Here is a 72,089-nt window from a genome sequence, read left to right on the forward strand (position 1 = left end):
TGTGCTTCCATAGTAAGGCCTCCTGAGACCAAGACCAGCGTTCTTTCTACTGTACCTCGTCTGCTTTTCATTAGTTAGTGAGATGACAGGATGCCTTTCCCGTATAAAGCCTCCTGCAGTGGGCAGGCAAAGAACGTCTAAATCATGTCAGGCATCCCCAAGGACTCCATGCGTTTCACACATAGCTAGTTTCACAAGAAACGGAACTTTCCTCCACCTCCTGGGACCTGTCTCACAGTGTGTAGGTTGATGAAGGCTCATAAAGCATGCCAACTTTATGAACAGCATTGGGATAGTGTGGAAACTGATAAAAGGCCTCAAGGGACTGAAAATAACTGGACAAAGTACTAAAAATTACCCCACAATACCAACACATCATGCCGATGATTTCATTGAGCTTATTCCTTGGGTCTGCGGCCCTTTCCCGATATATCTGACATCTCCCATATGAACGCTACGTATTTCTCAGGTTCTATACTTTAGATTCAGATTCCATAAGCATCTTCTGAGGGCTTACTCTGTGCCAGATGTTTCCATATGCGTGATTTCCTTTTAATTCCCTGCAGCCCAGACAGGTGAGGCCACCTTTGCTGAAGTCCACAGGGCTGTTGAGTGAGAAAGTGAGAGTGAAAGTGAAGTCGCTCAGTCGTGTCCGACTCTTCGCGACCCCATGGACTGTAGCCTACCAGGCTCCTCTATCCATGGGATTTTCCAGGCAATAGTACTGGAGTGGATTGCCATTTCCTTCTCCAGGGAATCTTCCCGACCCAGGGATCGAACCCGGGTCTCCCGCATTGTAGACAGACGCTTTACCATCTGAGCCACTAGGGAGTGAGTGAGAAGGTGGAGTAAAACCCTGATCTCATGGTTCTTTTCATAGTCTGTTTCCCTCAATTCTGCTGCCACAGGTTGGAAAGTCAGTCTTGTAATTTCCTCCCCTTTATTTTCCTTTCCTAAAGTCCTTAAGTCCAGTTAAAACTTAAAGTGAAATCAAGTCCATGGCGTTGAATCTGTTAACTCAGTCTGGAGGTGTATGGAAAGGACTCTGCTGAATAAATAGGGAACAGAGCTGGTGACCTGGGAATTAATGTTTTTCCAAAACCAAGGCTTCTCTCATCCTTCCCTAGATGCCTATAGAGAAAGGAAGAGATCTAAACGTATTTTTTTGGATTAAGAGGAAATTGGCCTGGAAAACCTCTCCACTAAAAGTAGCCTTTGAGAGATTGTGTTCTGATCCAGTGCTCCAACCCAGGAATGACTGTGACTGACAATTGATATATACTAGGTATTGTTCTTTTTAGTATTATTTGTTGCTTAAAAATTATCAACATAGAGTACCAGCCTCAGGGTTTATATTCTTAAACACTAATGATTCCAGATAGTCACTCTCAATGGAAGTCTTCAATTTTTAAATGTGACAATAACAGCTTGAATTAGGTAGTGGCAATGGGATTATGCAGAGAAGGTGACTATTGAATAAACTCCTAGACCTTTAATATGAGGGCTTCCCTGGTGGCTCAGACAGTAAAGCATCTGCCTGCAGTGCGGGAGATCCGGGTTTGATCCCTGGGTCGGGAAGATCCCCTGGAGAAGGAAATGGCAACCCACTCCAGTACTCTTGCCTGGAAAATTCCATGGACAGAGGTGCCTGGTAGGCTGCAGTCCATGGGGTAGCAAGGAGTCAGACATGACTGAGCGACTTCACTTTCTTTCTTAGTATGAAGTCTTAGTAGAAGACTTCTCACTTTGACCCAAACTTCCTCTCTTGCCATATAACTTGCTTATGATTCTCCCTCATGCAACCTGTGTTAAGGTCACACCAAATTGCTCAGACTCATTGAACATATCTTACTTTCATGCCTCTGTGAGGTTTTCTTGCAAAGAACTTCCATCCTTTTCCATTTGAGGAATGTCCGTGTTTATTTTAGGACCTAATTCAAAAATCATCTTTCTGGAAGCTTCTATGACCTTCTCATCTCATCTCTATGCTAGAACTGATCACTTCTCTTTCTGTACTCTGTAAATAATGATGTTGTACCTTTAGTGCAGAGTCCATCCCTTTATAGAAAGAAAGCTGTCTATATTCCCAATGCTCTGATAAGCTCTCCTCAGGGAACGTGGCTGTACCAGAGAGGGCACTCAGGGGAAGTTGAGGCCCGAGTAAGGGGCTGAATTCTCATTCAGTGTTGAGGAGTCAGGCATTTGATCATTCTCTGATCCTTATAAAGCTTTCCAGATTGTGGTTACACAACAGCAATTTATATCTCTGCTTTCAGATAGGACCAAGTTTTGGCTGGGTGCCTAACAATATAGTGGACGTAAATTAACAGCAGAGCAATTTACAGTCTGTCATGTCTTATTGCTTAATGAATTTGTCAAAAATCATATTACTCTGAAAATTATGGCAAGCAGGGTCCATGGGACTTAGGTCTTTAAGAGCAACGTTGATCCAGCCTCACTCATGCAAAACTGCCTTCCTATGTTCCTCTTGTGAATGTGGACACCAGAATCTCTGAGCACTTCTGTTTATTATCAAATCTCTGTTGACATTCACTTTGCATTAGGGCTACCACGGATGACCTTGGCCAGTTTGCAAATCCCGAACCCCAGTCCACCTGCTGTCAGAGCCAAATAGGATTTAGGAGTCTCCCTTAAACTCCTGATTCTATGCTAATATGATGTCATCCAGTCCTGGCTTGTGCTCACCCCAGACTTTATTACTTATTTTTCAAACAAAGCTAAAGCCCTGTCCTCTATTTTGAGGGCCTCAAGCAGGACCCCTTTTTGCTCTGCACCAACTTCTCCCTCATCTTTCCTCCTCCCATTTCCTTCCTTTTCCCCTATTCATTTGTTCCCTAAACCTCTCCCAACCTTTGTACCCCTCTGTTTCTCAATATGTCTGAGAAACTCTTTGCTGTTTTACAGGATAAAGAATCAGATAGATTTGGATTTCCCTGGATGTTACTTTCCTCATTTGTAAAATGAGATTAATAACAGCTAACCTACTGGGCTCATGTGAGTATTAGGGTGTCTGGTATCCATCCATCCATCCATCCACCCATCCATCCATCTATCCATTCATCCATTTAAAACACACTCATTCACTTTTTAAATATTGTTTAAGTATCTAAAATGGGTCTGGTCTGATGCTTGTCATTTAGGATATGTATCTGAACTCTAGACTTCATTGTCAAGGACCTTGGAGCCTATTGGAAGGATGTTCAAATAGCTAAGAACTAAGGTGGGAAGTTCAGTGTTTAAGACATGCTCAACCAGGACAACAGTTTCATAGCAATCTTCACAGGGCTCCTGGGAGGTGTGTGTAGAGCTGGCAGAGCTCTGTTCTTGGGGGAATGCTGCCCTAGGTTTGAGGCCATAGCTAATACCAAAAAATGATGGCACTGCTGGTGGCAAAAGCAGCACTGGCAACAGTGTCTCTGATCATTATTATCAACTTTCTCTGTCAGTTTTTCTCTATTCTTTTCTTTCCTGCTTCTCTTTCAGTTTTTTTCTGCATGTTTCTCTCTCTCTCTCTCATTTTTTAACTTTACATCTCTGCATTTATTTTTTCATCCCCTGTATATTTTATAATTCTTTTGGAAGCATGTAACTATGGATGAACTGATTGCTGATTAAAACACAACTGGATCTTTTTATTACCTGCTTTCCTAAGGAAAAATTGCCCCAGTGGCATCTGACCATATGGAAGAGCCACAGCTGGGTTGCAAACTGGTGGGGGCTGTCCCATAGAGGTGCAAATGCCCCTAGGCCACTCCTGGGCTCATCCCATGATCTATTTGGTCAGCCAAATGGAAGCAGGCCAGCCATGTAACAGTTAACTGTGATTCCCCCCCACCCCATTTCATTTCAAGCTCTTTGTTCCATGCAACCAAAAAACTAATGGCTGGCGAATTTATTATGACCCTTTGTTTGGCTTGTGGAATAAACCGATTCTTCCCCTTTCTATGTTCTGACTCCCCTTTTTGTCTGCAATTTTATTTTACAGTTCTTTTTGTACACATCCAACACATGCTGAGGTTATTGAAAAGCACAAATTACACAGAATTCAATTTGCATATCTATTGAGGGTCCAATCCCAGAGTCCTTAGTCAGGCAAAATGCCCATTGACTCTTACCTCCTTTATTCTGCTCCTTCTTGGCACCGAAACCCACAGGCTAGCCCTCTGCTGCTTCTAGCAGATCCAGCAAAAGGCCTTCATGAACAGAGTAAGCAGTCACACCATAAAGCATAATGGGTTGGACTTTCGCAAATTTGCGAAACGTTACTCAGTATCTTAGTGGACAAGGTGCAGAAGGAGAGATCAGAGGACAGCAAAGTGGGACCAATTTAGTACTCGTGTGACTGAAGAAGTGTAGGAGCTGGAGTCACCCAGGGTTGCATGTGAATCCCTGCTCTGCCAATCACTTGTCTTTAAAAAAAATTAAACTTTTTATTTTGAGATACTTGCAGGTTCATCCACTGTTGTCTGAGAATACAGATCTATCTCATGTACTCTCTGCCCTGTCTTGACCTTGGATTGCTCAGACAGTAAAGAATCTGCCTGCAATGCAAGAGACCTGAGTTTGATCCCTGGGTTGGGAAGATATCCTGAAGAAGGGAATGGCTACCCACTCCAGTATTCTTGCCTGGGGAATCCCATTGACAGAGAAGCCTGGTGGGCTACAGTCCATGGGGTTGCAAAAAGTCAGATATGACTGAGTGACTAACTTTTTTCTTTTCAAGTTACTTAATGTACCTAGGTCTCATTTTTCTCATCTGCAAAATGGGAATAATAATAGTATACATTACATGAGACTATTGTGAAGATCATCTGAAATAATGTCCATAAGAATTCCTAACATAGCACTTGTACTTAGCCTGTTCTCAATAAACAGATAATCTCCTTAGATGAAATGAGGGTAGCCAAATAATTCTGATTAATGGAGGAATATTGACCTTGAGGGGCCTCCCTAGTGGCTCAGCAGTAAAAAAATCTGACTACCAATGCAGGAGATCCAGGTTTGGTCCCTAGGCTGGGAAGATCTCTTGGAGTAGGAAATGGAAACCCACTCCAGTATTCTTGACTGGGAAATCTCATGGACAGAGAAGCCTGGTGGGCTATGGTCCACGGGGTTGCAAAGAGTCAGACAGGACCTAACCACTAAACAACAACAACATTGATTTGGAGAGTCTATAGCAGTATGTATTCATTGTTTTAATGTAAAACCTATCAGGAAAAAGAACATTTATTTTTAAAGTTTTATTTAAGAAGAATGTTTTTATAGAAAAAATTAGAAAACGTATTAACATAAAATAAACTATCATCTTACTGTTAAAATTGTTACCGATGATTTATTGTGTTTCCCCCATAGTTATGCTTTAAACAAGAAAAAAACATGATTATATCTCTCATATGTAGCACATTAGATTCTTGTGTCTAATGCACTCAGTGCTCAGTCATGTCTGACTCTTAGCAACCCAATGGACTATAGCCAACCAGGCCCCTCTGTCCTTGGAATCTTCCAGGCAAGAATACTAGAAAGTATTGCCTTTTCTGAACTCATGTCTCTTGTGTCTCCTGTATTGGCAGGTGGATTCTTTATCATTGAGCCACCTGGGAAGCCCAGCAAAATCACTATTAAAAAATGCAGCAGTCTGTTTTTGGGCTGTGTGATACTGAGCAGGAAGTAGTGCCACATTTTATTCACTTTTTTGGGGTGCCTGGTGGCCCACTGTTGGGCAATAAATTTCTTTCCTTTCACCGCTCCTTCTCCTTCAACTTCTTCAATCCTTCTGCCTTCTCTTTTTCCTGTTCCTCCTTCTTATTCTACTTACAAAGAGATTTGTATTAAGCATCCTTGTAATCCAGTCTTTTTCCTCATCTAGGATTATTTCCTCAGCATCCACTTCTAGGAGTGAGTATTGATGGCTCAAAAGGTCAGCACATTTTGTGGTTTTTGATATATAGTAAACCACAGTATGATTAGTTATTTAGATCAGTGATTCTTAATCAGGGTGTATATCAAAAATAATCTGGGGAGCTTTTGAAGCCAATTCTTTCCCAGGCTTGATCTCTGGAGGTTTTTATTCCAGGGATCTGGCACTTTCAAATGCTCCCAGAGGAATTTCATATGCACATCTGGTTGGGTATCACTGACTGAGAGGAAGATAGAGGTAAAATGTCAACAAAATTTTCAAGTGACAGGAGGCTGGAAATAAGAATTAATTAATTGGGTAGTAATATAAGTTTTCCCCAAGGTGTCCATATGCTGGAATAGTAAGGGAATGTTCTTAAAGAGACAATATAAATGGAACACCTTCGGTAAGCCCCACACCGTGTAGCTACAGCAAGTAGATTATCTGATGGTTGCGACAACACAGGAAGAATGTGTTCTGTTATTCTACAGTTGAGGGAATTGAAACTCAGGCCAGCATTTGCAGAGGAGGTTTTGAATACAAGTCTTCTTATCTCCAAAGCCCATGCTTTGTGTTTTCTTCACCACAGTTTCTCACTGGTGAATTTAAGAGGAATCGATGCAAAGTTATGAACTTGAACCCTCAAATCCAAACCCACAAAAAACACCATTAGGAGATAAGACTTAACTAAAACCTCTGTGAGAAAGATTTAAAGCAGAATTTCTCAAAGTTACAGCCCCCAAATCACCCAAACTAGAATTACTGGTGGTGGGGGAGATTGTTAGAAAATGCAGATTTTTGGAGCCACATGATAGATCTACTGAATTTGGATCTTTAAGTTGAGATCCAGAAATCTAACAAGCATCCAGGTGATTTTTACATGTACACTAAAGTCAGAGAACAACAGGCGAAGAGTTTAATTAAACTTGGGTTTAATATAAACCAAAATATTTATATATATTTCTGAAAATTTAATATGATATTTCTGAAAAGACAAATACATCCTGAAGTGAGCCAAATTTACATCAATCAAGGAGCAAACCTACCTGCATTGCTGAAGTCACTTTTGAACAACTAATTTTAAGGACATTAAAATTTGCAAGGTACCCACAGAAGAGTTGGAGAAGGAAATGGCAAACCACTGCAGTGTTCTTGCCTGGAGAATCCCATGGACAGAGAGGCCTGGCGGGTTATAGTCCGTAGGGTTGCAGGAGCTGGACACGACATAGCGACAGAATCACCCCCAGAGAAGAGCAGTCGGCTTGGTGGGCGCCCGTAATGCAGTTGAAGGGTTGATGATTGCTCAGCCTGGAGGAGAGAAAACTTGATGATCAAACAGCATTGCTATCATCCAATTCTAGTTAAATAGTGCTCTTTGCAATTTAATGTAAACCAGAACTCAAGTTCTAGGAATATAAAAATTAGACATTAAACTCACATAACAAATCATAGATTCCTGCTTTGAATTATTATGCTAAACTACTCTTTAGTCTTTTGACTGAATGAAGTAGTCAAAGGGCCTATGGAAATAACTACTTTTTCTTGAGTCTAGTGAAGTTCTGCTTCCATCATGCTATCTGTAAAGTTTATTGATAGTTTCTTTTAAAAGACTAGAATGAGGGCTGGACACTTATCCTAGGACCAAGAGTTTAAAAATTGTGTATAAGCTCTTCGCTTAAAACTCAAAGGAAGATCAGTAAAATATTTAAGATAAAAAGGTTTATATATCATAATATAAAAGATTAATAAGTTGAAATTTATTAAAATTAAGAATTTATGTACATTAAAAGCCATTAAGAGAGTGAATATTCAAGTCACACACTTGGGTAGAATTCTATAGAAATAATTTATATCCAGAAGACACAACCAGTTCTTACAGGTCAACCGAACAACAAAAGAAAAATACCACAATTTCAAAATGAACTAGAGATTTGAACAGTTATTTCATAAGAAGGGCAGACAAATGGTCAATAACCATTTGCAAAGTTATTCAACATCATTACTTATCAGCAAAATGCAAATGAAAATCACAATAGTATTTCAGCACACATCCATCTAATTGGCTAAAGTGAGCAATAAAAAATGTTGGTGACAATGTCAACCTCTTACACATTGCTGCTAAGAATGGGAATTGGTATAGAGAAGTTGGAAAAATGACTGGCAGAATATGCTAAGGATAAACTTATGTTTCCTTTAAGACCCCCTAGATAGATACTCCAAAAAAGTGAATGCACATGTGCACCAAAAGACAGGTACAAGGATGTTTTTATAGCAGTTTTATTCATTATAGCCAAATCAAATAACTCAAATGTCTAATGGCAGTGGAAAAGATGAGTAAATTTATATGATGCGAAAGTACACAGTAATAAGAATGTGACATATTGCTGTACATAATGATATGGACAAATCTCTAGACATAGTAATGAATGGAAGAAGGTTGATTTAGAAGACCGTACACTTCATAGTTCCATTTAGTAAAGGTCAAGAATAAACAAAACTAATGGATGGTGACAGCAGTCTGAAAGTGTTTATCTTTGGAGAAGGGTAGTGGATATTGATTGGGAAGAGTTTTGAGGGAAATTTTCAGTCTTGGAAGTGTTCTTTGTATTGAACTGTATTGTGGTTACAAGGATGTGCATCCACACATATATACTTTATATAGATGTAACCTAAGATTTACTATAAAATTTTAGTAATAATAAGAATTAAATGTAAAAGAAGGAAACCAGCACATCTGAAACACTAAAATAAGCCACCCACTGTAATAGACGTTGTGATATTTAAGTGACATTGTCACATTTAAGTGACATTGATAAAAAGGAAAAGAAAAACTACCACCGTTTATAAAGTGCTAGAGTCTTTAAGTTTGTTACCTCATCTTAAAACCACAATGATCCTATGAGATAGGCATTACTATTTTACAAATGAATAAACAAACCGAGGGAGGTTAAGTCACTGTCCTGTAGTTTTTGAAGCTAGGGTTCAAAAGCAATTTTATTATATTCTAAATATTTGCCTGTAAACTGTAAGTTTCTTGGAGGATGAAGACATATCTGTTTAATATACATGTGTATCTCCAGCGCCTGGCAAAGGGTCTTGCATAACATTAAATACAATATATAGATAGATAGGATGGATAATGGTTTAATGAATGAATAAACAGTCATTTTCTTCCCCCTTACCACACTAGATATCTGCTGGTGACATCAGCATTAGTGAAGATCAGAATATATTTCTTCAGATTTGCCTGGAGTCTAAAAAGCAGCTCAGAGCAAGGAATGCTCATGGAAAGGGAATGTCATGGGAATCCCACCCAATCATGAGGTGCCTTGAACTGAGGTGCCCTACCTCCCTCCAGCCCCACTCACCTTACTAAAAGGGCCTCCTGCAGATAAGCAATTACACCTGTTCTGTATGGCCTTAGGGCTTGACTTGGACCAGGGCTGATACACAGATGGCAGGCACTGTGTCAGCCCGGCAGGTTGTTAATATTTTGAATATCACCCTAACTTGAGACCAAAGAGCAATAAGCTTCATGGCAGGACTGATCACTGCTTAACACAGCAAAGAAATTCCGAACAGCTGAAGATGACATGAACTGCTTCCTGAAGTTGCCATGTTCCCACCAGTGGGGAATGTCAGGTTCTTTGGACACGTTCTTGCAGATGCTGTAAATAAGATTAGAATATCAATTGAGAGCAAGGACAAGATTTGTGATTTTCAAACTATTTGTTTATTATTCATGGCAAAACTTTTTGAATGGAAATCTGAGGCAGAGGTTCAGTCCATGAGAGAGGTAAAAGACACTGAGATGCTGAGTCAGGCTGAGACTTCTTCCCTCCCCAGCAGACCCTGGCAGTGCAGCTGGAGACCCTAGGACTGGGGAGCTCATGTTCTGTTCACCAGGGTAATCGAGAACTTCCTCTCTGAGCTCTCCGAGTCTGTGGAAGTCTCCCCACTTCCACAGGAGTTGGGAGGAAGGGCTGTCACTGTAAGATGAGACTAATGGCATCTCCCCTTCACAATTACAGGAAGCTGAAGATTTCATCTGTTAGGCTGTCCTCACTGTTAAGTAATTTTGTGGTGCCAGAGAGGTGCCCTTACTATGGTCCCCTTTTGGAGGTACTGCCATGTTCGTCACTTCTTTCCCCCTAATGTGAGACACTGGACAGAATCTGGGCTTCTGTATCAAGGGAATTGGGTTTGGCCCCAGGTTTGCAGTTAACCAAGTGGTGAAGGCAGGACCTGCAATCACTCTGGATGTTTCTTCATCTGCAAAGTGGTGACCATTGTGCCTCCTCTGCTTCATCATGATAAGCTGTTGTTGTTCAGACACTAAGTCATGTCTGACAGGGCTGAGGGCCAAATTAAAAAAAGACATTGAAAATGTTATAACCATGAAATACAATATTAAGTCAGGAATTAATACCATTCCTTCAGGAGATTTTAAAATATGTATGCTTTAGCATCTATATTGTTTGCAAACAGAAAAAGTACTGTGGGTTAACTTAAACTCAACAGTCACAGAACAGATTATGTTAAGTACTGATACTGAAGCTGAAGCTCCAATACTTTGGCCACCTGATGCATAGAGATGACTCACTGGCAAAGACCCTGATGCTGGGAAAGATTGAGGGCAGGAGGAGAAGGGGATGATAAGAGGGTAGAAGGTTGGATGGCATGATCGACTCAATGGGCATAAGTCTGAGCATACTGAAGGAGATAGTGAAGGAGAGGGAAGCCTGGCATGCTACAGTCCATGCGGTTACAAAGAGTCAGACATGACTGAATGCTTGAACAGCAACAACACAGTAGGAAGGGCTGGGACACATTAACTAAACAATGAATGCTTGCCCCTCTACACGAGCCCTACTTTCCACCTTATAGGATTGTTGTGAAGGATGCACAAGTGTGTAAGGAAGGACCATGAATTTGCCAAACAGTTTAAATACTTTGATTATTATATTCCTACCCAAATCCTTGAGGAACAGCTATTGGCCACCCTTTATTTTACAGTTGAGGAAGCTGAGGTCCAGAAATTGTAAGCATCCTGCCCGTAGTGATGACTGGTTGCTCCAAATGACCTTAGGCAGTGGTGACAGGGGAGAGGATTGTATTCTTCTTCTCTGATGTCATTGGTAAAAAAAAAAAGGTACCATAATTTAGGTCAGATGGAGAGTCAGGGAGGGTCTCAGGAGCAGAGAAGTTGAAAAGTACAGTGGGTCTGGGACGATCTTGAGACTGGCTGGTCTTGTCTCTCATGCGTTTAACGGGGTTCCTGCTCTGAGTTATACACTCTGCTAGTTACTGGTGAGACAGCCAATAACACATGGTTCCTGCAATTACAATGCCCTCAGTGCTGTGTAAACAGTTTACATTGACACGTTCTTGCTTTAGCTTCTGCTTCCTTCCACCTCCCTCCTTTTCCTCCCTCAATTCTCGTCCTGTAAACATACCACAGAGACAGAGTTTGACTATTGTTCCTTCTCTGCCTCATTCTCCCTCACCTCACAGCTTGCCTTCCTCTTAGTAGTAATTTCTTCTGTATTTACTGTGTGTCAGACTTTGTGCTGCATACTTTATGTAGACCATCTATTTTAGTCTTCGTAACAACATTATGGTAGGTTTAATTATTCTGTTTTTAAAGTAGATCTCGCATGTTAAGTAATTTATTCAAAATAGCCCTCTGTGGGTGGTAAGTTTCTAAGCTGGCTTTTAAGACTGGGTCTTTGGACTTCAAGGACATCACACTTAAATGATACAATAACTGCCTTTATTCAGCCTGTGTATATATTTGCCATTGATGTTGATAATCACTTCATCAGACATTAAGAATAAAAACATAACCTCTGTAAACCATATTTGAAGAGAGTTGATGTGCTATGCATGTGAGAATTATACGTAAAGGTCACATGTCTTAGAATTATTTATTTTGTATGCAGCAGTAGTAATGGCTACTTATAGGCTATCTTCATTAGGAGCCTGTAGAGTTAGAAAAATTGGATTTAAGTCTTGACTGTACCATTTAGTTGATCTGTGACCCTGGAAATTTAATTTTGGTAAGCCTCATCTGTATAATGGGGATTGAACACATGGTAATAATAGCAATTTGAAGCATAGAATAATTTCTAAAAATAGTGAGTGATCAATATAATAAAAATAATTACTATTGTTATTATTATGACTATGAGTCTTTTATATTTTTCGGATACTCACAGAGCTCTTATAAACAATGCTGTCACTCTTCCTTCTTTTCAACCCAATAAATGCAGAATGCATGGAAAGTTGGTGAGCTATTAAACACTGTTAGAAGGGAATATCTTTTCCTTACACTTTGAGATATTTATATTCTTTGTCCCTTTTCTTATGGAATTGCTGTATCCTGGGAGAGATGTCAAGATGCTATGAAAAAACTATGTAAGAATAACTGGGAGTTCTCCCTTTTTTCCCCAGTTGATTTCTCTTCTGCTTAACCACACTGTGAGTGTCACCTAAGCCTGCCTCCCACAGTTAATGAGTTATAACTGAACCTATGCTGCCAGGGTTTTTGTTTTCAGTGCTAGGAAAGCCAGTTTGATCCTCTTATCTATCAGTTCAGGCACTAAAGTTGAACTTTTGACTGCCCCTATTTGGGGCTTCCCTTGTGGCTCAGCTGGTAAAGAATCCGCCTGCAATGGGGGAGACCTGGGTTCAATCCCTGGGTTGGCAAGAGGCCTTGGAGAAGGGAAAGGCTACCCACTCCAGTATTATGGCATGGAGAATTCCATGGACTATACAGTCTGTGGAGTCGCAAAGAGTCAGACACGACTGAGCTACTTTCACAATGCCACTATTTTCCTTATTTCTCAATGTGTTCAAGACTCAGGAAGAGAAGAGGGTGCTACACACTGTGGTCTCCCCCAGAGACCCCCCGACAACCACATTTTGGTTAATTTGGGATAATTTATTAAACAAGTCATGAGACCTGCAATGCAAGGGACAGGTAAGTTCAGGCTGAAAGGGATTACAGTGATGTGGGAAAGGCAGGACTTACCAATGGGAAGCCCAGGGTCCCAGATGACAAGGCGAGTGATGTGAATGAGTAAGCCAAACCAGAAAGGAACAAAACCAGGAACTTAATGGGCTGGAGTTGGTAGGGAGGTGGGCCCTGAGATGTCCAGATGTCTAGAAGGATGGAAAAGATTGGATAGTTGAAGAAGAGTTGGCAGGCCTTCCAGAGAGCAGGAGATAGTGTTAACATCAAGAAAATAACCTGGCCTTAGAGTTTGAGACTTTGATTACTGCCCAAAGTGAATGTGGACTTGGTTCATGTCCTTACTTTTGTCATTTACTCACTGAGTGAGCTTGAGGAACTAAATTTCCCTCTCTGAACTATGGTTTCATCATCCAAAAGATGAGGACAATCATTTTGCCTTTGCCTGGCAGTTGTGAGATCTTGTTGTTTTTCAGCCACTAAGCTGTGTCCAACTCTTGGCGACCCCATGAACTGCAGCACACCAGGCCTCCCTGTCTTTCACTATCTCCTGCAGTTTGCTGAAAGTCAGGTCCATAGTGTCAGTGATGCCATCCAACCATCTCATTTTCTGTCACCCCTTCTCCTTTTGCCTTCAATCTTTCCCAGCATCAGGATCTTTTCCAATGAATTGGCTCTTCACATCAGGTGGCCAAAGTATTGGAGCTTTAGCTTCAATGTCAGTCCTTCCAGTTTGATCTTCTTGGAGTCCAAGGGACTCTCAAGAGTCTTCTCCAGCACCACAATTCGAGAGCATCAGTTCTTCAGTGCTCAGCCTTCTTTATGGTCAAACTCTCATATCTGTACATGACTACTGGAAAAACCATAGCTTTGACTAGACAGACCTTTTATGGCAAAGTGATATCTATGCTTTTTAATATGCTATCTAGGTTTGTCATAGCATTCCTCCCAAGAAGCAAGCATCTTTTATTTTACGGCTGTAGTCACTGTCCACAGTGATTTTGAAGCCCAAGAAAATAAAATCTGACACTGTTTCCACTTCTTCCCCTTCTATTTTCCATGACGTGATGGGACCAGGTACCATGATCTTAGTTTTTTGAATATTGAGTTTCAAGCCAGCTTTTTCACTCTCCTCTTTCAGGCTCATCATGAGGGTTTTTAGTTCCTCTTCACTTTCTGCTATGTTAATGAGACTGGAAAGAAAGCATATAGTGCAGTGCCTGACACATATTAAAAAGCTTAGTATATTTCTTTCTGATGACTGAAGTGTAAACTGAGTAGCATGCGAATGAAGTGATTTACCTGCAGTCAGTGAGTGTTGTCTTTGCTTTCCATTAAATCATATTAGAATTCTTTGAACTCTGAAAGCAATATACCCTAGTTTTTAAATGGATATAGTCATTACTCAGTAGGCCAGAATTCAACCTTTAACTTGTCACTGAAAAAGTCTTTAAGCTCTGGTGTTTCTTCAATTATTCATTTCCACTAAATTTTTAATAAAAGGAATGTAAATACAGAACTGGCTTAACCAAATTATAGTGCTTATGTTTTGTACCAATTATTACATGTAGGTTTTAAATATTAAACAATAGGATTACAGAGAAAGACTTCATGAAATCAGATCTTACTAGAGGTTTCATCTGCCTTGAGTTCTTAATATAGGTTCTAGATCAAAGTCCTATTTTCTCTTAGCAGCTCATACTTTTGTGTGTTTTGGAATACTTTCGAATATGACTCTTGGGTGAAAATAACCAGATCCTTAGACAATAGTTAGTTCACAACTAGCAGAATGAGAAACATTCCATAGGAAATGAAGAATGGTTCTTGACATGCAACCAGAACCAGCTGTGCACTTGAGGAGGCCACCTTCCATGTCACATGGGCCACACTAGTGATAGCAATGAACAGTCTATGTCGCCCACTTGGTAACCATTGCCACCACTGCCACACAAATGACTTCCAAAACTAGATCTCCAGCCTAGAACTCTCTTCTCCTCTTCACACCCACCTGCCCATCTCTTTGATTGGCTTTTCCACCATGATATTACATGTGCCTTGATAACATGCTCCGAAACAAACTTGGTCTTTCTCCCAATATCTGTTCTTCTGTTAGGATGTAAATGGCATGACCATCCATCCACTACTCAACTAAGCTCTATTACTGGTATTAGTTAGTGGTTAAAAACATAGGCTCAAGGGGAAGACTATCCATTCATGGGATGTGGGCCTTGGGTAAAACACTTATCCTGACTGTGTCATATTCATCTCATCCATTGCATAGAATAGGATAGTAATTCTAACATTGTAGTTTTGGTGTGATGATTAAACAAGTTAATATTTTTGAGGGCTTAGAATAGGGCTTGGCACATAGTAAATGCTATGTAAATGTTTGTTAAGTAAATAAATCACACATCACATTCCTTGAAAGGCTGTTAACTTCACACATTCCTCTACATCTCCATGGAGGCTGCCTTCATTGACTCTAACTCCTCCGGCATCATATGGTGATTTTTGAGCTCCTGCCCCCAGGCCTGGACTCCTCCCGGCTATAGTCCCTAGGGTAACCAGAGTGATATTTACTGAATGCAGAGCTAATCATTTTTCTCCCGTCTATAGCTCTGAGTGACTTTTGATCATCTCACCCAGGCTGACTTGGCTTTGCACAGCCTGGCTCCTGCCTGCATCTCCAGGAGCCATTGCCCTTTCTCATCATCTGGGGTTCTAAATGTTACCAATTAAGTCTGTTTCCTGAAGCCTGTCTTCATTTCTTCTGCTCCCTGTTGGGGGAAAGAGCCTCTCAGCTTTAGTCACATTTAGATCCAACTTAAACATTTCTTTTTCTCTGAAGATTCTCTGACCTTCCACCAGAAAGAATTGCTCCTTTTGCATTTCCCCTCTATGCTGCTGCTGCTGCTGCCACTGCTAAGTCGCTTCAGTCGTGTCTGACTCTGTGTGACCCTGTAGACGGCAGCCCACCAGGCTCCCCCGTCCCTGGGGTTCTCCAGGCAAGAACACTGAAGTGGGTTGCCATTTCCTTCTTCAATGCATGAAAGTGAAAAGTGAAAGTCAAGTCTCTCAGTCGTGTCCAACTCTTAGTGACCCCATGGACTGCAGCCTACTAGGCTCCTCCGTCCATGGGATTTTCCAGGCAAGAGTACTGGAGTGGGGTGCCATCATTGCCTTCTCCATTTCCCCTCTATAGATGATGATTCTTGCATAGTGCATTTATTTGTTTGCACATCTATCTTCCCAACCATAATGTGAACTCCTCTCTGTCTTTCTCACATTTAATTTTAGTTAACATTAAACAATTTTATTCCAGTGCCTTTCACCATATCCACCACAGGGTAGATGTTCAACCAACGTGCGTTGGTTGAATAACCAATAAATGGAATAGCATCTTATTGATCATCTAACCGAAATCCTAATGTTATAATGACAGAATAGATCTCAAAGAAGTTAGTCACCTTGTTCTATGTTACCAGTCTGGGCAGTGTTAAGATCTAGACTAAAATAAACTTTTGAGTTTTTACCATTACCACATAGCCTCGATTATTAAGGCCCTTTTGGATCAATTACACCATTTAGAATTCTAAACTGAGGAAGCCAAGTTCTCTCTAACCCTGTTCTAATCACATATCCCCAATTGGAGATAACTTGATCCTCTGCATCCGGACTCTGTGGACCAGAATGTTAGGTGAATTCCCAAATCTCTCAGGCCTTTTAGGGTAGGAGTAAGATTTGCCTACTCTCCAGGCACCACAAGTGACCTTTAGTCTTCACCGTTTTAGTTTGGGTTGGGGTTGTGTAGCTGACTACTTTTAAAATTTAAATGTGGGAACTCTCATAGGAAGAATTATTTTGTCTTTGACAAAAGTGTGTGTGTGTGCATGTGTGTGTGTGTGTGTGTGTGGTGTGTGGTGAGCAAGGGGTGACAGGTTACTGGAAAGACTGGTTCAGAGATGAGAGCATGGGGCTGCTTGAATTTTGCCTTCCAGTTGAAAAGTCATCAGAAAAGTGTAAGGTCAACTCTGCATTCTGCCAACTTTTGCCTTCAGTTCTACAGAATGAAATGAGGTAATGTACTTTATGAGCTGTGAAGAGCTGCAGAAATGTGAGGCATTTTTAGAAGTGTTGATTTATGGAAGAGAAAGGCATTTAAAAATGAGGTAGCCCTCCCACTTCCTTACTTCACAGAGAAGGGAAGTGACTCTCCCTAGGTCATTGCTAAGAAGGTAGAAGAGCTGGGCCCTGCTTCCTTTTTGGCCCATAGCTCACCCCTCTCCCCAGGCACTCTCCTCTTTCACCAACTACTGTGGCACCTGACACTTTGGAGGCTCACTCTAAATTTTCTGTGCTTTTGTAATTCCCAATGCTGGGATATTATTTCTTTCATGGCTGCTTGAGATACCTCCTCATCCACTGAGATTCTGCCTCATCAGACACCCAGCTAGTTTCCTAGTTCTGTACTCCAAAAGCCTGGTCACAATATAATCATCCAAGTCAGAGGAGTTAAAAAAAAGCAGTTATCTTGGGGCCATATGACCTTTAAGCGTCTATCTGGCTCTGAGGTTCTTGATTCAGTGGCAGAGCGCCCATCCCATCTCCAGTTCTGGGTCCTGATCCCACACAGTGAAGAAGGGCTTTTCCTGTGGACCTCCAGAAGAATGCTGTTTTAATCAAGATTGGATGACAAAGTGAAGGTTCTTTGAAATGTGAAAAGTCATAAGTGTGGTTTATATATGCATCTGAGTATGGTTATGTAACTTTTATCTCCCTTCTCTTTCCCAACCATTGACAATTCTGTGAAAATCCATTCAACACACATATATTGAGCATACCTTCTATATCCCAGTCTCTAAGCTAGATACTGGGGCTACGGATTAAAAGAAGGATAAAATTTGGACATTGTTCTCAATTTTCTCAGCTTAGTGGGGAAAGAGAGACAGCAAAGAGAGCCTCCTCACCTCTCTCAGGTAGCTCTGAGCTGGCTTAGTGCCTCAGTATGTCCTTGTCAAAATATCCCTAACAAAATATATTCATTATTCCTGCATCTAAAAATGAATTCCCATGTCCACACACTTATTTAGAGTTCCTTCGTAGGACTTACAGAGTATGAGTCTGTCAGAGTTCCAGAAAGAATAGATAGTGTACTCAAACTGAATGATTATAGAAGAATTGAATCAAAGATTCAGTTACAAAGGTGGGTGGGGGTGGGGGGTCTGTTGTATGGAAACCACAAGATAATGTAGGTCCTGGGGCTTGTAGCAACTGCCTATTTTTATCCTGGTATGTGAGGGATAAAAGGAGGGGGCCGCTACCAGGATCTAGAGATATGGAAAATGGAGAGACAGGGCCACTTGGCAGGAGCTGTGCCCTTCTGCCAAGGGTGTGGCAGCCCGAGATGACTGCAGAGGAGGGAACATAAATTGACTCTTGTGTCTGATCTATGATGTTCTTTGTTGTGGGCCCTAGCTAGAAGTCAGCAAGGGAGCTCTCTGTTAGAGTCTAAACAGGCCAGGCTCCCAGGACACGAAGCTGGAGACAAGGGGTCATGAGTGATTCTGGGGGAACAAATTGGAGATGGATAGTTCATTACATTAGATAAGGTAAGTCTTCAGTCTTACAAAGACACACACTCAGGGGCTCCTCTCTGATCCATGCACATACCCACACATATTCTCCAATGTCTCCAAGTTTATGAAAACTTGCTGGTGTCAGATACTGCTTGAAATGCATCATCCATTTTCTCATTTCACCTTCATAATCATGCCTCAAAGTAGAATGACGAGATGGGAAAAAAATGAGAGAAAATTTGTCTGACTCCAAAATACATGCTGCATGCTGAGTTTCTAAGTAGTATGAGCACGTTGGTTTTGGACAGCGTCTTTGGAGACTAAGTCCCTTCTGTCCAGATACCCTTCCAACCCCACTCTCCTTGACCAGCCACGATTCTTCACTCGACCCAGGTTGGTTTTGCTTTCTAGGAAGATTTTCTAAAAGTTCATCACTGGTGGCGTGTCCCTCTTTTGTGCTCCCTGTGTGCACTGACCTCACTTCCCACGTGACACCAATCTTACTGAATTTAATCACTCTGATTGTTTTTCTTGCGACACTGTTAGGTCTCTGGGATCAGGGCTCATTTCTTTTCATTTACATGTCTGTACAAAGCACAGTGTCAGCCATGCACTAGGGCTCAGTAAATATTTCTTAACTGAGCGACTAAAAAATAAGGGCTTTGTCTCTAACCAGAAAAGATCAGGTGCAGGGGAGCTAGGATGATAAAGTACAGAATATCCTTAATTCCTCAATGTTTCAGGTACATTCAATACTCAGGAAAACTAGCAGGTTCTGTAACCAGATAGACCAAAGTAATGTTATGAAAATCCCACTGTTTTCACCCATGAGAACACCACACTATAGCAGTTAATCGAAATAAGTGTACCATTTAGTACTTTAAATCACAAAGCAACATAGCTGCTTCCTCTTTTTGGTGACCTTCTGGTGCCCTCATTATTTCCTCCCTGGGGATGCCTGTACCTGATCTTGTTGATTCAGCATAAGGGCATGCACCATAAGGTGATTCAGCATGAGGTGAGCTTCAGAGAGGTGAGAGAGTGGAGGAAGGAGGGATCCAGAGTCATCTGAGGAGTGGTGAAGGATCACCCATGATTCCCCCATCCTCATGCACATTCATCCATCCCAGCTCTTAGCACATTCATTGCAGGGCTTTTCATATGTCCCCACTGTGAGCATCCTGATGACTGGTATCACACTGAACTCGTCTCTGGGTCCTTAGGCTCTGCTATTGTGTGTTGGGGAAAGGAGATGCTCAGTGTATATGCTATGTAAATGACAAATGAGTGAGAAAATCAATGGTTAGAGGGAAGACTAGATAGAAGCCTCTACTAAAGATTCAGAAGAATGGCTGAAAGTGTGAGAGGGAGTTAAGACTCTGTGAAGAAGATAACGATTGAATCTGGGGGGAGCCCCCTAACAGGGAGCCATTTGTTCTTCTGCCGGCACCCTTCTCTTTCTCTCTGACAGCCCCCTTACTCCTTGGTGCTGACGTCTACCAATGTCAGATTGGCACCGTAAGCACTGTTAACTACTTGGTTCATTGAACTCTCACTGCTTTGCACAGCTGTACATGCTTGTAGCTCAACAAATATATATATATTTTTAATAAAGTTAAAATCTCCCTCTTGGGGCCTTCATTCCTCCTCTCTGTGAAAGAAGTCCATCCTACCTTCCCTGTCTCCATCTCCAATACTGAGTGCACACCTGAATGACCATGACCAGTGGATCTTCTAATGCAAAATAGGAAGAAAACTAAGCTCTGATGGCATTACACTTTCCATTTTATAGACAAAGAAAATGAGGCCTAAAAGGGAAAAATACTCATCCCAAGTCATAAGAAGTAGCAGATAGCATTAGAAAATGAATCTCCTTTGTTTGTCATCATATGTTATAACACCCAAGTTCAATTTTGGTTTAGTGGCTTTCAACCTTGTTTTTTTAATTAAACTAGGGAGCTCTTTTTTCAAAGAAAATCTTATCTAAAGCTCAGTATGTTAAACAGGTAAGATCAGTGCTGCTTTGGTTAGAGGAGCAACAGAGACTCCTCCAAAACTCAAACACAAATGGCTCCTAGGGAGCTTGCAAGAGCACAGTTGGAAAACCACTGATGTAACAGGATGCATGAATCTTTATTCAGAGTATTCTGGTGTGGGCAAAAGGAAGGTGAGACTGGGCTATTCTGCATAGTTTCTTGGGAGCCTATGTAATTGCAGTGGCAGATATGAAATAGCTATGCCCAATAGAGGGGAATCAAACCAACAAGGACCTGTTGTATTGCACTGGGAACTCTGCTCAATGTTATGTGGCAGCCTGGATGGGGGGGGGCAGTTTGGGGGAGAACAGATACATGTATATGTATGGCTGAGTCCCTTTGCTGTCCACCTGAAACTATCACAACATCTGTCATGGCTTATGAAAGTGAAAAGTGAAAGTGTTAATTGCTCAGTTATGTCGAATTCTTTTCAACCTCATGGATTGTAGACTACCAGGCTCTTCTGTCCATGGAATTCTCCAGGCAAGAGTACTGGAGTGGGTAGCCATTCCTTTCTCCAGGGGATCTTCCTGACCCAGGGGTTGAACCCAGGTCCCCTGTGTTGCAGGTGGATTCTATACTATCTGAGCCATTGGGAAGCCCTTTGCTAACTGCTTATACTGCAATAAAAAATCAAAAGTTATTTAAAAATAAATAAAATAAAAAATTATTTAAGTAATTAAACTTTCTCCAAAGGTGATGGGGAGGCAGGACAATTTGGAACAGAGGTTCCAGGTCCAAGGCCCAGAGCTATGAGTTACTAAGGGCAAAAGTTCTCCTTTTTTCCTCCAATTCATTCTTGATTTCTTCAAGAAGATATAAGTGAAACTTTGTAATATCACTGGTGAAAAGCTATTCATCTGCTAATGCTGATTAATTCAGGAAATAAAAAAATGTTTAAGTGCCACTTATTTTAAAAAATCCAAAGTGAAAATAACTTTATTGAGTTCTACAGAAAAATTATATTCTCGTAGCCTATATTGCCTCCTTTATTAAATAGGAGACTTTCAATGAGAAACTTGAAAGCTCTTTAAACCGCTAAAATTAAATCTTAGGCATACTTGAGAAATGGCAATATAGAGACAAGTTTGCAATATTCCATCCTGAAGTTGTAATTTAGCATTCACATTTGTTCATATGCATTATCTCTATTCATTAATGAAAAGCCCTGCAATGGTGGTATAATGGATAGGAAGACTTAGAGAGATAAAGTGATTTTCTCTAAGTCATCTAGCAAGTTTACCACAGAGCCGGGACTCAAAGTAGTTAATGAAATGTTTACTAACTTTATTAATGAAGGCAGATATAACATCTGTAATAAGTAAAACTCCAAAATTTAATGCTTAACGCTATAAAAGTTTTTTTTTTTTTTTCCCCTAATCTGAGAGCCCACCGTGTGTGCTTGTGGTTAGTGGGTCTCTTTAAGCAGTGATTCAGGGAGCCAGGCTCCTTCCGTCTGTGGTTCTACAATTTTAAACACACGGCTTCCCAGTTACCTGGGGGGCCATCTCAGTTCCATTCAGCTGAAAGGGGAGAAGCACACAGAGGATTGCATGAGAACATTTTAATGGAGCAGGTCTGGAAATGACACACCATTTTCCAGTAGTTATAAGTCAATCACATGACCATTGCTAACCACAAATAATGTGGGAAATACACCCTCACTGTGTGTCTGGTAAGGAAAGGAGCATGATGATCTGCCACACTGTTACTGTGAGAACTTTAAGGACTAGTGATGGGGGATCTTATCTATCTCTCAGGATTGCATATAAATTGTTCTCACATGTAAATAATGTGTTGAAAGGGGCTTCCCTGGTGGCTCAGCAGTAAAGAATCGGCCTGAAGAACAGGAGATGAGGAATGGCAATCCACTCCAGTATTCTTGCCTGGAGAATCCCATGGACAGAGGAGTCTGGTAGGCTGCAGTCCATGGGGTTGCAAAGAGTCGGACACGACTGAGTGACTTCACTTTCACTTTCACAGGAGATGAGGGATTGATCCCTATGTCAGGGAGAGATCCCCTGGAGGAGGAAACGGCAACCCACTCCAGTATTCTTGCCAGAAAAGGTCCCATGGACAGAGGAGCCTGGTGGGCTATGGTCCATGGGGTTTCAGAGACTTGGACATGACTGAAACGGCTGATCATGCAGGCACACTATGTGTTGGAAATCTTTCCATTGTCAAAATCTCTCTCTGCCATTGTTGAGGGGTCTTATTTCTGTTGGTGAGATACAGTGTAAAATCCTAAGTCCTCTCCCTTCTTCTGGTGGTACTCCCCTCTTTTCACAGGGATTTAATTGGGGTTGCCATACCGTTGAACATAATGCTTTTCCTGTAGACAAAGTTGTTTGGTAAAGGGGTAGGCACCACCTCACTCTCAACCAAGCAGAATTCTCCATATAAGCCTTCCCCTGGAATTTTTTTTCAAGTTATAAACTTACTTCTCTGGAGGTAGGACCTGTTGGTGGCTGTGTTTTTCACCTTGCAGCAAAAGGCAGTCTGCAGTGATTGACAAGGAAACTAACAGTGCAAAACCGTGGAGATACAGAAAAGAGATGAGACACTTCCTTCTGGTTCATATCCCTGAGTCCAACTGTTCCACGGCCCAACTACAAGCATACATTCCTGCCATTTGGTCCAACACTTCCATCCATGTGAAATAACCCCATTATCCTTCCAATAAATTCTCCCTCTGCTGACCTAGTGTGAGTTGGGCATATATCTAAGCAGTCACTAGAGGCCTGATCACCGGGCATGAGCCAGAGGGAGCTGCTGTTTTCCAGAGCGGCTTTTTCACTCTAGTGGGCAGCAGTGAGCTCATTCCTCTTCCTGCAGTCCTTTCAGCCTCAGCAGGGAAAGCCATTGTCCCTCCCACGGGCCTCTCAGGAGGATGCGTGCCTGACAATCCTAAGAAAGTGTTCTGTGCAATTGCCTGGGAGGCTTTCCTTTTCTCTTTCATCTGCTTTGTGCAACTGTAATGGACAAGTTTCCAAGCAGACTGAAGATCTGTGGAAGCTAGGTGGGCTGAGGGTGGAAAAAAAGAGTGGTTTCTGAAGTGTCTCTTCTTACAGAGCAGCTCCCCCATCCTTTTCTCTTTCAAGCCTCTAAGGGGATAAATGACTCCATCACATATGAGCTTGGTAGTCTAGTGACCTTTAGGATTTCTGTCTTCTCATTTATGGAATTAGTGATTAGCAAGTATTACCTTGTATGAATATATTCAAAATACTCAGCACAGGGACAGGAACTTGCAATGTGCCAGTTTCTCCCTCTCATAGCACACTACCCACCTCTACGCTGAGGGTTCGGAGCAGTGGAAAGAGTGTAAGACAAGAGCGTTACAGTGGTTTTGTCTAAATTCTCTCATGAACCACCCCTTATCCCCCTAACCCGCTCCCCTTGGCCCTCCTTTCCTTCCTCCCTCCACAACACCTCTTTTCCTCCCTCCTCTCCTTGCAGTGTCCTTGTTTTCTCCCTAGAGCACCTTCTCCCCCTCCCCCGGCGACTCCCCTCCTCCCACACACCCGCCCCTGCTGCTAGTGTGGCTGGCTGTTCTGAAGCTATTGATTTTGCTCTAGAAAGATTGCTCAATTCATTTTCCCCACTGCGGCCCAGTGCCAGACCTCAGGGTAGGCCCCACAATGACCGAGTGGATTAGGCACACTGCTTCCCCTGAAGGGCAGCAACCACATTCCCTCTCCATGCCCAGGCCAGATAAGACAGTGAAGGTGAATGTGATTCATAAACTCCTAAGAGCCAAGCAGAGCAGTGGACCCTGACCTCCGCATCTCCATATTTACAAGGTTAGCAAGGGACTGGCACCCAGTCGGTGTTGATAATGTTGGCTGAAATTAAATGAATCTCTTAGCTTCATAGCATTCAAAAGTGAAAAGAGTCTCTCCATTGACTTCTGATTGCCTGCAGCAGTGATTTGCAGCTCTGGAGGCACACTGGAATCACCTGGGGAGATGTTAAAAACACTCGTGACCATGTCTTACTCAAGACCAATTAGCTGAGAATTGCCCCGGGCATTGGCAGCTTGTCAGAGCTGGACCGGTGACTCTGCTGGGCACCCGCGTGGGCCTCCAGGATGAGGCTAGTTTCCCTGGCCTGGCACTGCAGGCCTTCCATGCCTCAGCACCTGGCAGTCTCCAGCCTCACCTCCTCTCACTGTGTTCTAGGCACTCAAGGTCCCCCTACTCGACTTTCTCACTCTTCACTTTGGACATCATGTGCATTTGCCCATGCTGTTTCCCCTTTCAAGACACCCCTCTCAGGACATCCCTTCCCTTGCGTCTCTTCCTTGCAATTTCTTCCTCATCTTTTAAGACTGAGATCAAACACCATCTCAACTGAGTAGAGTTTTCCAGGCTTTTCAAGACGCTGGTACTCCAGATTGTCACTCTGCATTGCGTTCTCTCTTCTGATTGGGTTTTGCCTGATACCTCCAATTTCTATCCTATTGTCCTGGATTTAGTTTCTTTCACAATAGCCCCTCCTGCCTGATAGTCCAGGCAGATCTGTCACTTGGCTTTGTACTCCAGCTTCAGTCCCTGGACATGGCTCATTGGGAATCCTCTTCAGCTCTAAGCTTTGAAGTCCACTAGCTGCCCTCCTCTCCCCTCATCCCTTCTCTGCTTCCAAAACTCCTGCCTGGATGCAGTGGTTGGGACCCTACAGCTCTGGGAGAGGTATTTGAATACAAATTGTGCTGGGTAGCAACGGTCCAGATTTATTGAGTGTTTATCACACGCCCTGTTACAGTGCTTCACTGCATTATTTCACATAACCTTATACCAATGAATCACTGGGACTTAAAGACCTTAATGAACTGTCCAAAAGTAAACAGGCAGCTGGATTTCCCCAAGGCTAAGTCTCCCAAGTCCACAAGCTTCATGCCTGTGTGATACTTTAATGCTGCTTCTCTGTGCACTTGATTTTTAACTCTGCCCTTAACGCTCTCAGTGCTGAATTGTAATTTATTGGTTTGTATGTCTTGTCTACCCCACTAAACTGTGACCTTCTCAAGGTGAGAGATTGAGTTGTTCAGGTCTATATTCTTAGCACTTAGCAAATTGCCTGGCATGGAACAGAGGCTCAGAAAATGCTTGTGGCCTGAATAAATAAATGACCATTATAGCCCCAAGGGAGACCGGTAGGGAAAAGGAGACAGAGCCATCTAGATCAAGGTCTGAAAAAGTCCATTCTCCGATGGCCCTGATTAGGGAGATCTGTGCCAGGCAGGGAAGGCAGATGGGTGGACGAGTAAGGGCAAGAAGCCCCAGGGCGCATTTCCCTGGTTTCCTTGAAATCCGGCGTCTGTCCTGTCCTGTCACCCAGCAGCCAGAGAACATTTGTTCCCCAAAGGGCCGGCACTGCGCCAGCAGCAGGTGGTGGCCCGTCCTCTGGGAGGGAGGGAGGCAGCCGGCGGGAGCACTGATGTGTGCTGGAGACAAGATGCTGTGAGTCTGCTGCGGCACGCTGGTGACAGCAGCTGGGCCAGGGCTGCGAGTCCCCATTCTGTAACCATTAAAAACCAGTTGCTGTCCCTTTCATAATAATAAATTAAAACATCACTCCATATTGTGCTATTTTCAGGGAGCAAAAAGAAAAAAACCCAAAAGACAAAAAAAAAAAAGAAAAGGAAGAAAACAGTAGGAAACAACATTGTTGGACAATATGTTATCAGTTGGGTTGTCTATAAAATTGATAGATTTCTAGGTTATTACAGAAAACTTCATGGCTGCTTTTAAGATGCAATTTTTTCATTTCTTTACAGAAAAAAGAAACAACAACCTATAAGCAACCAACAGCATATACATTTGGAAATAAGACGATGAGAAGAATAGAGGCAAAATATTTCTGTCTGCTTATTTGGTTGCTCAAAGAACTTAAGTGTTATTACTAAGCCGAGTCATCAGTATCCTTCTCCACAGCTGTATGAAAACATGCAGGTTTGATGTCGGCCGGACCTGAATAGAAGCCTGTGACGTTGACCTTGATAGAGCCATGTGTGTTGGCCTTCTGCAGGCTACTTTTTACTTTAATGACCAGACACAGTGACCGGGAGCAGCACTTCCCTCTGTAATGGGCAATCCAGTGCCCTCCAGAAGATTGAGGAGGATTCATGACACTCACCCAGTGATCTCTTAGAGCCTCTTGCTGTGAATTTCAGCTTCTTGATTGACCAGCTCACATTTTTGTCTCTTGTGGCTGTCCTCATGCCTCTCTCCAATCTGTCTCATTCATTGATGGGAGTTTTCTCCTTCATTCTCTAAAGCATCACTCACACAAGGAAGTTATATGCAGCAGACTTTTACTAAAAATTTAAGGATGGCTCCAGGGATTAGAGCACAAAGCAGGAACCAACCTAAAATGCAAACCTAGCTCACTAGACATCTTGAAAACTGCCAGCCCTCCTTCCTGCAGGGAAAGCCTCGCTTGCTCTTTTTATGTTCAGGTCCTGCTTGCAGATGTGTCTCATTAGACCACAGCTACAAAATTTCTCTTCCTAATCATATCCTTCTTTATTTTTGTAAATTATTACCCACCCAGAACAATATAAGAGGCCTCGCTGTGTACAAGGCTTGTTTTATGTTTTTTTAAACAGTAAACAGTCTCTAAATTTTATTCTCAAATAAAGGATTGTTGTTCAGTCACTAAGTTGTGTCTGGCTCTTTTGTGACCCCATGGAGAATAATCTGCTAGGCTCCTCTGACCTGGAATTTTCCAGGCAGGAGTGCTGGACTGGATGGCCATTTCCTTTTCCAGGGGATCTTCCCAATCCAGGGATCAAACCCATGTCTGCTGCCTTGACAAGTGGATTCTATATCACTGAGCCACTGGGGAAACCCCAAGAAATAGGAATCTAGCTTTTATCATACTAAGAGAGAAAGTCTAATTGGATAATTTTGATATCAATTCTTACTATAAAATATTGATACTACTCTTACTATTAAAACTATCATGACTGTAAACGGAAAAAATTGAAAAGTTTTTTGCCACTTTAGCTTAGAGGCTCTGAGCTCATGCTCTGAGCCCTGATCCCAGCAGTCTGAGGAGGGTATCAGGGTAGCACTGTGGCGATCATTGAAATGTCACGCATGATGCGCTTGGAGTGATTTCCTTAAAAGGGGCCCTGAGGATGGCAGATATTTAAATCTTCTTCTCAGTAAGGTAAAGCTGGGCCTTTGAGTGAAGTGGTGGACTGACATCCTGGCTGTGGGCTCAATAGTTGGCTTAAGAAATGGAAGGAAGAGCATTACTTAGTGTCTAAAAAGGCCTGTTTCACATTTGAAATCATGCCGAACATGGATTATTTATGAGATTATTTGTGAGGTCTTGTTCTCAATGAATCAAAATAAGTTCTCCAAGGCAATGGCAGTAGACTGTGGGATTTTGCATTCTCTCTACAGAGACTTGCAGAATACATCCCCTGGAGAAGGAAATGGCAATCCACTCCAGTATTCTTGCCTGGAGAATTTCATGGACAGAGGAGCCTGGTGGGCAACAGTCCATGGGGTCATAAAGAGTTGGACATTCCTGAGCAACTAACACTTTCTGGCACATACTGGGCACTCTTATTTGCTAACTCAGTAATGCAACAAATAGGGTTATTCCACCGAAGAATAACCCTGACATAGGTTATTTCTGCACCCTGGAATGCCTCCTGTGAATATCTCTGTCAGGGACACACACACACACAGACACACATACACACACATCTTTCTAGCTTAACTTGGTTGATTTTTACGTGTCTAGTTCCTTGTTACCTATGTCATAATAATTGTTAAATTTACCCCTTGTACCCTCTGCTCTCATCTCATTTGCAATGGTATTATTTAAATACATGTGTTCATGATTATTTGTTGAAGCTCTTGATTTTTCTTCATACTTTTGGCTTCCCAAGGGAGGCCACATCTGTGTTGTAACTGCTGTCTTTTCAGTGCATGACCCAAAGCCTGGGACCAAGTAGGCACTTCTGGCAGAAACAAAGTAGCTTTCACTGAACTTGTTTCCTCTTATTCATGGGCATGAGCCAGCCTACACTTCCTCATCTCACTTGCTGATAAGAATGGCAATCTGATGGAGTTCCGGCCAATGGAATGAGAGAAGTATGTACCCCTTCCCAGACTTGCCTTTTAAGACCCCTGTGTGAGACCATCCATGCTTTTTCCTCTTACCACTGGCTTGTGGGAAACAAGGGAAGAGATTTGGCAAGCTGAATATGGAGGTTGGTGGGGGCCACAGGGGGAGGAAACACCTGAGATATGGGGGCTTTTCTCCTACAGTAACAGCCTGGCCTGCACTAATCAATCAATTTTCAAAACTTGCCTAGTTCACAAAACCAACAATTTGTAAAGCACACCAAGGAAACCAGAATTGAAAGAGACACGTGTACCCCAATGTTCATTGCAGCACTGTTTATAATAGCCAGGACATGGAAGCAACCTAGATGTCCACCAGCAGATGAATGGATAAGAAAGCTGTGGTATATATACACAATGGAGTATTACTCAGCCATTAAAAATAATTCATTTGAATCAGTTCTAATGAGGTGGATGAAACTGGAGCCTATTATACAGAGTGAAATAAGCCAGAATGAAAAACACCAATACAGTATACTAACGCATATATATGGAATTTAAAAAGATGGTAATGATAACCCTGTATGCGAGACAGCAAAAGAGACACAGATGTATAGAACAGTCTTTTGGACTCTGTGGGAGAGGGAGAGGGTGGGATGATTTTGGAGAATGGCATTGAAATATGTATAATATAATTTATGAAACGAATCACCAGTCCAGGTTCGATGCATGATACTAGATGCTTGGGGCTTGTGCACTGGGATGACCCAGAGGGATGGTACGGGGAGGGAGGAGGGAGGGGGGTCCAGGATGGGGAACACGTGTATACCTGTGGTGGATTCATGTTGATGTATGGCAAAACCAATAAAATATTGTAAAGTAATAACCTCCAATTAAAATAAATGAGTTTATATTAAAAAAATGTAAAGCTGCTATTTAATCTTTTTTATTTTCATCAGTGTTCTACTGAACCCAGTTTTTAATCATTCCATGTGGTTTTCTGCTTGATGCTACTGATGGCCCTCTAGGAGAGTCACTTGCAACAACTGTGTTCTTAAAAGCTGAAGGAGGAGGCATTGTTTTCCAGCTCTGTGGCCACCTTGGTGGCAGGGCCAGGTTGTCATGGCACTCCATCTGCTTCCAGCCTCTCATGTTAACACCACAGCTCCTGTTTTGTGGCTTCCTTGCTGCTGTGGAGATAGGGAATGACACAGAGCTCTGAGCTTCTGAGCGATGCTTACGTGCTGGCTCGCTGTGGCTCAGCTCCTGCCACTGGGCTCCTTCCACCGTCCAGTGACTCACAACCCAGGTACTGCTGGGAGCTGGCTTCCTTGAGGTTGCCAAGGGGCTGAGTAATGCAAGTTGTACTTCTGAGACAGTTGCCCCTGTGAGATGAACTGCACCAGTGGGATCATTCTTTCTTTTCCTCCATATTTGGCTTGCATGGAGAGGAAATACTTCCATAGGATCTCTCCAAAGACCAGGGACGGGATTGGGAACAGTAATGCCTTCCTCACACTTGACTTTCTTTCTTCCCATCCCCACTTCCATTTTCCCTCTTCTGCTTCCTCAAGACAGTACTCTCTAATAAACCTTTCTAAGAAAGCTTTTATCTGGATTTGATACTTAAGGAATCCAGACTAAGATAAAAAGCTTCATGTAGGCTAAGACTATGCAAGCCTACCTATATTGGGATATTTGAGCTGCCTGAAAAAAATGAATATAATTATCAAAATACTGGGGTGAAAATGTTTAATATATTTATTTTTTCAAATTATGAGAGTAATATATTTTTATAGAAAATTCAGAAGATAGACTATTAAAATGGATTCATTTTCTCTCTCTCCACCTTTCCTCACTCACTCACAAATTCAAGCACTCATTCCTCTTATTAATGAAGGAAAAGTTTGAGAAATTCATTACTAAAGAGGCATTATGTAATTTCTTCATTGCCTTTTTCAGGGAGAAGCTCAGTCTCCTTAGAAATACTAAACCCTAGGGCTGGAAATGAATCTGTCAGGAAGAGAATGAGAGTAAGGGATTTCTTGAATCATGAGAATAGAACATGGGAATACAGATGTGGGAGAATTGAATGATTTGTTTGGAGGATAGAGAGGTACCCAATGGAGTAGGTGAGATTATTGGGCAGACGCAAAGATGGGCAAGAACCATGCCATCAAGGACTAGGGAAGCAGTGTTGGCACCCAGTGTCTTGGACTGGGAAGACGCTGACCAGTGGTGCAGAACTAGCCCTCCAAAAGTCTGTCTCCAGAGTTGTTATCTTCAATCCATTCTATGTGATGTGCTGCCCTAGTCATCTCTCTAAATCTCAGAGGTGAGCATATGATTCCCCAGATAGAGCTCTCCATGTCTCTCCATTTCTACAGGACAATAAAGGACAGAAATGGTGTGGACCTAACAGACGCAGAAGCTATAAAGAAGAGGTGGCAAGAATACACAGAGGAACTGTACAAAAAAGATCTTCACGACCCAGATAATCATGATGGTGTGAGCACTCACCTAGAGCCAACATCCTGGAATGTGAAGTCAAGTGGGCCTTAGGAAGCATCACTATGAACAAAGCTAGTGGAGGTGATGGAATTCCAGTTGAGCTATTTCAAATACTGAAAGATGATGCTGTGAAAGTGCTGCACTCAATATGCCAGCAAATTTGGAAAACTCAGTAGTAGCCACAGGATTGGAAAAGGTCAGTTATCATTCCAATCCCAAAGAAAGGCAATGCCAAAAAATGCTCAAACTACTGCACAGTTGCACTCATCTCACATGCTAGTAAAGTAATGCTCAAAGTTCTGCAAGCCAGGCTTCAGCAATACATGAATGGTGAACTTCCTGATGTTCAAGCTGGTTTTAGAAAAGGCAGAGGAACCAGAGAAATTGCCAACACCCGCTGGATCATCAAAAAAGCAGGAGAGTTCCAGAAACACATTTCTGCTTTATTGACTATGCCAAAGCCTTTGACTGTGTGGATCACAATAAACTATGGAAAATTCTGAAAGAGATGGGAATACCAGACCACCTGACCTGCCTCTTGAGAAATCTGTATGCAGGCCAGGAAGCAACAGTTAGAACTGGACATGGAACAACAGACTGGTTCCAAATAGGAAAAGGAGTTCGTCAAGGCTGTATATTGTCACCCTGCTTATTTAACTTATATGCAGAGTACATCATGAGAAACGCTGGACTGGAAGAAGCACAAGCTGGAATCAAGATTGCTGGGAGAAATATCAATAGGCTCAGATATGCAGATGATACCACCCTTATGGGAAGAAGTGAGGAAGAACTAAAGAGCCTCTTGATGAAAGTGAAAGAGGAGAGTGAAAAAATTGGTGTAAAGCTCAACATTCAGAAAACTAAGATCATGGCATTCGGTCCCATCACTCCATGGGAAATAGATGGGGAAACAGTGGAAACAGTGGCTGTCTTTATTTTTTGTGGTTCCAAAATCACTGCAGATGGTGATTGCAGCCATGAAATTAAAAAGACGCTTACTCCTTGGAAGGAAAGTTATGACCAACCTAGACAGCATAGTAAAAAGCAGAGACATTACTTTGCCAACAAACGTCCATCTAGTCAATGCTATGGTTTTTCCAGTGGACATGTATAGATGTGAGAGTTGGACTATAAAGAAAGCTGAGTGCTCAAGAATTGAAGCTTTTGAATTGTAGTGTTGGAGAAGACTCTTGAGAGCCCCTTGGACTACAGGGGGCATTCAACCAGTCCATCCTAAAGGAGATCTGTCCTGAGTGTTCATTGGAGGGACAGATGTTGAAGCTGAAACTCCAATCCTTTGGCCACCTGATGCAAAGAACTGACTCATTTGAAAAGACCCTGATGCTGGGAAAAATTGAAATCAGGAGGAGAAGGGGCCAACAAAGGATGAGATGGTTGGATGGCATCACTGATTCTATGGACAGGAGTTTGAGTAAACTCCAGGAGTTGGTGATGGACAGGGAGGCCTGGTGTGCTGCGTTCCATGGGATTGCAAAGAGCCGGACTCAACTGAGCAACTGAATTGAACTGAAAGCTCAGCCCCCTTAGCCTGGTGTTCAAGGCCCTCGTGATCACTCCAGGACCCCGTGTGTCTCTGCTGCCACAGCTGTGCTGCACAGAAACAAATCTCCCGTTCCTGCTGCTTTGTTTCTCCAGCTGTAGAGTCAGAGCTGCGGAGAGGGAAAGGGACGGATGGAGACCAGGCTATGTGTCAGCACCTCCGCGGCAGGCGGCTGGGAAAGGGAGACCCTCCGCTCCCATTTTTAGGAAAGCGTGAGATTGAATCACTTTTTCCATATTCCAGCTATAAATGGTGTTGCCCTTTCCAGGGATGCTTGTATTTGAATAAAGCTGGGAATTTTTGCCACGCTGTATTGAGTTCACAGCTATTTCACCTCCTTTTGTTTCCTAGCTGCCTTTACAAAGGAATAAAAATACATTATTTTACATCTAATTTGTATGGAATCTTAATTTTAGAAGTAATAAGAACTTAGCAGAAAATTAGCAATGACTAAGACTTTGTATGATTAAATATGTTCGGTTCAGTTCAGCTGCTCAGTGGTGTCTGACTTTGTGACCTCATGGACTGCAGCATACCACGTTTCCCCGCACAACACCAAATCCTGCAACTTACTCAACCTCACGTCCATCGAGTCAGTGACACCATCCAGCCACCTCGTCCTCTTTCATCCCCTTCTCCTCCCACCTTCAATCTTGCCCAGCATCAGGGTCTTTTCCAGTGAGTCAGTTCTTCACATCAGGTGGCCAAAGTACTGAAGTTTCAGTTTTAGCATCAGTCCTTCCAATGAATATTCAGGACTAATAGGATTAACTATGTTACAGGTAGAAAAATAGGTAAAAGTGAAAACATAGACATTAACTGGGAAGATAATAGTTTCCAGAAAAATAACCCCCAAAACTATCACAGACTGAAACTCGCTAATGTAAAGATGTTATTAAGATATTAATGGGTAAATAAAATAATTTAGGAAAAATTTATAAATGCAAAATTAAGAAAACTAGACTTTATGGAAATAATAACCCCTAAAGAAAACTTCCCATGGAAGAAGTTATTATGATCATTCAATTTAGTGTGGATGAAAAAGTTAAATAACTACAAATTCTATTATAAAATATACATGGGAAATGGTGGATACTCATGAAAATCATTGAAGTAAGATAGAAATAAAGATGGAAAATATAAGTAAATAGAAAATTGGTCAAAGAATTAAAATGGTTGAATCATACTGGAGAAATATACCTTTTCCCCTTCAAGAAGGTTCATCAATATTAGTATAGTTCTTGGGACATGTTTGTATTTGTGAATATTGACTTTAATTTTAGGGTTGCTACAATCTGACTGAATTGAGCAAATGTCAACCAGACATTATAACACTCATTTATTGGCAATGGCATTGTAAAACTACTTATTAGAAAAACAACTTTTGGCTGAAATATTTCTCTGAACCCAAGGTAGAAGGCAAGGACTTAGGCATTTCTTCTGAGTTGATAATTAGATTCTAGGAGCAAGCTGCCATGCAATGTACTACTAACCTGAGATGCTTCTCACTGGGGAGGACAGCAACTGTCACCCTGTGCTTCATGGAAGCTTATAGAAAAGTCTATGCTCATCAAAGGCACCGGGTGGTGAACAACCCAATACAGCTCAGATTGAGCTTCTCAGAGTGCCCTCAAGGGGTCTCCAAGTCTCTTAGTCTCTTTTGTTATCTCCTCAAATAATTTCCTTTCTCTGTTTCTGGGACATGAACAGGACTAAGGGATCCCTGGTCTTGCTTCTTACACTTGGCAGTGCCTTGCCATGCATTTAATATGGGGCTTTACTGTTTAGAAATAGGCCATGTGGGATATTTCCTCAACGTAGCCCCATGGATGCTATCGGCTGAGATCCGTTTCTGCATCCATTATCAGCAACTGAAAGCATTACTAAGATCTCTCTGTGCATGCTTCATTGTGACACTGGATGCAATAAAGGGAACAGATGTGGTGGGCCACCTCCAGGGGTTTGTAATCCAAGGCAGAAGGACAGACAGTGCGAACACAGATGAGCGCTCAGGCATAACCTGAGAGCCAGGACACAGGTATGACAGTTGGGACTGACACAGCCCTGGAACCTTCCTTTACATAAGGATGCTTCTTCTTATCACAGGGGTCTCTCTGGGGTGCCTTTGAACAGCCGGCTCTCTTTGTGCATTTCTAATAAGATCTGATTTACAGAAAGTCTCGGGAACACCTTATGCAGGAACATATTGACTGCATACAGCTTATGATGTTGATGCAAAACCAGTATCAAACAGGAAGGTAAAGAAAATGTAAACTTGCATTTACATTATAAAGAATCTGAAGGGCTCCTTTCAATGTGTATGAACATCAAAAACCCTGGTTTATTCCTGTGCCTAGTCAAATGCCTGGTATGTGGTAGATGGTCAACTAATATCTATTAAATGAATGGATTTAAAACAAATACACCATTGTGTCATAGGGAAGATAGATACAACTCATTTCCATTTTCTGCTTTTTTTCTTCTCCATTCTCTTCCTCTTTCTCTGGCTTTCCTCCTCCTCTTCTTTTTTCCCCCCTATTTCTCTTAACACTTTTTTTTTTACTGTGTGTGTGTGTGTTAGTATGCATGTGTGTGTACACTCAGTCATGTCTGATTCTTTGTGACCCCATGGGCTGTAGCCTGCCAAGCCCCTCTGTCTATGGGATTCTCCAGGCAAGAATACTGGAACAGGTTGCTATTTCCTCCTCCAGGGGTTCTTCCCAACCCAGGGATCAAACCCAGGTCTCTTGTATCTACTGCATGGACAGGTGTGTTCTTCACCAGCTGAGCCACCAGGGAAGCTTTGTCATTTTACTAAATATGTCATTTCTTTTGGTATAGGTTATCAGGAGAGCCTTTATATATTCTCCCCAGAATATCAATAAATTCCCAATGATATTCACTAAACAGTCCTTCCTTTGCTCGCTAACTTAAGCTCCTTCAGGACACTGATCTTTACTGATCTTTATGTCTTTAGAGCAGGGTGCAGAACCTGTAAGATGTTATCCTTTTATTAGGTGTATGATTGATTTGTATGCCACACTTAGCACCTGTTATGAGCTGAATTGTGACCCTTCAAAATTCATATGTTGAAACCCTAACCCTTTAGAATGGGACTGCATTTGGAGATTGTGTCTTGAAGAGGCAATTAATTTAAAATGAGGTCACTAGTCAGTCAGTTCAGTCACTCAGTTGTGTCCGACTCTTTGCAACCCCATGGACTTCAGCATACCAGTCTTCCCTGTCCATCACCAATTCCCAGCATCTACTCAAATTCACGTCCATCATGTTGGTGATGTCATCCAACCATTTCATCCTCTGTTGGCCCCTTCTCCTCCTGTCTTCAATCTTTCCCAGCATCAGGGTCTTTTCAAATGAGTCAGTTCTTCGCATCAACTGGCCAAAGGATTGGAGTTTCAGCTTCAGCATCAGTCCTTCCAGTGAACATTCAGGACAGATCTCCTTTAGGATGTACTGGTTGGATTTCCTTGCAGTCCAAGGAGCTCTCAAGAGTCTTCTCTAATTGAACCACAGTTCAAAATCATCCCTTCTTTGGCACTCAGCTTCCTTTATAGTCCAACTCTCAGATCCATACATGACTACTGGAAAAACCATAGCTTTGACTAGATGGACCTTTGTTGGTAAAGTTGGTAAAAAACTTGTACCTTTGTAGATAAAGTTGGACTTTTGTTGGTAAAGTCCAATATGACTGGTCTCCTTGTAAAAAGAGGAAATATGGACACAGTCATACATAGAGGAAAGACTATATGAAGACAGAGAGATCATTATCTATGACCCAAGGGGAGAGGTTTCAAAAGAAATCAGTCCTCCCTTCACCTTGAATTTAGGAAAAATCAAGCCTCTTAGACTCCAGAACTGTGAGAAAAGAAATTTCTGTTATTTAAGCCACCTAATCCATGCTCCTTTTTTATGACACCCTAGGAAACACCATTAGGAAACTAATAAAGTGCCTATAAAAGTACATATTTTTATATTAGGAACTATTTATGGGTTATCTACCTTATTACTTTGAGCTATCTGAATTATTGTTCATTTCAAATACGTAACATATATTTAGGAGAAAAAACAAAGGAGATTAGTCAAAGTTTTAACCAGGGTTATTTCTGGGTGTAGATTTTAGGTTAAAGTATGCTTTTTCTTTGTGTCTTTTAATATTTTCCAGAACTTGTGTAATGATCATGAGTTACTCTTCTGTCTAGGGAACTGTGCTTAATTGCTCAGTAAAGTCCGCCTCTTTGCGACCCCATGGACTGTAGTCCACCAGACTCCTCTGTCTATGGGGATTCTCCAGGCAAGAATATTGGAGTGGTTTGCCATGTCCTTTTCCAGGGGTCTGCATAAGGAAAGAAGCCATTTAAAATTTTTATGAGAGTGCTAGTGTGATTATAGATTGATGATCCTGCTGTGATACCCAGGTGAGGTTTGTGTGTAGATGAGTTTTGCAGTTTCTGATGCTCCTTATCTATTTTTGAATTGCTGTATCCTAGGTTTAGTCTGCAAAACATGCTTGTTTCTGAAAATAATGATTTGTTTGGATCATCCATTTGCTTCTTTTTGTCTTTTGTGCAGTTGTAGTGAGAAGGCATTGTTCGCATAGACTAGCAGAGTTCGTACTATTCCTGTCACTGACAGTATTATTTGCAATTGCTTTTTTTCTAGGCCTCTTCTAATTTCCATGCTACCACTTACTGTATTTCATTAAAACTGGTTTAGAAATGCAAGGCATATAATTAGATTGAGAAATATGCTATCGATTTAGTTTTCCATTATGATGTTATCACATGCACCAAAAAAAGCCATTTGGTGCAATTGTTATGATTAAAACCACAAAAGAGATCTATTACATCAGACTTAGTTTTCAGTGCTTGATGCAGTGTAAACTATGAAAGAGAGGGGTTAATCTGTTTTTATTAGAGCTGCATATGTCATGTATCCATAAATGCCTATAGGCTAATAATTTAAATTGAATCTTCAGTAGACCAGGGGTTTTTTCAGGAAGTCATATTAAATAAAAATAAATCAATAGTTAAGTACTTCATTTTTAAGGTCGCTGGGGATCATAATCCTTTTCCAGCTCTGCACTGCGCAACAACACATGCGCCAAATCTACACAAGATGGCTTTCTATTGCAGGAAGGCTTACAAAGGGCAAAGAGCATGGATTTTAAAGTCAGACAGAAGCGGAGTCAAATCACAGTCCCACTGCTCTCTGGGAGAAAGTGGGATCACTAGTTAAAAAGTATGTACCTTGTGCCAGGCTGATGGAGACATCATTTTAGTCAGTTCCTACAAAGCTGTTAAATTACTGGTTCAAGTTCATAGCCAGTAATTTATATGATTTTCGTTCATTTCACCTCCAAATCCATGCACTTTCTGCAGTAATATTTCTCCTTTGCTAAACAAGGATAATAATGTTTCTTCGTAAGGTAGTTTTGATGATCAAACAAGTTAATACCTGTATAAAATTGAGCTTCCTACTTGGAATGTAATGCCAGTGAACACACTTACCCTTTCCCACTGATAATCTGAGTGAACCTGGAGGGTGTGCTAGTTTGGAAGAGAGATACTGTTATTCCTTACCCTTGCATACATAGGTAAGGAAAATGTGGGTTGAACAAAGTTATGATTACTGATATAGAAAAATCTTACTTATTAGAATAGCTTGGGAAGTAGCTATAAATATTATCATATGGTAATTTTTAAAAGTTTTTAAAAATAATCTTTATTTTTAGAGCAATTTTAAGTTTATAGCCAAATTGAGAATTGGTGCAGAGTTTTCCCATATATCCCTTGCCCCAACACATAGCTTCCCCCATTGTCAACAATTCCCCATCAGAGTGGTACATCTGTTAAAACTGATGAACCTATATTGAACATCATTATCATCCAGAGTCCATAGTTTTCATAGTTTACTCTTGAGTGGTATATTTTATGAATTTGGGGAAATTTATAGTGACATGTATCCATCATCACAGAACCATACAGGGTAGTTTCATTTCTCCAAGAATCCTTTGGGCTTTATCTATTTATCACTCCCTCCCTCTTAACCCCTAGTAGCCACTGATATTTTTATCTTTTTTCTGTTTCCACAGTCTCACCTTTAGCAGGATGCCATATTGTTCAAATCATATAGAATATAGCCTTTTTAGATTGCTGTCTCGTACTTAATAATATGTGTTTAAGGTTCCCTCATCTTTTTTCATGGCTTGATAGCTTATCTCTTTTTAGTGCTGAATAATATTCCATTGTCTGTATGCAACATAGCTTATTTATCCAGTCACCTATTAATGGACATCTTGCAAATCCAATTATGATAAAAGCTGCTATCAACATCCATGTGCAGGTGTTTACATGGACATATTTCAACTCCTTTCGATAAATACCAGAGTGTGATTACTGGATCATTCGATTAGAGTAGGTTCAGTTTTATAAGAACCACCAAACAATTTTCCAAAGTGGCTGTACCATTTTGCACCCCACCAGCAAGGTATGAGAGCTCTTGTTGTTCCACATCCTTACCAACATTTGGTGAAGTCAGTGTTCTGAATTTTGGACATTGTAATAGCTGTGTAATGATATTTCACTGTTGTTTTAATTTCCTGATAAACCATAATGTGGGATGTTACATATGCTTATTTGCCATCTGCTTGTTTTCTTTTGGTGAGGTGTCTTTTAAGGTTTTTGGTCTATTTTTTAAAATATAAATTTATTTATTTTAATTGGAGGTTAATTACTTCACAATACTGTATTGGTTCTGCCATACATCAGCATGAATCTGCCACAGGTATACATGTGTTCTCCATCCTGAAACCCCCTCCCTCGCCCCTCCCTGTACCACCCCTCTGGGTCATCCCAGTGCACCAGCCTCAAGCATCCAGTATCATGCATTGAACCTGGACTGGCGATTTGTTTCATATATGATATTATACATGTTTCAATGCCATTCTCCCAAATCATCCCACCCTCTCCATCTCCCAGCAGATGAATGTATAAGAAAGCTGTGGTACATATACACAATGGTCTATTTTTAATTAGGTTGTTTATTTTCTCATTACTAGGTTTTATGTCTATTCTTTATATCTTCTTTGTATATAGTTTGTGTATTTCTGACAATAGTACTTTATTGGATACGTCTTTTGCAAATGTTTTCTTCCAGTCTGTGGTTTATTTTTTCATTCTTCTGACAGCATCCTTGGTTCATGATCTATTTCTGGGGAACCTAACTTAGGATATTTCATTGGTCAACTGTTGCAAAAGTGCTAGATAGAAGAGGTCATCATAATCTCAAGGGCTTACCACATCAAATATTTTATTTTTACTAACAAGTTGGCTACAGAAGCTCTACTTAGTCTACGGATTAAGTATAAGCTACGTGTCTTCTCTTGTGGGACCAGGAGTTATCCAGGGCATCCTCTTCTCAAGACAAAGCCAAGCCAAACAAGCACATTCAAACCCTTTGCTCACATTACATTTATTGCTCAAACATTTCATTTACCAAAGTAAATGACCTGTGCTGAAGGCACATGGCAAAGAGCATGGATACAAAATTCTATCACCAGAGCAGGATAAGGAAGAGAGCAAAGGATATACTGTACAGGCAAAACCAACAATTTTGTACTCAAATTTACAATAAGCCAGGTGTGATAAGTTGAATAATGGCCCATTAGATGGCCATGTTCTAATTCCTGGAACTTCTGAATATAGCAAAAGTGACTTTTCAAGTGTGATTAAATTAAGGGTTTTGAGATAGGGAGATTTCCAAGATTATATAGGTGAGCATAATGGAATTACAAGCGTCCTTATAAGAGGCAGGAAGGAAGTCAGAAAGTAGAGAAGACGCTGCTCTGCTGACTTTGAAGATGTAAGCAGCCATGAGCAAAGGAATATCAGCAACCTCTAGAAGCTAGTAAAGGCAAGGAATGGATTAACCCCTGGAATATCCAGAAGGAAATAGTTTTGCCAACATTTTGATTTTAGTCCTGTAATATTCATCTGATTTCTGACTTCCAGAACTGTAAGAGAATAAATGCATGTTGTTTAAAATTACTAAATTTGTGATAATACTATCTGTATGAAACTAATATACCATATGATTTATTTACATATTTTCCCCTAACACTTTAACCCTATACAGTATGCATTGTTCTTCCTATTTTTAAAGAGGAGCATCCTGAAGTTCCAAAACATTAAATAATTGGCCTAAGATCATACAGCTGACAAGTTATCAGTCACCACTGAAGCTTGGGTCAAACTTCAGTATCAATATCCTTGCTGTCAAAGCATTAGTTCAGCTTCTGTTTTATGTTAATGGATAAATTAAAGAATAAATACAATAAACACTAGATCCTTCATAATTCAGCAGGAGGAGATGGAGAAAATAAAGTTTCTTTAACAACTGCCTCTCTCCACTGCAGCTTTATTGATGTATAACTGACATATAACATTCTGTAACTTTAAGATATACACATTTATTTCATATACATATGCATTACTAAATGACTTCCCCAATAACATTAGTTAACACAACCATCAACTCACATGACTACTGTTTTGTGGGGGAGTAAGAAAAATTAAGATCCACTTTCTTAGCAACTTTTAAGTATATTATATAGTATTATTTACTGTAGTAACTGTGCTGTACATTAGATCCCCAAAACTTATTTATCTTATAACTTGAAGTTTGTATTTTGAGACCAAAATCCCACCACTTCCCCTACAATCCATTCCTTGGCAACCATCATTTTACTCTCTGTTTCTATAAATTTGAATTTTTAAAATTTCATGTATAAGTGATATTACACAGTATTTATTTTCCTCTGACTTATTTCACTTGGCATAATGCCTTTAAATTCCATCCATGTTTCAAGTGGCAGGATTGCGTTCTTTTTTATGGCTGAACTCCATTATATATATACACACACACACACCACATTTTCTTTATCCATCATTTACTGATAGAAATTAAGTTTGCTTCCTTGTCTTGACTATTGTGAAAATGCTGGAGTGAATTTGGGGATACAGATATCTTTTTGAGATAATGATTTAAGTTCCTTTGTATATATTCCCAGAAATGGGAGCATACAGTAGTCCAACATTTAATTTGTTGAAGAACCTCCATATTGTTTTCCATAGTGTATTTTTCCAAGTTTGTATTCCTTCCAACAGTGCATCCACATTCTTGCCAACATTTATCTATTGTCATTTTGATTATAGCCATTTAAACTGGTGTGAGGTGATAGCTTATTCTGGTTTTAATTTGCATTTTCCTGATAATTAGTTATGTTGAAATCTTTTCATATACCTGTTGGCAATTTAGGTATCTTCTTTGGAAAAATGTCTATTTAGGTCCTCTGCCCAGTTTTTAATCAGATTATTTGTGTTTTTCTATGGGAATTGAATGAAATCTTTCATCAGATACATGGTTTCCAAATGGTTTCTCCCATTGCACAAGTTACCTTATCATTTCCTGCATTGTTTCTTTCCTTGGCTAGGCGGAAGCTTTTTAGTTCTATGTCCTGTTTTACTGGCACTGCTTTTGCTTTTGGTGTCATAGCCAAAAAACCCATTGCCAAGACCATTGTCAAGGAGCTCTTTTCCTATGTTTCCTTCAAAAGTTCTACAGTTTCATGTCTTCCATTTAAGTCTTTAATCCATTTGAATTAATTGTTGTGTTCAGTATAAAATAAGGGTCCAGTTTCATTTTTTAGTTTTTCTCCTGTCTGAATATCTAATTTTCCCAGCACAGTTTATTGAAGAGACTACCCTTTCCTCATTCAGTCTTCTTGTCTCCCTTTAAAAATATAAGTTGAACATACATGTCTGGGTTTATTTTTGGGTTATTGATTCTGTTCCATTGGTCTATGTGTCTGTTTTTTTATGCCATTAAATGCTGTTTTCAATACTACAGTTTTTGTGTTATAGTTTAAAATATAGATTGAAATGTCTTCATCTCTATTATTTTCTCTCAGGATTAATTCAGTTATTTCAGGTCTTTTGTTGCTCCCTATGAATTTTAAGATTGTTTGTTCTATTTGTATGAAAAATGCAATTGGAATTGTGGTAGGGATTCAACTGAGTCTTTGGATGACTTTGGGTAATATGACACCTTAATATTATTAATTCTTCTGATCCATGAACATGAATCTTTCCATTTATTTATAACTTCTTATTAATAAATTTCTTTCACTACAGTCTTAAGAGTTTTTAGGTTACAAATCTTTAATCTCCTGGATTCAATTTATTCATTTTATTGTTTTTGATACAGCTATAAACAGGATTATTTTCTTTCTTTTTCAGATAGTTAGTTGTTAGTGTATAGAAACACAGCTGACTTTTTGTTTCATATCCTGTAACTTTACTCAAAGTTTTATTGGCTCTAACAGGTGTTTTTTTTTTTTTTTTTGTATTTTATATGTATAAGATCATGTATCTGCAAATATAGACAATTTTACTTCTTTCTTTCCAATTTGTATGTTTTAATTTCTTTTTCTTGACCAATTGCTCTCACTGGAACTTCTAGTGCTTTGTTGAATACTAGGTGTCGTATGGGCAGCATATAATAGGATCTTATATTTTATCCATTTAAAGTAGACATCCTTGTCTTATTCCTGATCTTAGAGGAAAATCTTTTAATCTTTCAATTATGAGCATGACATTAGCTGTGGGCTTGTTTCATATTTGGTCCTTATTTTGCTGAGGCATGTTCCTTTTGTACACAATTTATTGAGAATTTTTATCATGAAAGGATGTTAAATTTTGTCAGATGCTCTTCATGCATCTATTGAGATGATCATACATTTCAATCTTTCATTCTGTCGATGTGGTATATCACATTTATTAATTTGCAAATATCAAACCATCTTTGCATCTCAGGGATAAATTTTACTTGATCATGGTGTATGATCTTTTTTTTTTTCCTTTAAATTTATTTAGTTTTAATTGAAGGATAACTGCTTTACAATATTGTGTTGGCTTCTGCCATTTATCAACATGAATCAGCCATTGGTATACATATGGCCCCTCCTTTTTGAATCTCGTCCACCTCCCATGCCATCACACCCTTCTATGTTGTTATAGAGCACCAGTTTGAGCTCCCTGAGTCATACAACAAATTCCCACTGGCTATCTAGTTTACCTATGGTTGCTGTTGAATCTGTTTGCTAGTATTTGTTGAGAATTTTTGCATCTTTATTTATCAGGGATATTGGCTTTTATATCAGGGTAATAATAGACTCATAAAATGGGTTTGAGAGTGTTCCTCCTTTTCATTTTTATTTTTTTTTTGGATGAAATTGGTGAAAATCTGTTAGCATTTCCTTAATATACTTAGTTGCTTTGATGTGGATACGTATATATTTACAACTGTTTATTCTTTTGATGAATTGACCCCTTTTGCATTACATAATGACCTTATTTCCCCTTTATAATTTTTGACTCAAAATTTATTTTTATGATAAATGTAGATACCCCTACTCTCTTTTGGTTTCTATTTGAATGGAATATTGCTTTTAGATCCCTTCACTTGGAGTTAATATGTCTCTTTAAAGGGTAAGTGGGTGTCTTGTAGGCAGCATGTAGCTGGATCTTATATTTTATCTAATTAGACACTCTGTGTCTTTTTATTGGAGAATTAATCCATTTACAGTTAAATAGATTATTTAATGTAATTATTTAAAGTATTTATTATCAAGTGAGGAGTTACCCGTGAGATTTTACTAATTCTTTTCTGGCTGTTTTGTAGTCCCTTACTCCTTTCTTCCTTTTTGAATTGATGATTCTCTGTAATTTGCTTTGATTCCTAATCTTGATCTCTTATGTATCTGCTATAAATTTTTGCTTTGTAGTTACCAGGAGACTTACAAAAAACATCTCAAAGATGTAAGTCATTTTAAGCTGATACCAGCTTAACTTTGATCACATACAAAAACCTTATCATTTTACTCCCCTTTCCACATTTTATGTTTTTGATATCACAATTTACATGTGCATCAATAAGTTATTGTAGCTATAGTTCTTTTTAATACTTTGCCTTTTAATGTTTATACTAGAGGTAAGTGATTAATATACTACCATATTACTCTATTAAAATATTCTGAATTTGACTGTAGACTCATTTTATCATTGTATTTTATATTTTCTTATGTTTGCATGTTACTAATTAGCATTCTTTCATTTCAGCCTGAATATTTCTTGATAAATTTCTTCAGATTTTGTTTATCTGAGAAAATCTTTATTTCTCCTTCATTTCTGAAGGATAGCTTTTCTGGGTAAAGTATTCTTTGTTGGACACATTTCCTCCCTTTCAGCACTTTGAATAAATCATCCTACTTTTTCTTGGCTGGCAATGTTTCTGCTGATAAATCAGCCTTATGGGGGTTCTTTTGTATTAGAGAAGTGTTTTTCTCTTGCTGCTTTAAAAATTCTCTTTTCATCTTTAATTTGACAGTTATAATGTATCTTAGAGAGGATTTCTTTGTACTGAATGTGTTTAGAAATTTATGAGTTTCATTAATTTGGATATCAAATCTTTCCCTATATTTGTTTAGTTTTCAGCCATTATTTCTTTAAATAAACATTCTTCCCCTCTCTATTTACCTCCCTTTCCCCCTTTCTTCTCAGACTTAATAAATACATAGATTATATCTTTTCATGATATCCCACAGTTTGCATAGGCTTTTTTTTTCACTCATTTTATTTCTTTTTTTCTTTGACCTCTTTTGGTAAGATAATTTCAGATCGTCTTCTACCTTATCATTTTTTTTTTTTTTTTGTGTGTGTGTGTGTGGTTAATCACATCTGATGCTGATTTTTCAGTTTATACATTTTATTCTTTAGCTCCAGAAATTCTGTGGTTTTTTTTTTTTTTTTTTTGGGTAATAATTTCTACCTCTCAGTTAAATGTCTAATTTTATTTGTGTACTGTTTACTTGATTTTGTTGAATTGTATTCCTGCATTTTCTTAGCTCACTGAGCTTTCACAAAACAACTGTTGGGCAAATGGAAGATCTCCATTTCTTTTAGGTCAGTTACTGGAAAGTTAACATGTACTTTTAGTGTGTCATGTTCCCTTGAATTTTCATGCTTCTTGAAGTCATGCATTGTTTTCTTTACATTGGAAAAAGAGTCACCTCCTCCACTCTCTATTGACTGGTGTCAGGAGGGAAATATCTTCCATGATCCCTGTTGGGGATTCTGAGGACCCCTTCACACCTTTCCAATGTGCCTACTCCATACTTCTTATTCCCTCCTGTGAAGGAATTCTTAGGATTGTGTATGTTCTCTTGCTCCTGCAGAGCCAGCTCAGGAGCTGATGGGCTCCCTTCCATTTGTTTCCCTAGAGTGGTGCTCAGTGCTCAAATTTGTAGACTTTCTCCCAATCTTGGAGAATTTGGCTAGCTTTTTATACACACTCACAGGCTGCTTGCAAAGGCTTGCTCTTGTTTTCCTCAAGGACCTGCATCAGGAGCCAACCATGAGGGGGGGTGTGGTAGGTGGTATATGACACACACTGAACATTGGGGGAGTTCAGGCTTCTTGGTGGAGTCTGCTTTGCAATTACTCAGATCTACATCCCTTTGATGTCCTCTGAGAAGGGTGGCTGTTGCTCTCCCAGTGGTTCTCCACCCCTTAGTTGTGCAGCACACAATATTCTAAGTGGGGCAAGAAAGAGGTGGGTATTTTTGGCAGCATTTTTTATAGCTGGGGAAGCCAGGTGCTCACTGACATTCTCTTACTTTTCTTTTGTGGGAGAAATTAAGAGCTTAACTACTTTTTTTTTGAGGTCAGTTATTAGAAAGTTGGGTTCCCCTGGTGGCTCAGATGGTAAAGAATCTGCCTACAATGTGAGAGACTTGGGTTTGATCCCTGGGTTGGGAAGATCCCCTGGAGGAGGGCATGGCAACCCACTCCAGGATTCTTGTGTGGAGAATCCCCATGGACAGAGGAGCCTGGTGGGCTGCAGTCCATGTGGTGGCAATGAGTTGGACATAACTGAACAACTAAATACATTAGAAAGTTATCATGTTTCTTTGGTACTAAACTCTACCACCTTTAGTTAAGGGTGATGCAGGTAAAGTGGAACTGTTTCTCTTACCCTCTTCAATATGTCCAATATCATTTTTTCCCCAGTTTTGTGCTAGAGTTTCTCTGCTGGACTACTATACTTGCCTAAAGACACTCTTGTCCATGGACAATTGTCAGAATCAAGGTTCTTTGTGGGTGAGATGGTAGAAAATTCCTATTTTGCCATTTTGATGATGTTATTCTCTAACAATCACCTTTGCTTTTGTGGTAGAGCTATAGATTTCACATCAACCAGTTTAGCAGAAACAGTGATGGGCTCCTTGGGAATAAAGGTATCATGCTGCTGCTTCTTTTTTTTTTTTTAATTTGTACTGAATTCTCAGAGTTTATTCATCTTACAAATGACAGTATTTACACTTTGAACAGTATATCCCCATATCCCTCCTCACAACTCTTGCAGCCACCTTTCTGTTTTTAGGAGTTCAACTCTTTTTTTTTCTTTTTTGTTCTTGAGTAATAATTATCAAAGATTATAACTGTGTAGTATTGAGAAGCATAGAACAAACTATTCTGCCATAAAAAAGAACACATTTGAGTTTTCCACCTAATGAGATGGATGAACCTAGAGCCTATTATACAAAGTGAAGTCAGAAAGAGAAAAATAAATATTGTATGTTAATGTATATACATATGGAGAAGGGAATGGAAACCCACTCCAGTATTCTTGCCTGGAAATCCCATGGACAGAGAAGCCTGGTAGGCTGCAGGCCATGGGGTCGCTGAGAGTTGGACAGAACTGAGCAACTTCACTTTCACTTTTTACTTTCATGAATTGGAAAAGGAAATGGCAACCCACTCCAGTATTCTTGCCTGGAGAATCCCAGGGACAGGGGAGTTTGGTGGGCTGCCATCTATGGGGTTGCATAGAGTCAGACATGACTGAAGCGACTTAGCAGCAGCAGCATATACATATGGAATCAAGAAGATGGTACTGATGAACCTATTCGTAGGGCAGCAATAGAGACGCAGACATAGAGAACAGACTTATGGACACAGTGGGGGAAGGAAACATTGGGATGAATTGAGAGAATAGCATGGAAACCTGTACATTACCATATGTAAAACAGGTAGCAAGTGAGAATTTTCTGTGTAAAAGAGGGAGCTCAATCCAGTGTTCTGTGATAGGTATTGTGCTTCTAAGTATGATGTTATGGCCTGAATTGTGTTCTCCTCTTAAATTCATTTTTTGAAGCTTTAATCTCCAATGTAATTAGATTTTGAGATAGGATCTTTCAGGAGATAGTTAAGACTAAATGAGATCATCAGGATGAAGTTAAATTCATTAGGACTGGTGTCCTAATGAGAAGTGGAAGACACTAGAAGCATACATGGAGAAAATGCCATGTCAGGACACAGTGAGAAGGAATTTATCTGAAAATTAAAGAGAGCCCTCAAGAGAAAACAACACTGTCAGCACCTTGATCTTGAATTTCTAGCCTCAAGAACTGTGAAAAAAAAATTTATGTTGTTTAAGCTACCTAGTCTGTGGTATTTTGTTATGGCAGCACTTACAGACTAACAGAGACAACATCTGGCCTCTTTTACCTTTATGGATGCTTCAAAGAATATTTGATTTGTTCTCAAAAGTTTCAATAATTCATACCTTTTATAATGGTAAATAATAATTTTTATTTAAAGAAACAGTAGTTTAAGTTAAACTGTTGGGATTTAAAAGCAGTATACCTTTTCATACCATAGAAAAGACCTGGAGAAGAAGAGATCTGAAAAATGGGAAGGCAAGGAGGAAAATTTGCTGTAGAGAATGTCCCAGTTTTTTCTTTCTGATGCTAAGTGCAAACCTGATATATTTTTTATCTTGCACATACATATGAACAGCAGCAGAACCACAGTCACAGCCTGAGGACCTCTGAAAGAAAATGTGTAGGGAGTCATTTACCCAGAAAGAAAATCACACACTCCCAGAAAAGGACATTAAAGAAACTGCAAATAGGCAAGCATATATTATTTATTTAACTCTAAGCTCTATGGGATTTCTTTGGAAGGAATGATGCTAAAGTTGAAACTCCAGTACTTTGGCCACCTCATGCGAAGAGTTGACTCATTGGAAAAGACTCTGATGCTGGGAGGGATTAGGGGAGGAGGGGAAGGGGACGACAGAGGATGAGATGGCTGGATGGCATCACGGACTCAATGGACGTAAGTCTGAATGAACTCTGGGAGTTGGTGATGGACAGGGAGGCCTGGCGTGCTGCGATTCATGGGGTTGCAAAGAGTCGGACACAACTGAGCAACTGAACTGAACTGAAGCTCTATGTCATGCAAGATGCTGAGCCATTTATAGAGTTACATACATTATTTCACAAGTTGGGTTTCATCTTACTGCACTCATTTATTTGTATGTTGGTCTTCCTTCTTGAAATGTGAACTCTTGTCCTCAGGATTTGTGTCCAACTTGTTCCTGTATCTTTGGTGCCTGGCACAGTGCATGACATAGCAAAGGCTAAGAGTCTATTGGCTGAACACAGGCATGGACATGTGGATGGATAAATATCAGTTGGTACCACTAAGGTTAGGTGTATGACATATGGAGCAGAGGGGCAAAACAGAGTAGGAGAAAGAAGAGTTTGGGAAATAGACATATATGCTAGGTAGGAGATAGGCTAGGTGTGAGATAATAAACTCATCTTCAGTTCAGTTTAGTTCAATTGCTCAGTCATGTCCGACTCTGTAACCCCATGGACTGCAGCATGACAGGCCTCCCTGTCCATCACCAACTCCTGGAGTTCACCCAAACCCATGTCCGTTGAGTCAGTGATGCCATCCAACCATCTCATCCTCTGTTTTCCCCTTCTCCTCCTGCCCTCAATTTTTCCCAGCATCAGGATCTTTTCAAATGCGTCATCTCTTCACATCAAGTGGCCAAAGTATTGGAGTTTCAGCTTCAACAGAAATTCTAGTTAATAAATTCAAGAATGGATCAGAAATGTGTGGGTTGGTGCTATAGTTCAAGCAAATGGTGAGGAGTTCTCCAGAGTTAAAGGATCTGTGAGCTGTCCTTCAGATGTTATAGGCAGGTACTCATGAGTCTGTTGGGCTAGACATTTCTGGTCTAAAAAGTTGCTGATTTAGTAAAACAAACAAACAAACAAAAAAGCCAAGAAAAATATGTATCTAAAATGTTTGGTTACCTAAGATTGAAGAGTAATCAGAATTTTCTGGCTAATGTCAGCACTTTTTTTTTTTTTTTTTTTAATCAACAGATGCACAGATTTAGCTAATCATCCTCCTCAGTCTGGTTGACTCTCATCATTAGCCTTTGTAGGTGCCCTTTTACCTTCTGTTACATTTTTGTACTCTCTCCCTTCATTCTCTTTCCCTACCTCTACTCTCTACTGTTTCCTCCCTCTCCACAGTTGTCACACAAATGGTATATTTGATATATGTTCTTCTGAATCCCCTGCCACACAAAAGGCAATATCACACATTGTTTAAGAATGGAGGCATTGGAACCTCAGTTCCATCCCTCACTCTACCAGTGTGATCTTAGCAAGCTGTTTAGCATCTCCATTCTTCAGTTTCCTAATTTATGTCTCATTATTGGATAATTAAATTAATTGATATATAATACAGCATAAAATTAGTGCCTGGCGTGAAGTAAGTGCTTGTAAACCCTTGAAAACATACATACAGTTTGTGTTTTAAATGGATATATCTATAAATTATTAAATTATATTTAGTTTATATTCATTGCTGTTAAGGTCTATGAGTATTGACAATTCATGGTGGCAGGAATCTACTACCATAGTACCACACACAAAAGTCTCATTGCCCTAAAAATCCTGGTGCTTCCCCTAATCAACCCTTCTCCTCTACAACTCCCTGATCTGTTCTTTATCTCTATCATTTTGCTTTTTCTGAAATGTCATATAAATGAGATTATAGAGTATGTAGTCTTTCGAACTGGCTTCTTTCATATAACAGTATACATGTAAGATTCATTGGTGTTGTTGCATGAAAGTAGCTTAATTCTTTTCTGTCACTGACTTGTGTTCCATTTTATGGATTAGCACAGTTTGGTTACCATTCATCTATTGAAGGACATCTTGGTTGCTTCCAAGTTTGGGCAATTATAAATAAAGTTGCTAAAAACATTTCCATGCTGCTTTTTGTGCAAACATTGTTCCTAGTTTCATCACGTGTAAGATGGATAACTGGTGAGAAGTTGCTGTGTAGTACAGGGAGCCTAGTCTGGTGCTCTGTGATGACCTGGAGGGATGAGATGGGGTGAGGGGAGGGAAGGGATGTATGTATAATTATGGCTTATTTGTATTGTTGTGTGTCAGGCATCAACACAACATTGTAAAAATTTTAAAAAATTTATTTAAAAAGAGAAAATGAAAAGTGAAATTGGCTAGTATTTTATTTTCTCATTTTGATATGTGAATTTGGTAGCAAGTATGTATTAGTTTCATAAAATGAATAGAGTTGTTTTACTGTTTTATTTTTCTATTCAGAAAAGTACTTGTTTAAGATTGGAATATTTATTTCTTAAAATTTGGTTTAATTCATCTGAAAATCTGTCTATACTGTGGCTATTTAGGCAAAGCAGAGGTTTTTGGTTACCATTTCATTTTTAAAAATATTTATTGATTCATTAAAATTTATAATTTTAGATACCAGTTTTAGCATTTTATATTTTTCTGGAAACACATAAATTTTATATAAGTTATCAGAAGTATTATTGTTTTATAAAAGCATCTGTTATTTCTTTTTTTCCTTCTGTGTGTGTGTGTGTTCATCTGCCTATATGTGTGTTTTCTTCTATGTCAGTTTGTCCTTGCTAGATATTTATTTATATTATTAATATTTTTTTAAAATACACTGCTATTTATCTGTTTTTTCTTTTTCATCTATTTCTGTTCTTTATTTTTGTTGTTGTTGTTTCTTTGTGTTTATCTTAATATTCTTTTTTTAACTTTTCTTTTTTGTAATTCTGCAACAAAAATCCAGGTAACATAGCATTTATCCTCTTAACATATTTTTAAACTTACAATATAGTACTGTTATCTATGTGCATATATGATATATATTTGCATATTCTTATACAGCAGATTTCTAAAACTTTTTTCATCTTGCATGACAAAAATTCTATACTCATTGAGCAGCAACTCCCCAATTCCCTCTCTCCCTAGCCCCTGGCAACCACCATTGTATTTACTGCTTCTATGAGTGACTAGTTTAGACACCTCATGTAAATGGAATCATATAGTACTTGTCTTTTGTGATTGATTATTTTCACTTAGTATAAGATCTACAGTGTTGTAGTATATGACAGAACTTCCTTCTCTGTTAAGGCTGAAAAACATTTCATTGTGTGTTTATATTACATTTTTCTTATTCATTCATCCTTGATGGATATTTACATTGTTCATACCCTTGGCTATTGTAAGCAGTGCTGCAATGGGCATGGAGGTACAAATATCTCTTCAAGATAGTGTTTTCAACACTGGTGAAAGAAATCAAAGAGGATGCTAATAGGTGGAGAAATATACCATGTTCATGAGTTGGAAGAATCAATATAGTGAAAATGAGTATAATATGCAAAGCAATCTATAGATTCAATGCAATCTCTATCAAGCTACCAATGGTATTTTTCACAGAGATAGAACAAATAATTTCACAATTTGTATGGAAATACAAAAAAACTCAAATAGCCAAAGCAATCTTGAGAAAGAAGAATGGAACTGGAGGAATCAACCTGACTGACTTCAGGCTATACTGCAAAGCCACAGTCATCAAGACAGTATGCTACTGGCACAAAGACAGAAATACAGATCAATAGAACAAAATAGAAAGCCCAGAGATAAATTCATACAACTATGGACACCTCATCTTCGACAAAGAAAGCAAGAATATACAATGGAGAAAAGACAATCTCTTTAACAAGTGGTGCTGGGAAAACTGGTCAACGACTTGTAAAATAATGAAACTAGATCACTTTCTAACACCATACACAAAAATAAACTCAAAATGGATTAAAGATCTAAACTAAGACCAGAAACTATAAAGCTCCTAGAGGAGAACATAGGCAAAATACTCTCCGACATAAATCACAGCAGGATCCTCTATGACGCACCTCCCAGAATACTGGAAATAAAACCAAAAATAAACAAATGGGACCTAATTAAAATTAAAAGCTTCTGCACAACAAAGGAAACTATAAGCAAGGTGAAAAGACAACATTTGGAATGGGAGAAAATAATAGCAAATGAAGCAACTGACAAACAACTAATCTCAAAAATATACAAACAACTCCTGCAGCTCAATTTCAGAAAAATAAATGACCCAATCAAAAAATGGGCCAAAGAACTAAACAGACATTCCTCCAAAGAAGACATACAGATGGCTAACAAACACATGAAAAGATGCTCAACATCACTCATTATCAGAAAAACGCAAATCAAAACCACAAAGAGGTACCACTTCACGCCAGTCAGAATGGCTGCAATCCAAAAGTCTACAAGCAATAAATGCTGGAGAGGGTGTGGAGAAAAGGGAACCCTCTTACACTGTTGGTGGGAATGCAAACTAGTACAGCCATTATGGAGAACAGTGTGGAGATGCCTTAAAAAATTGCAAATAGAACTGTCTTATGACCCAGCAATCCCACTGCTGGGCATACACACCGAGGAAACCAGAATTGAAAGAAACACGTGTACCCCAGTATTCATCGCAGCACTGTTTATAATAGCCAGGACATGGAAGCAACCTAGATGTCCACCAGCAGATGAATGGATAAGAAAGCTGTGGTACTTATACACAATGGAGTATTACTCAGCCATTAAAAAGAATACATTTGAATCAGCTCTAATGAGGTGGATGAAACTGGAGCCTATTATACAGAGTGAAGTAAGCCAGAGAGAAAAACACCAATACAGTATACTAACGCATATATATAGAATTTAGAAAGATGGTAACAATAACCCTGCATGCGAGACAGCAAAAGAGACACAGATGTATATAACAGTCTTTTGGACTCTGTGGGAGAGGGAGAGGGTGGAATGATTTGGGAGAATGGCATTGAAACATGTATAATATCATGCAAGAAATGAATCACCAGTCCAGGTTCGATACAGGTTGCTTGAGGCTGGTGCACTGGGATGACCCAGAGGGATGGTATGGGGAGGGAGGTGGGAGGAGGGTTCAGGATTGGGAACACGTGTACACCCGTGGTGGATTCATGTTGAAGTATGGCAAAACCAATACAATATTGTAAAGTAAAAAATAAATAATAAAAAAATTATTTAAAAAATGATAGTGTTTTTAATTCTTTTGAATACCCAGAATGAGATTGCTGGATCACATTGTAGTTCTATTTTAATTTTTTATAGAAACTCTGTACTATTTTCCATACTGACTGAAACATTTTATAATCCCATCAACAGTGCACAAGGGTTTCAATTTTTACAATCCATGTCAAAGTTTGTTATATTTTTCCTCTCTTTTTTTCTTTCTTCTCTTTCCTTTTAATAATGGCCACCCTAAGAATGGTAAAGTAATATTTTATTGTGTTTTTTATTTGCATCTTCCTGATGATAAGTTATGCTGAATATCTTGTTATATATCCATTGGCCACTCGTATGTCTTCTTTGGAGAAATGTCTATTCAAGCTCTTTGCCAATTTTTTAATTGATTTTTTCCCCCAGCTATTCAGTTGTGATTTTTTTTAAAGCTTACTGTTGAATGATTCTTTTATTTGTTTTCAGTCTTATTTATTTTTTAATAAATGTATTCAGAACTAAAGTTTTCCTTTTAAATACTGCTATAATTGTATCTCACAAAATTTGTCATATAGTTCTTTTATTATTTTTCAACTCTAAATTGTAATAGCTTCCCTCTGCTGTAATTTTAACCTATACATCATTTAGTAGTATTATTTAATTGTTAGGTATATGAAATTTCAAAGTTATCTTTTTATTTATGTATGACATTATGGTATGGCAGTTAGAAGACCTAATGTGTTTAATTTCAATTCTCTGCTTCCTACTGGGCATTCAATATTTGTCTGAATTCTGTGAACATTTCAAGCACGTTGAAAAACAAAGAATGTAGTCTTTATTCAATCAGTGTAAAGCTATTTATATTAGTTCATACTGGTCATGTGCTTTTTTCCACCAGGGTGTATTAAAAAATATTATTTTACTGAATTTAGTTGATTTAAAATGTTGTGTTAGTTCCTGGTGCACAGCAAAGTGTTTCTTTTCCATTATGGTTTATTATAAGATATTGAATATAGTTAGTTCCCTGTGCTACAAAGTATAATTTTGTTATCTATTTTATACATAGTAGTTCATGTATGCTAGTCCCAATCAATCTCCTTATTTATCTCTTCCCCACCCTCTTTCTCTTTGGTTACCATAAAATATTTTTTCTATGTCTGTGAGCCTGTTTCTGTTTTTGTAAATAAGTTCATCTGTATTATATTTTAGATTTCACATATAAGTGATATCATGTTGTATTTGTTTTTTTCTCTCTGACTTGCTTCACTTAGTATGATAATCTCTAAGTCCATCTATGTTGCTGCAGATGGCATTATTTCATGCTTTTTATTACTGAGTAGTATTCCATTGTATATATGCACCACATCTTGCTTATCCATTCAATTGTACATGGACATTTAGGTTACTTCCATGTCTATGGGGTCGCACAGAGTTGGACACAACTGAAGCGACTTAGCAGAAGCAGCAACAGCAGCAGCAGCAGCATGTCTTGACTACTGCAAATAATGCTGCTGTGAATGTTGGGGTGCACAAATCTTTTTGAATTACAGTTTTCTCTGGATATATGCCCCTGGTGTGGGGTTGTTGGGTCATATGGCAAGTCTATTTTTTTAACTAAAAAAATTATTTTCCTTCATACTGTTTTCCATAGTGGCTATACCAATTTACATTTCCACCAAGATGTAGAATGGTTGCTTTTTCTCCACATCCTATCCAGCATTTGTTATTTGTAGACTTTTTAATGATGGCCTTTCTGACCCATGTGAGAAGGTACCTCATTGTAGTTTTGATTTGCATTTCTGTAATAATTAGTGATTTTAAGCATCTTTTCATGTGCCTATTGGCCATCTGTATATCTTTTGGAGAAATGTCTATTTAGTTCTGCCCGTTGTTTTGATTGGGTTCCTTGTTTTTTGTTATTGCGTTGTATGAGCTGTTTGTATATTTTGGTAGGTTATCTTCTAATCCCTGCTAGTTTTCAGGGATTAGGGAGATGAAAACATAGTGAAGAGATCTTGAATTTGAGAAAATATGACAGGCAGAGGAAATACTTAGAATGATCACAATGCCAGTAGTAGTGCCAGGTATATCAGAACGGACCTGTGGTTTGCCTTTGCCTGTGGCTATTTCCCAGCCCAATTTTTCACCCAGGCTCTCATGGGAGTCTGTGAACCTCGTTTTATCTGTTTATCATCTAATCTATCATCATCTATCTAATTTGTTTAGGAAAAGAAGAGTAATTATCTTTTGAAAGCACCCATAAATTCTGGCTAGAACACTATGTGTATGTACTTTAACCTTTTAAGATGTAGTGAATTTATAGATTAATGAGAACATACACTCCATGGTCTTGTCAAATCAAATAAATGGTTATATACTATAAAAGATTAAAACATAATTTTTTATGCTGTAAAAGAAGAAAACAATTGAATTTGTGAATCTAGTGCTGGAAATTGATGATTTTGAGTAAGATATGAAGAAATGATTATAAATGAGGTCTCAGGAACAAATGTTATTTCAAAAGCAGATGTCATTTACCGCCTCCTTTCCCTAGTGAGTACAATTACTTGGTTTCCTGTGGAGCTTCTGTTTCCCAAGTGAAAAGTGAAATTTAAGACATTTTAAAGAGTTTAGCTGTTTATTTTCTTTATTTACCTCTTGGTTGTCTTTCCTAATCATGGAGAAACCTCTTTCTGATTAATGAACAATTTTTGGCTCTGTTTCAGTATCTGGCTGCAGTGCATTTGCTATTTGATATCTGAGAGATGTACAACATGTTCACAGTGAATTCTCCAACTGAAAACAGTAGAGTTCAAATAAAGTCAATTAATTCACAGAGTGAATGGATTGAAGCCCAGAATCGCGTGTCTTGTGGAGGGCTTTTTGATTCACTTGCCAAAAGATATCTGTTTATAAATGCAGAAACGTAACTCTTTAGTACTAAGGCAGTTACAACCTGATGTGATTCCCCCCTCCCCCACCCCGCATGTGTGGTGGATGATCTCAGACAATTAAGTTATATTTCACCTACATTTCAAACATTTGTTGCACCCCCTCTCTCCCAGTAATTCAGTCATGTCTTCCTGCTTGAAGATATAGATCTTTGCCTCATTTTCTGTCAGTCTCTTCCATGCTTCCAGTTTCCACTTTTCTTCCCTTTCTGTTTTCTTCCTTTCCCCCTACATTTTCTTCCAGTTCTCTGACTCTCCATGGTTTCCTTCTCTATCTTACCTTCTTCTTCTTTCTGAGACAGGCTGGGACCTGGGACCCTTTGCTGCAGCACTGTCACCTGGCCAAACATCTCCTTGAGCAACAAAATACAAAGAAACTATAATGAACTATAAATAACTATGTGCATGTGCAATTGGGGTAAATTATGGACAAAATACAAAAAGACCAAAAACCCAACTGTCACTTCTAAAGAGCCAGGAGAAAAAGAAGGGTGTTGGGAGCAAAAGTAGGGTACAGCACATGTCCCCCTGCATACATGACCACCAAATGGGTGGGTAAACCACCACAGCCATCCCTCTGGCCAACTCCTGGACCCACCCCTACCCTCATCCCATGTAAGGAACCAGCTTGCCTCGCCTGAGGAGTGAGAAAGCTAGCAGGGAAAACTGTTACTTGCTTTCACTCCCTCCTGCTATAGCAGGAGCCCAAATAAAGCCTTGCCTTAATTTCTTGTTTGGCCTCTTATTAATATCTATTGATAAAGCAGGTCAGGAGTCCTGGCAGGTAATCTTTCCTTTCCTCTTTTTCTCCCTTCCTTCTTCCAGCCCCTTCAGCCTAGGTCCCTGAGATGGCTTCTCTTCAGGCTCATGAACCCAGTCTTTCCCAGCAATTAGGAGCCTCATTCTCCTCATACTTCTGATTCCATTATTCTCTCACACAGTGTTTCTGGGGACTGGCTGTCAACATTGAGGCTCTCACTCTCACCTAACTTGCCTATAGATCTTGACCCTGTACCTATAGCTGCTTTGTTGCTATTTATTTTACACTGGATTTCTTTTTCGCTCTAGTTCTATTCTGTATGTGAGCTCTGGCTTAACTCTTAGCTTGGCTAGTGATCAAACATCTCTTTTTAGGTCTCATGTTTTAAATTGGATGCAGTCCTTGATACAAAAAAATAACGAATAGTATCATATTCTGAAAGGTCTGGTAACCAGGATTCTCAATAAGACTTTACTTTGACTTCAAGGATAACAACCTAACTGGAGATTCCCATAGCTGTGTCCTTTCCATGATATTGCATGAGATTGGATCTCTTCTTATATATCAGGTCTAGCAGGAGAAGGCAATGGCACCCCACTCCAGTACTCTTGTCTGGAAAATCCCATGGATGGAAGAGCCTGATATGCTGCAGTCCATGGGGTCGCGAAGAGTCGGACACAACTGAGCGACTTCACTTTGAGTTTTCACTTTCATGCATTGGAGAAGGAAATGGCAACCCACTCCAGTGCTCTTGCCTGGAGAATCCCAGGGATGAGGGAGCCTGGTGGGCTGCCGTCTATGGTGTTGCACAGAGTTGGACACAACTGAAGCGCCTTATCTTAGCTAGCTCCCTCCTGGCCTTGTTACATCCTGTCAGACACTCTATACCGAACTGTGGGATACTCTACCTAGAAACTACTGAACAATATGTTTCTGTTCATTCCTGCATTAACAAAACCCTATTTCCCTCCTTTAACAAATTATGTTGTCCATATTCCTCCCACCCTGTTTTTATCTTGAATGTTGCGTGCTTCTTCTTCCTTTAGCAGGGGGATTAGAATTTTCCAGAGAATAATTGACTCTCCTTTCTTGAAATATGATTTTCTTTTGGTGTTTTGACCAAACTTTATTTTTTTTTAACCTCATTACTCTTTTCTTTTTAGTATTGCTTACACACATCTTTGACTGTGTGGATCACAAACTGTGGAAAATTCTTGAAGAGATGGGAATACCTAACCACCTGACCTGCCTCCTGAGAAATCTGTATGCAGGTCAGGAAGCAACAGTTAGAACTGGACATGGAACAACAGACTGATTCCAAATAGGAAAAGGAGTACGTCAAGGCTGTACATTGTCACCCTGCTTATTTAACTTCTATGCAGAGTACATCATGAGAAACACTGGACTGGATGAAACACAAGCAGGAATCAAGAATGCTGGGAGAAATATCAATAACCTCAGATATGCAGATGATACCACACTTATGGCAGAAAGTGAAGAACTAAAGAAACTCTTAATGAAAGTGAAAGAGGAAAGTGAAAAAGTTGGGTTAAAGCTCAACATTCAGAAAACTAAGATCATGACATCCATTCCCATTACTTCATGGCAAATAGATGGGGAAACAGTAGGAATAGTATCAGACTTTATTTTTTGGGCTCCAAAATCACTGCAGATGGTGACTGCAGCCATGAAATTAAAAGACGCTTGCTCCTTGGAAGGAAAGTTATGACCAACCTAGATAGCATATTAAAAAGCAGAGACATTACTTTGCCAACAAAGGTCTGTCTAGTCAAGGCTATGGTTTTTCCAGTAGTCATGTATGGATGTGAAAGTTGGACTATAAAGAAAGCTGAGTGCTGAAGAATTGATGCTTTTGAACTGTGGTGTTGGAGAAGACTCTTGAGAGTCCCTTGGACTGCAAAGAGATCAAACCAGTCTATCCTAAAGGAAAATAGTCCTGAATATTTATTGGAAAGACTGATGCTGAAGTTGACACTCCAATACTTTGACCACCTGATGTGAAGAACTGACTCATTTGGAAAGACCCTGATACTGGGAAAGATTGAAGGTGGGAGGAGAAGGGGCTGACAGAGGATGAAACAGTTGGATGGCATCACCAACTCAATGGACATCAGTTTGAGTAAACTCTGGAAGAAGTTGGTGATGGACAGGAAGGCCTGGCGTGCTGCAGTCCATGGGTTGCAAAGCGTTGGGCATGACTGAGTGACTAAACTGAACTGACACTCATCTCATCCTTACTGGAACTGGTAAACCTATTGATCTCCATGAGAACTTGGAGCCCTATTCTCACTCACACTCTTTCTTGTATTGATCTCATCCATTCCTACCCTTTCATATCCCATCTTAATGGTAGTTTTGCCTAGTGATTTGCTCAGAACATTTAGCTTTGTTCATTCTATATGCTTAATGTTAATGGATATGTGTTTCTAAATTAGTAAAAGTTGTATCTTTTTCAAGTGTGGTTGAGAGCTTTCAATGATATAGTGTTTTCAAAATTTCCCTGTAAAAATAAAATACTAAATAATAACGGCAAACATTTATTAAGAAAAACAGATATTTCAGGAACACCTGTCAACATTTTATGTGCCTCGTTTAGTTGAATCATTACAGTTTCCTATAAGCAGAAATTGCTATTTTCTCCATTTTATAGATGAGGTAACTGATGCTAAAGAGAATGTGTTAGTCTCAGTACCAATATGTCTGATTTAAGCAAAAGGGATTTACTAAAAGAATGGATGGGATGATTGGAAAGCCAGGTTCAGAGGATACTCCCAACAACACAACCTAAAATCAACTCTGTAAAACTGATTCATGAAGGAAAATATTGCTGCTGCTTGCATAGAGCTAGTAATCAGCGGACACTGGACACCAATGTTAGACCTGGAGTGTTATTTTTCAATGGTAACCTTTAAAGGTGAAGCTTCTCTACGACTCTGAATCTTTGGGTTATGAGCTTCTAATTCAAAGCCCATGGAGAATGCTGCTGATATGCCAATTTAAATGCTCAAATATTGTCTGCTGAGGAGACTAAAAAAGCAAGCATCCAACTTCTTTAGCTTCTATGCTGAGAATTAGGCTATGCTCTAAGCAATACTTGTAAGGTAGAAAAGATTCCAAATATGTGAAAGGAGCTAAGATAATAAGTATCTAAAAAGAATGGCAAAAGTCCATTAGAAGAATTTGCCCAAACTCACAATGCTGAGGTGTTGAAGGAGGGTTTACTAAGATCCAGGAATGAACTATGCTACTATGCTGTCTCCAGGCTAGAAATGGGAGCTAGTGAAAAAAAAACTGTTTAAGCAAAGCATAGAATTCTAAAATACAAGTATTGGGTGATTTCCCTGGTGGTCCAATGGTTGAGAATCTACCTGCCAAGTCAGGCGACATGAATTCTACCTCTGGTTGGGGAACTAGGGCCCCACATACTTCGGGGCAGCTAAGCCCATTCATCATAACTACTGAGCCTGAGCTCTAGAGCCCCTGTTCCACAAGAGAAGCCACCGCCAGAGTACCATGATAAGTAGTCCCTGTTCATTGCAACTGAGAAAGCTCATGTGCAGCAACAAAGACCCAGCACAGTCAAATAATAAAATAATATATGGAAGGGTCCTTAGAAGTGACCTAGACTAGAATTCCTTGTAGACCCCCCTCTTCACCCTCTTCAGACACGTTGTCTTCATTAACCCAAATTTGGCTAATTCTGTTCCTATAGAGTGGTATTGTGCTATCTGACTGTCACCCTTGCTTCCTAATCTTGATATTTGGGTTTCTGGTTTGGCATCCCTCTCTTAGATTTCTGAGTTCTGGCTCATGCTGCCTTTGGCTCCTTTTGCTGTTTCCTGATAGATAGCCTTCTTTTTTCTAAGTAAATGTGTTTTGTAAATAAACATAGAGTGAACTCCTCTTATATCTCAGGATCTTTCATGTATATTGTCTCATTTCTCCTTCTTAATCCTTATGACACATTTGTAAGGAAAGCACAATTATTGCCTTGTTGCAGGTAAAGACACTGAGGTTTAAAGAAATTAATACGTCCAAATTGCCACATCCTAAAAATGGAAGATTTGGGGTTTAAACGTGGCATGGTCAGACATCTGAGGGTGTCGCTAGTCCAACATGTTATCTCACTGTGTCTCCTTGTTACTCTATTTCTCTGAACACTATTTACAGATCGAGGAGTTATTTTATTCTCAGAAGGCTCCCCTCAACTCCATTTCCTTAGCCAATTATTTGACATATTGCTTTTTTTAAACCTTTTGTGTTCTTACACATTATTATATCTGAATGATGAACATCTCATTTTTTATTTTCCTTTTGGATAATTGAGGAAATGGGATTTTTCCAGAAGCTGATTTTGAAATAGAAATGCTAAATTCCAGGTATGTTAATAAAATTTGCAAGTCACCCACTTTTGTATCATTATTAATTAGTAAGTTATTCAGAAAAATATATGTGAAACAACTACCATATTATAAACATAGAGATTTCATGTTATTTCACTTTAGGTATTTTTTAGTATCCATTCTTTTTTTTCTATTTTTTAAATTTAGATATAATTGCTATATAGTATTTTATTATTCTCAGGTGTAACATAATGATTCAACATTTGTATATATTGTGAAATGGTCACCACACTAAGTCTATTATCCATTTCTACACATAGTTTCAAGTATTTTCCTTGTCATGAAAAATTTTAAGATTTGCTCTCTTAGCAACTTTCAACAATATAGTATTACTAACTACATGCTTGTACATTGAATCTCCAAGACTAATTTTTACAACTGGAAGCTGGAAGCTTGTAATATTGGACTATTTTCACTCATTTTGTTCATCCTTCAACCTCTATCTCTGGTAATCATCAATCTATTCTATTTATGAGTTCTTTTATTATTATTATTTTTTAATTTTTAGATTCCATTATGAGGTCGTATGGTATTTATCTTTCTCTGATTTATTTCACTTAGCATAATGCCTTCAAGGACCATTCATGTCATTGCAAATGGCAAGAGTTTCTTCTTTTATATGGCTGAATTATATATATATCTCATATTTTCTTTATTGATTCATTCATCAATGGATATTTAAGTTGCTTGCATGTGTTGGCTACTGTGAATAATGCTTCAGTGAATGTGGGAGTGTAAACATCTTTTTAACCCACTCCAGCCTGGAGAGTCCTGTGGACAGAGGAGCCTGGTGGGCTGCTGTCCATGGGGTCGCTCAGAGTCAGGTGTGACTAAAGCAACTTAGCATGCATGCATGCATTGGAGAAGGAAATGGCAACCCACTCCAGTATTCTTGCCTGGAGAATCCCAGAGACAGAGGAGCCTGGTGGGCTGCTGTCTACAGGGTCACACAGAGTCAGACATGACTGAAGCGACTTAGCAGCAGCTGCAAGCATCTTTTTGAGTTACTGTTTTTGTTTCCCTTGGATAAATACTTAGGAGAGAAGTTGCTGGATCATATAGTGGCCCTATTTTTAATTTTTGAAGAATGTTCATAGTATTTTCCACGGTGGCTACATCAGTTTACATTTCTACCAACAGTACACAAGGGTTCCTTCTCTCCATATCCTCACAAACTCTTGTAATTTCCTATCTTTTTGATGATAGCCATTCTAATAGGTGTGAGGTCATATCTTACTGTAGTTTTGATTTACATCTCTCTAATTATTAGTGATTTCGAGCATCTGTTAATCTTCTTTGGAAAAATTTTAATCTCCTTGATTTTGTTATCTCCACTTTATATAATAAAAAGCCTGAAGTTCAGAGAAATGATGTGCTTGCCTAAGGTCACACAGCTAGAAAGTAATAGTGCTTGTATTTTATCAAAAAGATTTTTGGTAGTATACTGATTAAAATCCAAAGGATGGAGAAACAAGAATATGTGCTGGGCTCAATATTAGTGAGAAGCCCATACTCTAAAGCACAATGCTTATCTAAATGTGAGGTTTAGAAGAAAAGGGTCTTTAGAAGACCCACATCCTAAACCATTAGACTTAAAAGCAGTGAGTAGCAAGTAATGTGCAAGAGATATACCCTCTCTGAGGTGCAGTGTGAAGAGAAAATCAAATTTGAGGGTGGAGCAAACACTGAAAAATAATCTCTCTGGCAAGCCAATCCCCATTGTCAACCAAACAGGATAATCAAAAGGAAACAATCTTCCAGCCTAAAAGAATTCACCTTGGCATGTCATATTCAAGTTTTTAAAACAAAGAAAACTGAGAAAATCATGCAGTTAGCCAGAGGAAAAATAGTCACATTCAATATGGAAGAAAAAATAAGAATTATAACAGACTTCAGAAACCATGCACACTGGAAGATAATGGTGTGATATCTTTAAGTGCTGAGAGAAAACCCAAAGAATGGTTCTACTACCAGTCACGAGAATAGGCTTACTTTTCCGCTGAAAATGATCAGAGAACTGAACAATATACATAATTTTTCACACACTAAACAACAAACACTGCAGAACAGTAACCTCTTAGAAAAGGGAAAAAATGTGAGTTTTGTAAGTCACATGCTTTATCTGGAGGAACTTCCTGGGCTGCAATGTGGGAAGGGGGATTCTACACAGAACATAACATTCTCACTGAGTTCAAGATACAGGGCTAAGAGTTTGGAAAGATAGAAGTATGAAATGAAAGAGCAGATTAGAAAACCGAGAACAAAATTCCAATAAACTTGAAATATCCAAATATAACTGTAAAGAGGAAAAGTGTTTCAAAAATGAACAAATATAGACTCTACTTCATCCCAAAATGGAGTAACAGAAACCAGATTTACTCTCCCATCTGAAAGAACCAAGAAACAAACACCACCTCTCCCTGCAAAAAAGAAAAAAAATATCAATGAATTTTAAGAAAGATGGGGAAAAATTAAGTTGGACCTATAATCTTCCAATCTTGCTGCCTTGAGGGGATTTTCAGGCCACAAAACAGGGGACAGGAATCACACAAAGCCCACTGGACTCCTTGAGTTGAGGAGATAGGGCTGACAGTCTGAGGATACCGTGACAGGTTTTCAGGTCAAACTACTGGGGAGGAGGGAGCTGTACAGAGAGAGAACTCCAGAGATCTGTAGAAGATTCTCCTTGAGTCTTCAGTGGAGAAATCAGCTCATACTTGTAGGAAGAGTATCTGAGGATATTGAATGCACCACCTGAAAATATAAAGAGACGAGTGCTCATGCAGGACTGGGGATAGTGCCTATTTCTACCAGTCAGTCAGGAAAACTTCATGAATCACAGGAATCTGGGTAGAGCACTCAAAGAAAAAGCCTCAGTAGTGGAGAAAAAATAGCTTCATCCTAGGCAATGCTCTGATCCTCCCTCAGTTCAGTTCAGTTCAGTTCAGTCGCTCAGTCGTGTCCAACTCTGCGATCCCATGAATAGCAGCACACCAGGCCTCCTTGTCCATCACCAACTCCCAGAGTTCACTCAGACTCACATCCATTGAGTCAGTGATGCCATCTAGCCATCTCATCCTCTGTCATCCCCTTCTTCTTCTGCCCTCAATCCCTCCCAGCATCAGAGTCTTTTCCAATGAGTCAACTCTTCACATGAGGTGGCCAAAGTATTGGAGTTTCAGCTTTAGCATCATTCCTTCCAAAGAAAACCCAGGGCTGATCTCCTTCAGAATGGACTGGTTGGATCTCCTTGCAGTCCAAGGACTCTCAAGAGTCTTCTCCAACACCGCAATTCAGAAGCATCAGTTCTTCGACACTCAGCCTTCTTCACAGTCCAACTCTCACATCCGTACATGACTACTGGAGAAAACATAGCCTTGACTAGACGGACCTTAGTCGGCAAAGTAATGTCTCTGCTTTTGAATATGCTATCTAGGTTGATCATAGCTTTCCTTCCAAGAAGTAGGCGTCTTTGAATTTCATGGCTGCAGTCACCATCTGCAGTGATTTTGGAGCCCCCCAAAATAAAGTCTGACACTGTTTCCCTTGTTTCCCCATCTATTTCCCATGAAGTGTTGGGACAGGACGCCATGATCTTTGTTTTCTGAATGTGGAGCTTTAAGCCAACTTTTTCACTCTCCTCTTTCACTTTCATCAAGAGGCTATTTAGTTCCTCTTCACTTTCTGCCATAAGGGTGGTATCATCTGCATATCTGAGGAGATTGATATTGTTCCCAGTCTTGATTCCAGCTTGTGTTTCTTCCAGTCCAGCGTTTCTCATGATGTACTCTGCATAGAAGTTATATAAGCACAGTGACAATATACAGCCTTGATGTACTCCTTTTCCTATTTGGAACCAGTCTGTTGTTCCATGTCCAGTTCTAACTGTTGCTTCCTGGCCTGCATACAGATTTCTCAAGAGGCAGGTCAGGTGGTCTGGTATTCCCATCTCTCTCAGAATTTTCCACATTTTATTGTAATCCACACAGTCAAAGGCTTTGGCATAGTCAATAAAGCAGAAATAGATGTTTTTCTGGAACTCTCTTCCTTTTTCCATGGTCCAGCAGATTTTGGCAATTTGATCTCTGGTTCCTCTACCTTTTCTAAAACCAGCTTGAATATCAGGAAGTTCATGCTTCACGTATTGTTGAAGCCTGGCTTGGAGAATTTTGAGCATTACTTTACTAGCGTGTGAGATGAGTGCAATTGTGTGGTAGTTTGAGCATTCTTTGGCATTGCCTTTCTTTGGGATTGGAATGAAAACTGACCTTTTCCAGTCCTGTGGCCACTGTTGAGTTTTCCAAATTTGCTGGCATATTGAGTGTAGCACTTTCACAGAATCATCTTTCAGGATTTGAAACAGCTCAACTGGTATTCCATCACCTCCACTAGCTTTGTTCATAGTGATGCTTCCTAAGGCCCACTTGACTTCACATTCCAGGATGTCTGGCTCTAGATGAGTGATCACACCATTGTGATTATCTGGGTCATGAAGATCTTTTTTGTACAGTTCTTCTGTGTATTCTTGCCACCTCTTTTGAATATCTTCTGCTTCCGTTAGGTCCATACCATTTCTGTCCTTTATCGAGCCCATCTTTGCATGAAATGTTCCCTTGCTGTCTCTAATTTTCTTGAAGAGATCTCTAGTCTTTCCCATTCTGTTGTTTTCCTCTATTTCTTTGCATTGATTGCTGAGGAAGGCTTCCTTATCTCTTCTTGCTATTCTTTGGAACTCTGCATTCAGATTCTTATATCTTTCCTTTTCTCCTTTGTTTTTCACTTCTCTTCTTTTCACAGCTATTTGTAAGGCCTCCCCAGACAGCCATTTTGCTTTTTTGCATTTCTTTTTCATGGGGATGGTCTTGATCCCTGTCTCCTGTACAATGTCACGAACCTCATTCCATAGTTCAGCAGGCACTCTATCTATCAGATCTAGGCCTTTAAATCTATTTCTCACTTCCACTGTGTGATCATAAGGGATTTGATTTAGGTCATACCTGAATTGTCTAGCAGTTTTCTCTACTTTCTTCAATTTAGGTCTGAATTGGGCATAAGGAGTTCATGATCTGAGCCACAGTCAGCTCCTGGTCTTGTTTCTGTTGACTGTATAGAGCTTCTCCATCTTTGGCTGCAAAGAATATAATCAATCTGATTTCGGTGTTGACCGTCTGGTGATGTTCATGTGTAGAGTCTTCTCTTGTGTTGTTGGAAGAGGGTGTTTGCTATGACCAGTGCATTTTCTTTGCAAAACTCTATTAGTCTTTGCCCTGCTTCATTGCGCATTCCAAGGCCAAATTTGCCTGTTACTCCAGGTGTTTCTTGATTTCCTACTTTTGCATTCCAGTCCCCTATAGTGAAAAGGGCATCTTTTTTGGGTGTTAGTTCTGAAAGGTCCTATAGGTCTTCATAGAACCATTCAACTTCAGCTTCTTCAGCATTACTTGTTGGGGCATAGACTTGCATTACAGTGATATTGAATGGTTTGCCTTGGAAACGAACAGAGATCATTCTGTCATTTTTGAGATTGCATCCAAGCACTGCATTTTGGACTCTTTTGTTGACCATGATCCTCCCTAGTAAATCTTAAAAGCATGATCTGAAGGGATCAAACTGTGTCCCAATAACAGCATCGAAGAAGAAAACTCACAATTTTGTGGGAATACAAAAGAGTATACAGCACAAAATAAGATAAATTCAATGTCTGGCATTAAATTTAAAAAATAGCAAGCATATAACAAAGGAGAAAAGTGGACTCATAATGAGGCAAAGAAGATCAATCAATTGATACTGATCCAGAGCTAACAAAGAAGTAGAATTAGCAGACATCATGTTGGTGATGGATAGTGAAGCCCACAGTCCATGGGGTCACAATGAGTTGGACATGACTGAGTGACTGAACTAAACTGAGCTGATGTTAAAACCATTATAACCTATTCTATATGTTCAAAAAAATTAAGTATAGACATGGAAGATATATAGAGGCCCAAATCAAATTTCTAGAGATAAAAATCACAATGTCTAAGGTAAAAACACATTTAATGGGGCCATTGGTAGATTAGACACTACACAAGAAAAGATCTGTGAACTTGACACACAGAAATAGATGCTAACAAAAATGAAATACAGGGAGAATTTTTTTTTTTAAAAGAAGGGAACATCAAAAAACTGAGTCAACATCAAGTAGCCGAATATAGATAAAATGAATATCAAGGGTTCCTTGAAGCACAGAAGAGTGGAGAAATTGAAAATATTTGAAGAAATAATCACTGAAATTGCCCCAGTTTGATAAATATTACAGACTCACAAAATCAGGAAGATTTATGAAAGTCAAATGCAAAAATAAAATGAAAAAAGTCACACCAAGGAATATCTAATTATGTTGTTCAATACCAATTATATAGAGAAAAAATTTATAGCAACTAAATTAAAAAAAAAACACCAGGTTTTAAAATGATAGCATATTTCTCATCAGAAATCCAGTGAGAAGACAATGGAACACAATCTTAAAGTTTTGAAAGATATCAATTCTACTAAAAATGACCTAGCAATGTCACTCAGTATCAACCAAAATATAAACAGGTTTTAAAAAATCTAGCAGTTGGTAATATAAATCTACCATTTATATGAATATGTAAAGGGGTCTAAGCTAGCCAAAACAATTTTGAAAATGAACAAAACTGGAGTACTTACACTCCTAATTTCAAAGCTTGCTATAAAGCTACTGTAATCTAGATGGTGTGGTATTGGTTGGTATAAGGAAGACAGAATAGTATCCAGAAATAGACCTATGTCAATATGTCAATTAATTTTTGACAAATATCCTAAAGCAATCCGCTGGGGAAATGGTGGTCATTTTTGGAGATTGTGTTGGAGGAACTAGAAATCTAGATGAAAAACATTTGGTTTTTAACTCATACTTTACCCAAAAATTGGACAGAGAAGGCTGGCAGGCTATTGTCCATAGTGTTGCAAAGAGTCAGACATGACTGAAGTGACTTGACACACACGGACATACACAAAAATTAACTCAAAGACCTAAATGTAATAGCTAGCACTTTAAGAAGTGAAAGTAGAGAAAATTTTTGCAAATTCAAGGTAGGAAAAGATTCCTTAACTAATACCTCCCACATTTAAAACAGTAAGAGAAAAAAAAGGATAAGTGAGGTTTAATCAAAATTAAAAATCACTGCTCTTTGAAGAAAATGTTAAGAAAATGAAAAAGCAAGTCACAAATTGGGAAAAAAGATATATATATATATATATATATATCTATATATATATATATCTGTTAAAAGACTTGGCCATGCAGTATATTTAATAAATTACAGCTTAATAACAGGAAGACAATCCAACTAAACACAGGGAAAAGGTTTAAACATATATTTCATCATTTCATCAAGGAAGATGTATTAATTGCTAATAAGCATATGAAAATATTCTTAACATCATTAGTCATCAGGAAAATGAAATTTAAAACCAAAATAAGATACCACTACGCTTCTATTAGAATGGCTAAAATGAAAAAGACTGTAAGATCCAATGTTGGTAAGGATTCAGAACAACTGAATATCTGATAGGTTGCTGGAGAGGAGCATAATATTACAACTATTTTGGAAAACAGTTTGGTAATTTCTTAGAAAATGCTACATGCACTAACCATACATACCCAGTATGTCCACTCCTAGTTATTTACCCCAAAGAAATGAAAAATGAAAGCATATGTCCTCAGAAAGTTGTGTAAGGGGATGTTTATAGCAGCTGTATTGGTAATCAGGCTGGAAACAACCTAAATGCCCATCAGCAGGGGATTAGATAAATAATTTTGTTATATATACACACAAGGAACATTACTCAGCAATGAAAAAGATTGATATACTTTTTAATGCATGACACAGATGAATTTAAAAAACATTATTCTGAGTGAAGGAAGCTAGACACAAAAGAGTATATACCGTATAATTTCATTTATATAGAATTTATATAAAATTTAGAAAATTCAAATTAATCTATAATAGCAGAAAGCAGATCAGAAGTTGCCAAAGACAAAGGATTGGTAAGACTGGCCATAAAAAAGCATTAGGCAGTTTTTTGAGGGATGCAAATATTCTATTTCTTCATTGTTACCAAGTCTCTCTGGGTGTATACATTTCTCAAAACTCATTAAACTGTACACTTTTAAGTGGATAACTGCACACAGGGTTTCACAAGTGGCGCTAGTGGTAAAGAGCCTGCCTGCCAATGTGGAGACTTCAGAGACTGGGTTTGATCTCTGGGTCAGGAAGATCCCCTGGAGGAGGAAACGGCAACCCACTCCAGTATTCTTGCCTGGAGAATCCCATGGACAAAGGAGCCTGGCAGGCTATGGTCGATAGGATCGCAAAGAGTTGGACTTGCATCAAGTGACTTAGCATGCGCTATAATCAATTAAAACATAGCCAAGGAAGAGATATTTAAGGGGAATTCAGAACAGAGTGTATCTGAGTGAATCATATAGAAGAAATTGCCATATTTGAGTTTAAAAGATGTAATACCTGGGCAATACAAAACATTTGGATTTGTTTTACAGCTTAGTAAACAATTAAAACATATATCATTTGTTATCTATTACAGTAAATATATTCAGAACTAAGTTAAACACTTGATAATATAAATGCCCAAACTATCAATCCCAGTTTTGCAATCTGTATGAAAATCTGCCCCATATTTTCGATGATCTTGAATGACTGGATAGGTTCATGAGGTTCGATGAAATATTTTGGGGAGAGTAGGAAAAAACTGTGGTCTACCTAATATTAAATAATATTGCATAAGTGAAAATGCATGGTTTTCTGCAGAAGTCATGCATGCATTTGCAGTCTCTCAGTTGTGTCTGACTCTTCGTAACCCTATAGACTATAGCCCACCAGGCTCCTCTGTCCATGAAATTTTCCAGGCAAGAAATACTGAAGTGAGTTGCCATTTCCTTTTCCAGGAGATCTTCCTGACACTGAGTCTCTTGCCTCTCCTGCATTTACAGGCTGATTCTTTACCACTGAGTCAAAGTGATACCTATTGTTAATAAAGAAAATGATGAATCTTGTATAAGGTGAATGGAAGAGAGTTGTGTAGGCATCATTGTAATGTCACTGATGGGAGATATCAAACATTGGAACTAGAATAGTGGTGGTGAGATTGAAATGACCTGGATACATTCTGAACATGCTATTAATATCAAATCTTCTAGAATAAAGCTTTTTGTTGTTGGCTATTACACCACACAAGAGCCTTTTATTTGTCAGCCAAGAAGTTACATTTCTAGCTTCCCTTTTCTTCAGTTCAGTCGCTTAGTCGTGTCCAACTCTTTGCGACCCCGTGAATTGCAGCACGCCAGGCCTCCCTGTCCATCACCAACTCCCTGAGTTCACTTAGACTCATGTCCATTGAGTCAGTGATACCATCCAGCCATCTCATCCTCGGTCGTCCCCTTCTCCTCCTGCCCCCAGTCCCTCCAGACTCTCTAATTCTGTACAGGCCACCAAACCAGGGATAAGGAATTGCCTTGGTAGAGAAAGACTTGAAATTACTTCGACCTTCAGACTTAGCACAGAAGACTTGCTCAAACATCAAAGTTCAGCTTAGTAAAGATTCAGAGTCATTTGTAGGACATTAATCCGAGCATGGTGAGTATTTGGTTAGTTGCTGGGGTACAAGCGTTTGTCTGACCTCAAGGTCCTCAGGGACAAGTGGCTACAGCCACTGTCACACTGGGCTAAGCTTAGGGGCTGCAGGAGTACAGCTGAAGCTTCCTAACTTCTACTGGTAGAAAAAATAAAGAAGGCTTTCCAGAAATTGTGCCTGAATGCTGAGCTGAGTGCTTCAGTGAAGAAAATAGAAAGGGTACCTCATTGAAGGCATCATCCTGTAGGCAGGGATTAGTCAGTCCCTGGAAGACATCCATAGAAACAATTGTT

Source organism: Budorcas taxicolor, chromosome 3, assembly GCF_023091745.1.
Source record: "Budorcas taxicolor isolate Tak-1 chromosome 3, Takin1.1, whole genome shotgun sequence".
Lineage (NCBI taxonomy): Eukaryota > Metazoa > Chordata > Mammalia > Artiodactyla > Bovidae > Budorcas > Budorcas taxicolor.